This window comes from Rattus rattus, chromosome 15 (genome assembly GCF_011064425.1).
Source record: "Rattus rattus isolate New Zealand chromosome 15, Rrattus_CSIRO_v1, whole genome shotgun sequence".
NCBI lineage: Eukaryota > Metazoa > Chordata > Mammalia > Rodentia > Muridae > Rattus > Rattus rattus.
In genome coordinates, this window is record NC_046168.1 from 47,526,009 (window position 1) to 47,598,097 (window position 72,089).

General features: G+C 41.1%; 1 protein-coding gene and 1 pseudogene across 1 annotated transcript; one reads left to right on the forward strand and one right to left on the reverse strand.

Moving 5' to 3' along the window:
* The first annotated feature begins 11,343 nt into the window (after positions 1–11,343).
* C15H18orf63 (chromosome 15 C18orf63 homolog) lies at positions 11,344–48,750 on the forward strand. The gene is made up of 12 exons (XM_032885492.1): positions 11,344–11,477; positions 12,561–12,639; positions 14,147–14,203; positions 18,214–18,325; positions 18,878–18,919; positions 20,065–20,141; positions 27,193–27,302; positions 34,964–35,060; positions 35,170–35,255; positions 36,660–36,843; positions 46,769–47,785; positions 48,667–48,750. The coding sequence occupies exons 1-12, from the start codon at positions 11,344–11,346 to the stop codon at positions 48,748–48,750; spliced, it is 2,079 nt and encodes a 692-aa protein (XP_032741383.1).
* Positions 48,751–68,530: 19,780 nt separating this feature from the next.
* LOC116884376 lies at positions 68,531–69,791 on the reverse strand (annotated as a pseudogene).
* Between the last annotated feature and the right edge of the window lie 2,298 nt (positions 69,792–72,089).

The window sequence follows — 72,089 nt, forward strand, 5'->3', positions numbered from 1 at the left end:
TCTCCAGGAGGACCTGCTTTTGGGGAAATAAACATTGCTCAAGGCATTCCAAACTATTTTCATTGTTTCTTTCTTTTTAACCACAAGGAAACATTTTCCGATTGTAATTGTTACTCAGAAATATTTCTAAGGTAAATTCTTTGTATTAGGATACTAATCATCTTAGTTCACATGCAACATATGAATATTTTATTTTACACCAACCTACTAAAATATAATGTAGGACAATTTCCAAGAAGTTCAATGGAGGATTTCTAGGGGGTGGATGGAAACAGTTTCTCTGTGCAGCCCTGGCTGTCCTAGAACTCACTCTGTATACCAGGCTGACCTGGTACTCCAGAGATCTGCCTGCTCCTGCTTCCTCTTAATTTTAAAGCATAGTTTTATGGAAAGTTACAAGTATGCAATGGGTACATCGTCTTTCTCTGTATCCTTCACCCAGTTCCCCCAATGACCACATATTAATGTAACTAGGTAACACCAAAACGAGGCAGCTCACACCTGCTAAACCAGCACTCTAGAGACAAAGACAGGCTAGCAAGTTAGAAGCCACCCTGGGCTCCTTTGAAAGTTCCATGCCTACCTTAGTTATATAGCAAGACCTTATCATGAAGAGAGGGGACAAAAGAAATTCACTCCAATACTGCAAGGTTCCCTCTAGTTTTAGTACTGGCGTATGTGTATATGTGTGGCCTCCGTATAAACAAGCATAACTGCTCTGTCACAAGCTTCAGCTGGCACTATATTCCTGAATTACACTCACATCCTCCTGTATTATCCCTAACTCCTGGTAATAAGGAATCTGTCTCATTCCTGTATTAGTTTGTATTCATATTACATAAATGGAATCATACAATAACACATTGAGATCAACACTGTCACTTGTCTTATTGTCCGGGAAACCATCCCAGATGTGAACTGCATCAACAGTGACTTCATCATCTTCATTGAGAAGTGGCACCACCATCCTGGAGGAGCTATCGGATGGCTGAGGCATTGCCCCTCAAGTTGGAATTTCCATATGAATCTAATGCTGGGAAAAGGAAAGGGCTGAAGTCTGGTGTCAGCCAGTGAACCAACTTGTCCCCAGGAAAAGGACTTCACACAGTTGTGACAAGTTGTCAAAGCCCTTTGCAGGGGAGACTGGAGCGGAGATGGGTTAGGGACTAAGCTTAGCCAGAACTGTTTAGCCATGCTTAACTTTTCCCTACCGTGTAAGCCTAAGCTCTAAGTCAGACAAAAATGAACTGAGGCAGGGTGGAGGAGGTGGCTAACTCTCTTTAGTTGTCCCTTTCCCAATGCTCTCCGTCATTTACTACTACTTGTTTGTTTGTTGGCCTGTTGAGGAATGTTGACTGGGCCTGGCTTGTTAGGGCTGCCAGGGGTTAGGCTTTGACCATAACAGTTCCAGTCATCTTTCACTGTGTGGATGCACTGTGTTACAGCAGCTCGTTTAGAAAGTCCCTGCTTAAGGAACATATTAGTTATTTCCAGTTTTCGGTTAACTATAGAAAAGTTGCTACGGGCGAGTTTTGTGTGAATGTAACTTTTTATCAAATGTCAAGGAGTGTGGCTGTTGGGAAATACAAGTAACTGTATGATTAGTCTGTCAGAAAGTGCTAAGTCATCTTCCCCCTCACATTACTACAGCAATGCCTGAGGGACTCAGGTTCTCACTGTGCTCTCCAGCTTTGTCTTTATTCTGTATTGTCCTAACTTCCATTTAATCAGCATTCAGAATCAGAATCAGCTTTCCCTGTGCTTATCTGCCGCAATTTTTCTTTGCTTTTGTAATTTTAGTTTTGAGAGTATTTTGTTTTATAAAAAAGAATCTTATGGATGTACTAGATCATTGTCAGAATTGTGGATTTTTTTTTTAACCCATTCTGGCTTTTCCTCTCATCATCTCAGTCCTTGTCAAAGCAAATGGTATCACTTTTTAAGATGGTCAATTTTTATTTAGTTCTTTGTGTTTGTTTTGATGCTTTCTATGCAGTCCAGTCCGGCTGGGAATGTACTGTGGAACCTAGCCTGCTTCTAATTCTTGGTTAAAGAGCTCTTTCTGTCTCTGATTCTTGAATAGCTCGGACTACAGGTATACCTCACCAGGTATCAACTGCAATGCGTTCCAAGTGCCGCTTTCTTTGTGTAAAGTAAATGACTTACACTGGAGTTCTATCAAACTGCCCAAGCAGTATTTGCTGAGAAGACTTGAAAGGAGTAAGAAATGCCCTGCACACGCCTTACAGTAATTAATGGCTTATTTGGCTTTACCTAGCAATCGAACAAACACAAGAGCTGACTGGCAAGAGAAAGCACATGAGCTGTTCATTTCATGGAGGTTTTCACAAGACACTTAAGTGGGGTCGGGGGGAAGCAAGCACAGTCCTTTTATACGTTTTAGATAAAGAACAATAAACTTTTGTGGTGATGACAGGCAAGTGGACCTCTGAACTCTGGTGGTCAATTCAAGGGAAATCGGTAGGAGATAGAGGAGACGGGCAGTGGAAGACAATTCTACAAATGTATTGCTGGGATTTTAATGAAAATATCCTTCAGAAACAGGAGAGGCGGCTGCTCTTGCAAAGGACCTGGGTTCAGTTTCCAGCACTCGCACAGAGCTGCTCACAGCTACCTGTAAGTCCAGTGCCAGATGCCCCAGAGCCTTCTCTGACCTCCAATGTCACCTTCATGTATGTGGCACTCATACAAACAGGTGCGCATGCGCACACATTTTTCACAGAATATTGTTCCTTAGAACTGTATGTTGAGTTAGGAAGGACTGTTTACTGCAGTCCCTTCCGATATGGGCACAGAGTATTTGTGCACAGATTCTTCTTAGATATTTTTCATCAGCCCTTTTAATTTTATCATCACACGAGTTCTATATGCTTCTCTGGGTATATATCTAAATTACGGTTTTTACATCAACTTTTAGGTCTTCCTTATTATCACTGTGTGAGAGATGTGTGTGTGGGACTGCACAAGTAGGTTCTAAGGATTGAATTTGTGCTAGCAGGTTTGCTGGGCACGTGTCTTTTGCCACTGAGCCGTCTTGCCAGTCCTAGGTGTTCATTTTCTAGCAATTATAAATGGTGATGTATTTTCTCATATACACCCCATATTCATTTTCAGTATATAATTACATAACTGGTTATACTTTTCCTGGCTCTGCACTTTGATGAACTCAGCTTCTTTGCATATGTGTTGAAATTTCCTTGTAGGCCACTGTATCATCTGACAATGCTTTATTCTTTTTTAAAAATCCTTTATCTCATTGACTAGAAGCATCTTGAAAGGTGGCTATAATAACATACTTGCTTGCTGCTGCAGTAAAATAACTGGGGGAAAAACACTTTAAAGAAGGACAGTTTTTTTTTCTGGCTTACAGTTTGAGGGTATGGTCCAACCTGGTGGGGAAGGCATGTCTGGAGAAGTTTGAGGCAGTCATTCCTGTTGTATCTATAGTCAAGAACAGGGAAGAGTGGCTGCAGAGATCCAATACCGTCTTCTGCTAACCACAGGCACCAGACACTCATGTAGGTAGGACACTCAGACATGTAAAACACATGAAGCTATTTCTTTTTCAAAGAAGCAAAGAGAGTTGTTCCTACCGGCCCCGCCCCACCCCCCAGCCCCTGCCTTCCAAGTGCTTGGAATTAAAGGTGTGGATGTTCTTTGCTAAGTTGAAAAGCTTCTCCATGACCACCAGCTTTCTGAGTTTTGTCACAAGGAGGAATAGAGCTTTAATCTTGTTTTCCATCAGTAGAAATGGTCATGATTCTCCTTCTTTAGCCTTTTCCTATGAGGAGATGAATTGTGTTTTGAATACCAAACTAGCATTGTTTCTAGAATAAACATCATTTGTATGTGGTATATAATTTGTGTGTATATTGCTGGGTTCTATTTATGTTTTGTTTACAATTGTGTGCCTGTGTTGAAGAAAGATGATTCTATCTCAGCCTCATATTAGCTGCTGTAGTTTGCAGGATTGAATATTGAAGGGATCTCGTTGCATATAATAAGGTGGACCTGTTGCCTTGTTTTAAGGGATTTGGTAAATACTTTTATGTATTTCTTGGAATTCCTAGTTAAATAATTATGTGGGTCTACTATGGGTCAGCAGACTTCTTTTTGAGGTGTTTTGTTTTGTTTTGTTTTGTTAGTACCCAATATGATGGGCTTGTAATAAGTGTACTTTTAAAGATATGGCAAAATTTTCACGAATGGAATCTCATTATCTGGCGAATTCAGTCAATCCCAATAGGACATACTGATAATAAGTGTACTTTTAACTAAAGGACTGTTTAATATATCTGTTTCATAATGGGTGGGTTATGTTCTTCTTGGCCCTGAAAACTCCAGGCTAGCCTCCATGGCACATCTCCTCATAGTAGCACAGGGATTATTGACATGTCTCATTGTTTGTGGCTTTAAGTGGGTTCTGGGGCTCTGAATTCTGGAGTCCTCAGGTTTATGCTGCAAGTGCTTTGCCCACTTGGCCATTGTCTGAGTTAGGGTTTTACTGCTGTGTACAGATACCATGACCAAGGCAACTCTTATACAGGACATTTCATTGGGGCTGGCTTAAAGATTCAGAGGTTCATCCCATTATCATCAAGGTGGGACCATGGCAGCATCCAGATAGGCATGGTGCAGGAGGAGCTGAGAGTTCTACATCTTCATCTGAAGGCCACTAGGAGAAGACTGGCTTCCAGGCAGCTATGAAGAGGGTCTTAAAGCCCACGCCCACAGTGACACACTTCCTCCAACAAGGCCACACTTCCAAATTGTGCCACTCCCTGGGCCAAGCACATTCAATCCACCACAGCCACCACAGCCACCATCAGGATCAGTGGGAGAGTTTGCCTCACTAAATAATGTAGAGAACAATTCAGTAAGACATTCAACACCAGGCCTGGACTCACATGTGCACACACCTTCACACCCACCAGTGCACATATACACAAACCAAAACCACTACACATATACACTCAAAAACAAAACCATCTTTGGATTGGTGACCTGAATCCTATCTTTACTTTTATTTGGTGTATGATAAAGGAATGACGATCGATGGCCTAATCAGCAACTGTTGCAGGCCGTTAATTCATGCTTCCCCATGAGCTTAACACAGTGGCATCAGTAAAGATTACCCAGTGCAATTGTTCTTACTCCATAAGACTTCCTTACTCTAACACACAGGTATGAGGAAGAGGTCTACCTGGCAAGGTACTGCAAACAGGCAAATTTACACACAGAAACCTATGGAATTAAAAGTTCACAAATATTTACAAATGCCATTCGACTATTACAGCAAGAATATTGTAATAAACACTTAGAAAATCAATTCCACTCTTCACCTTCTGCAAATAAAAATATACTCTAAGAAATATTTGCCCCCACCCTTCTTTCCCTGCTTTCCTTACCAAATAAACTTTTCTACTAAAATGGACTTCAGTTTAGATATGAACACAGAAAATCTGCATACAACTGTGCCTTTAGAATATCATGTTTTGATTTGCACTTCCCTAATAACTAAAGACTTTGAACATTCTTTAAGTGTGTCTCGGTCATTCGAGATTCCTCTGTTGAGAATTCTGTTTAACCCTGTGCCCGATTTGTTGCTTAACTTCTTGGGTTCTTTATAAATTTTGGACACTAGCCCTCTGTTAGATGTAGGGTTGGTGAAGATCCTTTCCCAGTCTGTATGCTGCTGTTTGACCTACTGACAGTGTCCTTTGTCTTACAGAAGCTTTGAAGTTTCCTAAGTTCCCATTCTCAATTGTCAGTCTTAGAGCCTGAGTCGCTGGTGTTCTGTTCAGTAAACTGTCCCCTGTGCCGAGTGTTCAAGGGTATTTCTTACTTCCTCTTCCATGACATTTACTGTGCCTGGTTCTATGTTGTGGTCCTTGATCCACGTGGACTTGAGAGATTCCATCTCATACCCGTCAGAATGGCTAAGATCAAAAACTCAAGTGACAGCACGTGCTGGCGAGGATGTGGAGCAAGTGGAAAATTCCTCCATTGCTGGTGGGAGTGTAAACTTGTACAATTCTTTTGGAAATCAATTTGGCAGTTTCTCAGAAAACTGGGAATCGTTTTACCACAAAACCCAGCTATACCACTCCTGGGCATATACCCAAAAGATGTTCCACCGCCCCACAAGGACACCTGCTCATCTATGTTCACAGCTGCTTTATTTGTAATAGTCAGAAACTAGAAACAATCTAGATGTCTCTCAACTGAAGAATGAATCTTGAGAATATCATCCTGTGCAAGGAAGCCCAGTCCCAACAGGACATGCATGATATATACTCACTTATAAGCGGATATTAGCCATAGAATATGGGATACCCATGCTACACTATACAGACACAAAGAAGCTAAGCAAGAAGGAAGGCACAAGGGAGGATGCTTGAATCTCACTTAGAAGGGGGAATAAAATACTCATAAGAGGCAGATGGAGGGAGGGATCTGGGGGGGGAGACAGGAAGAGGAATGGGGGTTCAGGATCAGGTGCAGCAGGAAGGGACAGGAGACATGGCCAGATGACCATGAGAATGAAAGGAAACCTGCAACTGACAGGAGTGGAAAGGCAGGGGCATCTCCGGGAAGAGACAGAGGCCAGAGATAAGGAAGGTGCCCAAGAATCAATGGAGGCAGCCTTAGCTGTGACTCACCCATGGTTGGGGATATGGAACCTGAAGAGGCCACTCCTGTAGCCAGGCGGGAAACCCCAATGGAGCGATATGGACACCAACTCACCCGCAAAACTTTTGAATAACATGTTAGTGTAGGATAGCTTTTCCTTTCCAGAAACACCTGTCTCTTGTGCATACTTAGTTATATCTAAATAATTGTCCATCTAACGGAATTCTCAACTTTTCTAAAATATGTATTCATTTAAAGATAAAATGTCTTTCCATGAGTTGAAGTTGTTCTATCCCATGACTATTCATAAACACCAACAAAGCTACTGAGATCCTTTCAGAGTCAGAACGAAGTACAATGAACTATCAGATCTGACCATACAGCTAGCAAAAGTATCTGGAGACTTGGTCCTTCATAGGGAAGAGCACACTGATTGGTTATCCAATTCTAAGAGGTCATCCCTGAAAACATGCATACAAGTGATGGTATATGGACTGAACAGGGTGTGTGTGTGTGTGTGTGTGTGTGTGTGTGTGTGTGTGTGTGTGTGCATATGTGTGTATGTGTGTGTCCCTAATAATTAATGAAAAGCCATAAGTTTGAAGGAGAGCAGAGATTGATAAATGGAAGGGTTTAGAGAGAGGGAAGGGAGAAACACTGTAATAAAATTATAATCTTAAAAAGTACACAACTTTTTTTTTAAGTATCTGGAGTTCATTTGCGATCTACAGCCATTTATCACAGTAACTTCAGACAATGATAAGTAATTACATAGAGGACACTGTGCTATAAATTTATTTATACTAATTTTGCATAGTTATAAGTAAATAACCAAATGTTTGAAGAAGGAGAATTATTATTAGCTCACCGTTACGAAGAAGTCAGCGCATGATCACCTGATCCCATGAACTTGGACGCATGGAGGTCTTTGTGCTCAAATGTTTAGTACTCGGAGTTGTTTCTTAAAGGAAGGAATGCTATACCCACTACCCAATCAGAAGGCTGGGAGCAAATGCTGACCACTGCTCCATCTATGGGGTTAGAGATGCTTCTGGTACTGGGTAACCCCCTACACCTTTACCATGAGCTTGTTTTTCTCAGTCAATCTGTGGGACCTATTTTTATGCACTTTACAAAGAGTGAAGAAGATTTATGTATACTCTGTTGAGGTCACGGAATTGAGTTGATTATCATCAGGAGAAGTTTGCACCAAGTTCTGCTCCAACAGTCCTAAAATAAGTTACTTCGGGTCAAACTTCAGAAGTTTGAACTAACACTGGCTACTGAGTCGTGAGGAACCAAACTGCCTTCTTACCTACTCTAGCTTAGGACTCTGCTGGCCAGGGTGGTCACAGAGACCCCTACAGCAAGCAAGAACAATAATGAAATAATATGAACAGGAGAATTCCACATACCATATTTAATTATGCAAAGTGTTTAGGATCCTTGACAGTCACAGGACTAGAGATGATGATGTCACTCAAGTCAGAAACTAGGGGATTATCTTGGTAGTAAATCAAATCTATCACCAACAAACTGGCTTTGCTTAGAAAACTATCACTTATTTTTAAACAAGGCTACACTTTAGTTTAGCCTTTCTGAGACATGTTTTTTTTTCCATTCAGAAACATTGTAGTGCCATGATGAACTATTAGTATATTTAAGAAGCAGAACTCGGTGTGAGTTACTTACATGCAAAATCCATTAGTGTTGGAGACCTTAATCAGCAATTAGGGTGAGCTCACTGGTGGAGGACATGAATTATGATAAGCACATCTTATCTGAGTTGTTGCAGTCTTGAAGAATGCTACAGGTAAATTTTATCACAGTAATTCGCATGTCTGCAAGGAGAAAGCTCTTTGGAGTCTTGCAAAAGAACTTATCGAAAAGAGCAAACAATTCTCCCCAATTCTCCTGTTACTTCCCAACTCTCAATTTCTGTGGGTCTGACAAGAATGAGCTCACTCTGGCACTACTACTTTTTCCTACACTGAGTAAATTCTTCTGGGACAGAAAATACTGTTTGCTTAATGCTCCATCATCAAGCACCTAGAAGAGCAACCGAGTATGGTGTGTGCTTAATAACTATCTGTCAAATGCGTCAAAGGAGCTCATTTCAAGCTTTTTAGGACCTCACAGTGGTGGAGCTTTATTCCCATAATAGGAATCCTGGAAGTTGCACCGAGCAACGAGAATCTGAGCAGAAAGGTGTCCTGTAACCAAACAGTATGCCGTCTACTCGCCTCAGTCAACTGTGTAGGCTGCTGCTTCACGGCTGTCCTTTTGCCCTGACCTGGGCACCACCCACTCTTAGGCATCTCGGTGACCTGCAAGGTGCTAATGGAACTCTGGATTAGGTGGGGAAAGCACATTGGTAGTGCTGAGTGGTAACGGAACATGCCTGAATGGATTGGATAGTAGGGCCAACAACTCGGGACATGTTGACACAGCAGGCCATGCTGAAAACTGCGCCCTTCGCTGAGAAGGCACCGAAGTACCAGGTGCTGTGGAAGAAAACAAGGCATGGTGGCAGGCTGTCAACAGAGGGCATGCTGGGAACAAGAAATGTGCTAGAGCAGCCATAATAAGGCATCGAGAAGCACAGAGCCTCTGGGATCGCTAGACCTGGTGGGAGCACGTGGCCCAATTGGAACAGAGAGTTGTCAACGGCTCCATTTTGACTAATCCTGGCAGTGACACGGACGGGTGCTGCCTGCCCTGGGTAAAGTCCTAGCCTGTTGGGGCCTGACCCCAGTGCGGACCCTGCAGGGAGCAGGAAACTGCCTGGGGCACCACTGTCCTAACCTGAGAGCCCAAGGGTCAAGAACACAAGACCTGACCAGAGAGGGGAAAGGGATCCCGGGACTTTCCGGGGACCGGATAGCGCAGGGACTGATGGGAGAGGCCAGGCCCGAGCGCAAGGCCTGATGGGATTATGAGCTCTGCGAGCGACTTGGCGGGAGCTGTCTGAGGAGAGCAGGTTCTGACTGGAGCACGAGGCTTGCCTCCAGCACAGAGCATCCCTGAAGCACCGGGCTGCAGGACAGTGCTGAGGAGAGGACAGAGCACAGCAGGCGACTGAGGTACAGAGAGGGCCGGCTGCGGTGGTGGCCATAGAGGGAGCAGCTTTGATGCCGGCCTGGCCTCCCTCGCCTCCTGAAGGGAGGCTGTAAAATAAAGAACAATAATATATTCTTTAACCTTGGAGTGGTTTACAGAGAGAATCTAAAATAGCGGAGCTCTTGGTTATACGTTTTTATATTTAAATTATGTGAGAGGCACCAGGCCTTCTGAAGCGTGGCGTTTAGGACGGCGAGGCCCTCCTGTCTGCCCCGAGAAAGTCGGGGCTCCGCATCCTGAGGACCGCACCCAAGACCCCGGTGTAGAACAGAGCAAGCTCTTCTTGGTTAGCTCTGGCTTTGGGACCAGGAGATGATTGTTCCGTTAAAACTCGTGTGTTTCGGTTTTTAAAAAGCGTGAGACACTTCCAGAGCCGCCTTTTAAACTTTGTTTTTAAAGACGATGGAGACATTGCTGTCGCTGAGAAAGTGGAGCCGAAAGGGGGCAAGGGAACTTATTCCCAGGGCCCGTGGGAAGCATGAGTGAATCCAGCATGAAAATATTACTGAAGAAAATGTCAAATGCTTCCTTCCGTGGTTTAAGTGAGCTGGAAGTGTCCAAGCCAAAGCCCACGGTCAGCATTCCTCCGAGGAACACAAAGACTTTTGGTGAAAGAGGTCGGACTCCAGGGCTAGTCACACATACGATTTCAGGGCTGGTCGTTTCTTTTTAAAGAGAGAGGGTATGTTTGTGCTAAGTTTAACGTTCTAGAGTCCAGGTTACCTCCCACAGGTGTATATGTGCACCTTAAGGTAGTTGACCGTCCCCAGCCTGCTCTGCGTTTACATCCCAATATTGTGAGGTGAATGCTATACACCCCAAAGGCAGAAAGTGAATTAGCAGCTTTAAAAGCCTCCCCCAAGTAGAGGTGTAAGCCAAGTAAACTGTTAGAAATGAAATCTATTTAACAGTTAGCTAACATTTTCTCTCATATAAAACATAAAAAATAATATATTCCTCAACCTTGAAGTAGTTTATAGGCTCTAAAATAGCAGAGGTCTTGGCTATACACTCTTATATTTAACTGTGTGACAGGAAAGATTCTGTTTTTCTGAAAACAAAACTTTAAGGATAGCCAGGATCAGCAGAATGAAATTATTAAATGCAATATGGCCAGTACCTAGAAAAGACTTAGGCAGTTAACAAATTAGGGATTTTAAAATTATTATTTGTATTTAAAGCAGCCATTGAATTAGTGTTGTAGAACTGAAGATCTAGAATCTTGAGAGAAGGATGAAACTGTTGTAATTTATTGTGTGCTGCATAACTCTGTGAATCTAGCAAAGAAAAAGCATTGAACTTGACCCTAACTGGAGAATTGCAGGTGAACAGTATCTTAATAAAACTGTGCTAATACAAGTGGTTAGAAATGGTGTGAAAACAGTGGAGATGAAACTGATGGTTTTGTGGCTAAGGTTTACTAATTTGTTTTTATTTTCTTATTCTAACATGACATCAATCATTATCTGCTGAGTATTGATTAGTATTGACTTATGCTAAAACTGTGCACGCTCTTTTTGCCGTTTGATTTTGAAGGTCTGGTACCCAACACACACTCAACAGGAAAATATGAACGAGCCCAAGGTGCAGTCCCTGTTCTTCATCATCCTTCCAGATTTACACAAACTCTGCACCGTCCAGATAATACTGAGTGGCAGGGTGGCAGAAATAGACATTAGGAGCACTCAGATAAAGATGTGCAGGTAAAAACATACGTCTCCTATCTAAGCTTTTAAGCTTTAAAAATCCTGTTATTGCTACTTTAGAAGGTTATTCTTCAAAACATTTATTAAATCTATGTATACACTTTGAAAGCAAAGAACCCAGGTATGTTGGATTTAAAGAGGGACTTAAAATACTTGAGGAAAATATCTTGATGTTGAGTTTTTATATTTGTGACCTCTAGACTGCTTTAATTTTGTTCTTGTTTCTAATTCTTGGGGCTGGAGAGATAGCTCAGCATTTGAGAGCATGGGCAGCTCCATCAGAGGACCTGGGTTCAATTCCCATGTGTAAGCTCACAACTCTATGATTCCACGTCTGTGGGATCCAGCACTCTCACAGAGACATACCGGCCAAACAGTAATGCACATAAAACAAAATAGTAAATTTTAATTCTCTATAAGACTTAATTCATGAATTAAGTCGGGCTCCCCAAAACTTAGAGATAATAAGTAATAAAAATTCACTATCTGCTCATAAAGATACTAAACGATTAATATAGTTTTCATACCAAAACATGACAATGGAGAATATTTCTCTAAGAATTATCTTGTAATACTGGACCCCAAGATAATCTTTAAGGAACAGCTCAGCCTTAGCCTTATTATTAAGGACTCACATTTATCCGTTCCTTTAATTGAGGTACTCAGAGAAGGACTCAAGACAAGATTGTATCTTTAAATAAATGTATTTAAATATAAATTTAAAGAATAAAATCTTTAATCCTATACCTGTAACCCCGGCAGTCTAGAGGCTGAGAAATGAGGATTGCAAGTTAAAGGCATCCTAAACTATGCAGTTAGATCCCTCCACAGAACAAAACACTCAGGACGGAATGAGGAAAGCAGTCTGGGAGTGGACCCTGTTTTGTATCTCCCCACGCACTGCACCCTCTTTGTTTGGGTGAAATTTAGTTATACTTACTACAAATTACCCCTGAGACCTTTGAAAATAACGAGAATAGGTAGAAAGCGAGCTTTTAGACCATTTCTAAGTATTGCAGTGACATACAAGTATAGAAATCGACCAGTTCGGTTTGAAAATAGCGTATTTCCTCTCCACAGGCAGCTGCTACTTTCACATGAAGATATTCTAACAGCACCTGTGCCTGGAATATTAAACCAAATTTCAGTAGTGATGTCGGTGAGTATTACTGATTATTTGAAACAGTATTGATTAAACAGTATTCAAGTATGGTATCAGAAATTGAAGATGGTTTGCAAGGATTAACTTCCCCATATTTTAGTTTGAGTGAATGCCCCACTAACTGATATGCCTTATGTTTAAATCTATTTTATGACTCTAAATTAATATTTAACTTTATCCAGCATAAATGCTGAGATAGAGACCACTAATAAACAGAATGTGTTGTAGTGCAGTATCTAAGACAGAATTTGCTTTAATGCATTTTATCAATGTTTTAGTTATACTTAAGTTTCTCGTCTCAGTAAATCAACTTTTTGTCATTCTTGGAGAATAGCATACAATTTATTTCTATCACATTCTCCCTCTAGTTTTTCCCTTCAAATCCTTCTTCCTCTTCCCAACTTCATATCCCCCCCTCCCCCAAGAAAAAAAACCAGAGCCTGCTGACTCTAATTAGTGCTCCTGTACTTTCGTGGGGTAGGGCCATCTAGTACATGATCACCTCAGAGATACCACACCCCTAAAGAAAGCTGATTCTCCCTTCCCTAGAAACCATCACTCTCAATAGCTTCTCAGCTAGATGTGGGACCTCATGTGTCCCCCACATCCATGCTGGCATGTTGATTGTCTTGATTTTGTGAAGGCCAACACAGCTGCTGTGAATTTGTGAGTCCAGTGACCCCGTAACACCCAGAAGAAACTATTCCACTGCAGTTCTTCGTGACCTCTGTCTCTTACAGTGTTTCTGTCTGCCCCGCCCACTCCGTGAGGTCCCATGAGCCTTAGGTGTAGGGAATCTGGTATAGTTATCCCGTTTAGGCCTGAGCAGTTCTTAGTCACCTACTCTCTGCACATTCATCAGCTGTGCGTGTCTGTATTAGTCACCATCTACCCCATGAAGAAGCGTCTGTGGTGAGGACTGAGAGCTGTACTAATCTATGGGTATAAACATATATAGAACACAGGCTGTTACCCTGTCCATTTAGCAAAACAATATCTACCAAGTTAAATAATGCTCTTTAAAAATTTAAATTTAAACTTCTATTTAGGTCCATGTCTAGACAGAATGTGTCATTCATGTCTAAGCATGCCCTGTATATTTAAAAGGGGCTAAGTATTTATATAAAATTTATTTCCTTTTTCCTTTATAAGACTTGAAGATCAGGTCAATATCAGGCAACTTCACCTTGACAGTGTACCTGTCACAGATCCTACTTCAGGGAAAAAATGGTTGCCACAGTGACTTTCTTCAAACGGATAGAGAACAGAAATATAGAAGGATAGCCAGAATCTATGCCCTCTGTTGTATTTTTTTTTCTTTCTTTTTTTTCTTTTTTCTGGAGCTGGGGACCAAACCCAGGGCCTTGCTCTTGCTAGGCAAGCGCTCTACCACTGAGCTAAATCCCCAACCCCCCTCTGTTTCATTTTGCTTAAGATATTTATGTGTAACAGTATTTTGTTTTATGTCTATGTTCTTTTTACAAATGTGAGCTTTCTGTTATAGATACCATTTTTTAAATCTGGGAGACTTAATGCCTATATTGAAAAATATGAAGCTAAGGTATGTGTTTAAAATAATACTAATATAGATGCTACATTGGTTGTATAGTCTACTTCTTTTATCAGTGTCTCAGTTGGCTTTCCATTGCTGTGATAAAACACCGTGACCAAACAGCAACTTAGGGGAGAAAAGGGTTTATTTGGCTTACACTGTCATACCATAGCACCACATTACATCATCAACGGAAGCCAAGGCAGAAGTCAAGGCAGGAACTTGCTGGCAGGGACTGAAGCACAAACCACAGAGGAGCTCTGCTTACAGCCTGCAACATGGCTCACTCAGCATGCTTTCTTATAACGCAGGACACCCACAACGGGCTAGCCCTCCCACTTCAATCATTATAATAATAATAATAATAATAATAATAACAACAACAACAATAATAATAAAAAGAAGGAGGAGAAGAAGAAGAGGAAGAAGAAGAAATGATACACAGACTTGTATAGCAGCCAATCTGATGGAGACATTTTTCTCAGTTGAAGTTCCTTCTTTCCAGATGACCCTAGTGCATGTTGAGTAGCCAAAAATAAATAGATAAATAAACAAAAATAAGTAAATAGCCAAAGTCTAACCAGCTCAGTCAACAAACAACATTTGGAGTATCTTTTTTACAAATTATTGTTATACATGGGAAAAGACCAAGATTTTTCCAAACAATTATTTTGTGCACATTTATGGAGACACAGAAGGAAATTAATAGTTTTTCTGCATTTTTAGATAGGAAAAAAAAATGAAATTCCGAGAGATTGAATTACTGCCACAATCACCTAGCTACTCTATAAAGAAATAAAATGATAGATGGTGTTGTACTAGTGGTGAGCTTCTTTAAAGAGAGGAAGTTGGGGCAGTGCCTCACAGCTTCAGAGGGCTGAGTACACTGTGGAGGGAAGGTGAAGAAGCTGAGAAGAGCAGCTCATCTTATGTTCTCTGTGTGGGGGAGAGAGAGAAGGCCTGAGCTCTCCAGCTTTGGCCTCAACTGCAGCCTGTGGGGATGGCACCACACAGCTCACACTAGGTCCTGCCCCTCAATCAGTTCTCTCTGGAAATCCTCACAGACACGCCCAGAAGCACACTTACTGGTCCTTTCCGGACTTGTCTAGTTAGTCTATTGACAGTTAGCATTAGCCATCAGAGCTATGGGTCAGTCAAGACCCTACCACCAGAGTCACCTAGTGAAAAACAAACACCCCACCTTTAAAAACCTCTACTCTTGGCCAGGCATGGGGACACATGCCTTAATGCCAGGACTTGAGTAGCAGGAGAATTAAGTTCCAGGTTAGCCTGATCTACAGAGTGAGTTTTAGGACAGCCAAGGCCCAGTGAAATGTTGTCTCAAAAGATGAAAGAACTAACTAACATAATAAGCAAGAAAACTTTTTTTTGGAAGAAGTCATGTCTAATTTTATTATTTCTTCACTAAATGTTTTTATGAAACTCGTCCATAGGGCTATCTGAAATTTAGATTCTGAAAAGGTTAACTGCAATTTTATTTTAACAGGAAATAGGGATATTAAGTTATTTATTTCAAGGATTATGTCCTTTTCTTCTAAACTCTCAAAATTGCTTTAGTAGTCTCTTATTTTCTTTTGTTATAAAATCTGACATGATGTATCCTTTCTGACTTTTAGCACTGATTATATGTGTGATCTTCTGATTTTTTTCCTTTTCTTTTTCTTACTCTTTTATCAGTCTACCTAAAGAGTTGATAGTCATTGATGGGAAATTACTCTAATGCCAGCCCAGGGTTTCTACTCCGCCTTAGACCTTTTAGTTCTTGGGTGAAAGACACTCACAGCCTTTATGTTCACAATAATCTTAAACAACACAAGAGTTGGGCAGCTGCCTACCCTCCATGCTGTTACAACCTATTTTCCTATCATAACCCCGAGTTATTACTTACTATTTACTATGTATCATCTGGGCTGCTCTTAACTCCAGTTGGCCAGCCCTCAGGGCCATGTTTCTATGGCTCACCTAACCCATGGCAGCTTCTCTCCTCCTTTCACTCCTCCATTCACCTTCTTCTTCTCCTTTGTTGTTCCTCTTCTACCCTAAGCCCAGGAAACCTAAACCCCAGGGGCTACCTGCAGACTCTAGGGCTTAGGGACCCATACTTAACATTACAATAGCCTTTCCTGCACTCTCTGATCCACGATTTGTCTCCATATTTCCTCCCTGGAGTATTTTGCTACCCCTTCTAAGAAGGACTGAAGCATCCACACTTTGGTCTTCCTTCTTCTTGAGTTTCATGTGGTCTGTGGGAAGGAGTGGGTGGGTGGGTGGGTGGGGGAGCACCCTCATAGAAGTAGGGGTAGGGGGGATGGGATAGGGGGTTTCCAGAGGGGAAACCAGGAAAGGGGATAATATTTGAAATGTAAATAAAGAAAATATCCAATTAAAAAATAAATAAATCATTACAATAGCTAGCAAAAGGCCAAACCTCAACAGGGATGAAGGAGGGGGCTTGGTTTCATTGATTTTTCTCTATTGTTTTACGACTTTGAATTTCATTGACCTTTCTCTTTTTTTTTTTCTTTTATTTATAGTATTTCCTTTTTTCTGCTTAAAGTGATCACTGATGCCACTGAGAAGTCATTCTTTCTGACACAGGCATAGTTAGAGATATGCCTGTTCTCTGAGTAGTTGTCCCTTTGACTTCCTAACACCTGTTACAAATAGGCTGCGGGTTTCCAAACGGGCTTTCCCAGAGATCTTTCTGCTGCTGACTTCTCATTCAGTTACTGTTTAGAAAGACACTTCATAAAGTTTTAATTTTTTAAAAAATGAGGTTTTTTAGGGTCAAGAGTATAATTTATCATAGATTTAGTAAATGTCCTTTGTCGTCCTGACAAGAATATGTATTCTGGTCTTAGTGTATTAAGTACTCTATAAATGTTAAATAGGTCTTATTGCTTGATAATGATAAATCTACTAAATTCTTGTTGTCCTCTGTTTGTGTCCATTACTGGGATCAGGGTATCAAATCTCTGTCTGTAACTGGATTTCCCAGTGACTAATACTGGAGGACAGTTCTTGGCTCACCTGCTTTTATGCTTGTATTTCTTACAGATTCCAGGACAGAATTTTTCTGGATTTTACTCCACACTTACATAGCAAACAACTTTGGTTTTCATCCTAACCTTCAGCAGTTTCCTCACATGTGTGCTAATCCTTATTCAGCAAAATACTCAGTGAGCACTGTGCTCATCTGCTGTCTCTTCACTGCAGAGCTGGCCTCCCCAGCACTTTCTGACTTCCTTGGCTCCCTGTGGACCCTCGGCTCTATCTCTTCAATTCACAGAGACTAATGGACTCTCTAGATTGTTTCTTCCAGGACTACAGCCTGGAAAACACCTCACACAATAAGCTAGGAGAAATGATGGGGAATGTTACCCTCTGTTGAGGAAAAGCTGAAAAGATAGGGCTCATCTTGTTGGGACCCCCACCCCCGCCATGAAGAATAATTCTTTGTTCCATAATGTCCAGTATTTGATGAACCATTGTTTCAAATAACTTGCCCAGATTTTTTTCTTTTAGAAATGTCAAGTGGGAAGATAAATCTGATTCCTATTACTTGTGAGTCAGCAACAAAGGCCTTAATATTAAAGATTAATTTTGAATAAATAGATACATATTTGTTTGATGTGTGCTTTTGTACTTAACCTTGTCTAATGTTAAACTACAGGGAACGAAATGAAATAAATCACAATATCGTTCTTGCTTGCGTCCCTCTTTGCGGAGCAGGATACATGGTTAAAGACTCAGCACAGCTCTTGAGTTAGGCTTAGGCATAACCAGGAAACTGGGCATAGCATTGCCACAGAGGTAGCTTCACAACAAGTATCTCTTTAAAGTCTTAAGCCTTCGAGTAAACAGTACTAGCCATGGGAACAACTACATTTTTGATCTAGAATTGCTCATTTTATTGGATGTTAATCTGCAGACGTTACCTGAGTCTATGGATGTACAGCAATTCTCTCAATTTGCTCATCTTTTCTTTAATGTTTTAGATGGAGGCTCCACAAAGAGTAACTCCTGCAATTCTTCAGAACTGCCTTTCCTACTCACTCATGGCTAGACTTGCTCCGGCCTGGAATAGAACAGGTCATCTCTTGGTACAAGGTGACTTTGTGTTTACCAGTCGTTGGGACTTTCTGAGCTAGATGACTTCAGTGTACCTCTGTTTTTTATTTCAAGGATTCTTACTTTTAGAGAAGAGTTTTAGCTCCAACTCTGTCATTTTCAGGGAAGCCCACAGTAACCTTCTTACGTGGGATAATACTCAGAGGCCTGTTGATGCCGCTTTAAATGCTTTTATTATTTAATACTTGATACTTAAGAATAAATATGTTATGAAGGATTTGATGAAATATACACAGAATGTCAGTATTGTTGAAATACTTTAGGTCTAAAGGGCCATCCTGAATTTTTGATGACGTCTGATGGTTTTCTAAGTATTTTATAGCAAGACATAAATTTTTGAAAAAAGTATTGGGTATTTTGGTCCTTTTCAATGAAGAGATACTTTTTGAATAATTATATTTTTCTATGAGCTGTCATATATTTGTTTTATAATTTTCATATCTTTGATACCTTTTCTTCAAATGGTTATACTTATCAATAATGATTATTTCAGTACTTTAATAATGTGATATATCCTGTGAATTTTTTAAGGAAGAGATTTTCTTTCTAATATGGGAAAGCAAAGTGCAGTTGGTAAGTAAAAATGTATAAAACAATAGACAAAGAATTAATATGATTAACAGTTGTTTAAGAGCCCATGTTAGCTTGTCACAGTCTTGATGATTACCATGTGTCAGAAGATACTAGTACATAATCAGAATCAGAATTTCACCCAGGAAGTTACTTCTCATTCAAAATACATATTTACCTACTTGGGGAAAAAGTTACTTAATCAGAAGAAAAGGTGTATTTAATTTCTCTACTTAAGATGATGATTGTGAAAATCTTTAATTCTGCAAATATTTGAATATATTTTCCTAAGCTATATTATTAAATTGTGTTTCTTATGTTAAAGCTTACTTTTCTTAGAATTTTATTTTTATTCTGAAAATATTCTCTAAAGGAACCTGACTAATCTTAAAGATAGACTATAGTGTAACTTCCGATCTAATTGTCTGACTGCTGCCTAGCTGCCCTGAAGGTAGGCCGTCAGTTAGACAGGAGCAGTCGCTCTGATCTCACTCTGGATGAATCTGTTTGTTACCTAAATTTAGCTTCATTACAGTAGCATGAGATCCTAGCTAGGGCAGCAAGAAAACAGTTTAGAAGAGTAAATTTCTTGGGCTCCAGTTAGAAGACTGTTTTTATGGTTTTTAAATGTAATATATTTAGATAAAACTCAGAAATTTTAAGGTTATACTCACTAAAGTTTTACAAAGTAAATGCAGCCTCCTCACTGTTCCCTAGCTCAAAACATAATGTGGTCACTATCCCTGAGGCTCCCAAAGCTGCCTTCAGATGCCGTTCCTCTGACATGCCAGCTCAGCTTTCTTTAGGAAGCCTGGTAGAAGGCTGCACTGGAATTTAATAATGGATGTCAGGTTGGCAGCAACTATTTAGTGAGTGTCCTTTAAACTGTAGGAAGTATGATTTTTCTTACTGTTATCCTGTCGCAGTACCTCCCTCCCACACACATCAATAATGCTTCAAATCTTTGTCCTAAAAGTGAAATGTATAAACTGCCAAATTTGTGGTTCACTGTTTGAACTTTACTAGATATATAAAAATCTCTTCGCAACATATATGCTAATATATAAAGTAATATGTGTTACTATAAATGCTTTATTTGATAGGATGGAATACTAACTCCAGAAAATTTATGGTTAATTCTTTTTCAGTATTAGACATCAATGTAACAGAAACACAAGTTTGTCTAAGTATAGAAGTCTATACTATCAGATTGCCACCTCCTGAGGTACAAACTATTTGATTTCTATAATTTCCTATATTTACTATAAGGTTAATATGTTTTTATTACTAAAATGTTATTTGATTTTAATTATTAACATGGAAGTTGATAGAAAAGTTTTTGTTACCAAAACACATGCAATGTTCCCTCTTGCAGGTAGGATTGACACATATATATTCATACATACGTATGTGGATACAGAAGGGGACTATTTGGAGGGAGAAGCAAGAGGAGAGAACCAGCAGGAGTGCAGGGTAGACAAGAGAGACTCATGGGGCAACCATGAACAAAGTACAAGTAGACACTTAGACTAAATAAATGTCTTAGCGAAGCACGGTGTTTTGTGCTAATGTTTAAAAGGGTTTAGTGGTAGTTCGTTTTTCCTATTTGTTTGTATGGCTTTGGTATTTTGAAACAGTCTCACTTTATAACTCCAGATGCCTAGCAGTTGGTATCTGCCTGGCTGGCCTTAAACTTGTAAGTATCCTTCTACCTCAGCCTTCCGAGTAAAGGATTGTAGTCGACAGATACCATTCCCGGAATTTTTAAAAAATTAATAAATAAAATGCATGCTGCTAAATATTTGACATGTCTATGTTGTTCTAAATTCCCCAATATCATTTTGCTCATTTAACAAAGGATTTATCGTAGTATTCCTGTCAAAATTATCACGAGACACATCCATAATGTCACTATCTTATCTTGTCTCAGCACCCATTTTTGCTGCTCTTTCACTTCCAAATATTAAAAGCAGTTTCATGCCATGGGAACTATACTCATCCTCTGCCCTTGACATTCTAGTAGCATTTTTGCATCTCTTTTTTCCGCATCTGTCCTTATCTTCTATATTACTGATTCCCACAGCCTCTCACATAGAGCCTCACCCATTAGTAGTAACCTGTACATGTTTCCATTACTGGATGCCACTGGCTTTTCGGTAAAAGAGGAGGATGGAGGAGGAAATAGTGATTTTGCTTTCCATGAAACATTTGACAATGCCTAGAAGCTGGTTTTTGGTTACTAACGTGTAGGGAAGGTGGGTGTGATTAGGTACTAGCATCTAGCAGTCTGGAGCAAGGAGAACTTCTGAATGTACTATAAACCGAACAAAACCCACCCCTACCCCAGCAAAGAATTATTTGACACAAAATGTCAATAGTGTTGAGTTAAACTCTTCTTTGGAAGTTCTGTAAGGGGAGCACAGCTACTCATACCCTTGACAAAAAACCTCTCCTCATCAGTAAAGGATTGCAACCCAGCATGAAGATTAGGCAGGACACACGTTAAATGGTGAGGGAGGAAGGAGACAGACACATGCCTCGCCAACTTCATCAGACTCATCAATCCTGTTGATTATGGGGTGACAGATGCTGTTGCTAGATGCCGCTCCTCACTCCAGCTTGTCTTGTATACATCTCTTCCTGGTGTTAAAAATGTGCTGTGTTCTCCAATGACTATATAATCAAATCCCAGCAGCTTATGATAGAGGAGGACCTCATCGAACTGATGCAAGCTCTCCTTACATGTAGTCTCATCTACCATCACTTCTTCCCAGTATCCTGTGTTAATTGTTTCTCCAAGGCAGAACAGTCCTCCATTCTTTCAAGTTTTGGCTCAAACTGTTCTTTGAGCTCTCAGTATGTGTCTCTAGCTCGTCTTTTATGGCATAACTCATCATCACCACTTGTGAAGACTTCACAGCTCTCATGGTTCATCTTTGTTTGTACTGGTGTTTATGCAAGTGTATCATTATGCTGGGAGTGTTAGAGCAAGGGTCTGTGTCTTTCTAACTTTTCTTTCCTGGAAGCTACACAACACTTGTCAGTCACTACTGCAAAATTTTTAGGAACTAAAGTTGGAGTGGCATGAAAGACCAGCTTCTAATTTAAATTATAGGCAACTTCAGTATTTAAAATCTATTCATCCAAGTAGAAATTCCAGTAATTTTTAAAACATTGATCTTTGATCTTATTTAGAGAACTTTTAAAGATAGTTTATCATGATTCATTGTGAGAAATGGTATTTCAGCCCTTCTTTTTGTAATAAAAAAATCCACGTTTTTCCCAATAATAGTAATTTCTCCGTTTTTACACTGTGCTAAATTATACTATTTTTCTAAAACTCAGGTAAGTGTCAAGATAGAAGTTTATATGCATAAACTGCCACAAATTGATACATTCAGATTGTAATTTAATCTGTAATTATAGGAAGGGCATGTTCCAGAAAGGCATTATGTAATATTAACTGTTGCCTCGGAGTTTAATTATATGGAAATTAATACCTGGAAACAAATTTGTGTTTATTCTACAGACATTTATTGAGTATCATTATGTACATATACAAAGTGTTTCCTCCCAAAGAATTTATCAAGGCCAGGAGAGAAGTCAGCATAAAGATGAGAACATTTACAAAATACTCATTAATATTTGCATACCTAAGACATTCAAAATCACATTAACATTCTCAAATCTTCATTGAATAGCACTGCCACTTTGAGCATTCTACTTAACATCCTTTAATCTCAGATTATTTGCAAATTTGAGATAATAGTATATAGCTCATACAGATTTGAGGAGGTTAGTGAGATAAAGTACATCAAATGCTTCATACGACATAGATTCATAACAGAAGGTCAAAATTGTCACAACTAAGCAAATTGAGACATGGGTTAAATAATTCCTGTAGGTCACAAAGAGAGTCAAGATGCAGAGTTTTTCTTTCAACACTGTTTGGCATCATAGTTTCTCTACTTACCCATAGTTTCCGTGGTCACATTTGTGTGTGCCTTGGTAGAATTAAATACTGTTTTAGCCACTGTTCTGTTACTGTGGTGAGACACCATGACCATAGCAACTCTTATAAAAGAAAGCATTTAATTGGGAGCTTGATTACAGTTTCAGAGGCTTAGTCCATTAGCAGGGAGCATGGCAGCAGCAGGGAGCATGGCAGCAGCAGGGAGCATGGCAGCAGGAGGGAGCATGGCAGCAGCAGGGAGCATAGGGAGCATGGCAGCAGGAGGGAGCATGGCAGCAGGAGGGATGGCAGGCAGCATAGCAGGGGAGGAGCATGGCAGCAGGGTATACATGGCAGCAGGAGCATGGCAGCAGGACATGGCAGCAGGAGGGATGGCATGGCAGCAGCAGGGACATGGCAGCAGCAGGGGGCATGGCAGCAACCGGGACATGGCAGCAGCAGGAACATGGCAGCAGGAGGGACATGGCAAAGCACAGGGAGCATGGCAGCAGGGAGGGGCACTGGACATGGGGCATGGCAGCAGGGAGCATGGCAGCAGCAGGAGCAGCAGCAGCAGCAGGGCAGCAGCAGCAGGGGGCATGGCAGCAGGGAGGGGAGCATGGCAGCAGGAGGGGCATGGCAGCAGCAGGGAGCATGGCAGCAGGAGGGAGCATGGCAGCAGCAGGGGACATGGCAGCAGGAGGGAGCATGGCAGCAGGAGGAGCATGGCAGCAGGGAGCATGGCAGCAGCAGGGAGCATGGGGAGCAGCAGGGAGCAGCATGGCAGCAGGGGGGAGCATGGCAGCAGGAGGGACATGAGCAGCAGCAGGGGCATGGCAGCAGGAGGGGGCATGGCAGCAGGAGGGCATGGCGGGAGACATGGCAGCAGCAGGGAGCATGGCAGCAGCAGGGAGCATGGCAGCAGCAGGGAGCATGGCAGCAGGAGGGAGCATGGCAGCAGGAGGGAGCATGGCAGCAGGAGGGAGCATGGCAGAGGAGCATGGCAGCAGGAGGGAGCATGGCAGCAGCAGGGAGCATGGCAGCAGCAGGGAGCATGGCAGCAGCAGGGAGCATGGCAGCAGGAGGGAGCATGGCAGCAGCAGGGAGGGCAGCATGGCAGCAGCAGGGAGCATGGCAGCAGCAGGGAGCATGGCAGCAGCAGGGAGCATGGCAGCAGGAGGGAGCATGGCAGCAGGAGGGAGCATGGCAGCAGGGAGCATGGCAGCAGCAGGGAGCATGGCAGCAAGCAAGCACAGTGCCACAAAAGTAGCTGAGAGCTATGTTCTGATACACAAGCAGAGAGGGAGGGAGGGAGAGAGAGAGAGAGACAGAGAGAGAGAGAGAGAGACAGAGAGAGAGAGAGACAGAGAGAGACAGAGACAGAGAGAGACAGAGACAGAGACAGAGACAGAGACACAGAGAGAGACAGAGACAGAGACAGAGAGAGACAGAGACAGACTTGGCCTGGATGGGCTTTTGAAACCTTAGAGTCCACTCACAGTGATACACTTCCTCTCACTAAGCCACACCTCCTAATCCTTCTAATACTATCAAAGAATTCTACCCCCTGGTGACTAAGCTTTCAAATATATGAGCCTATGGGAGCCTTTCTTATTCAAACCACCACAGATTCCTAATATCTATAATATATATTGAATAAAAATAATGGTTAGATAATGTTGATTGGCTAGTGGTAGAGTTTGATAAGAGCTGTATTACTTTAAGATTCAGGTGAAAGAGAGATGTCTGAGCAAATTTGCCTTTGATGTCATTGGAACTTGTACACTATTTTGTACCATTTAGTTCTTAAATCCTCATCTCTTTCCTCCATTTCTGAAACTGCTTTCTCCAAAGTCCAATCCTATTGATCCTTGGCTTTCCTATGTCTTTTGCCACTTGGATATCACTGTTTTCTAGGTTTCATCTACAGCCAACACACTAATACGTTTTACATGTTCTTGCATAGTTGTGGCTGTGTCCTTTTCAACTCTTTCTCATGACTGTATTGATGACACCCTATATCACTTACTTTTCTATTGCTGTGACACAATACCTTGACCATGCATCTTACAAAAGAGTGTGTTTGGGGTTGTGGTTCCAAAAGGTTAGAGTCCACAATTGTAGAGCAAAGTACAGCACACCACACAGCTTCAGGAATTGACCTAACTGAGGTGATGAAAGAAAGAAGAAAGGACAAACAGACACATGCACAGAAAAGCTAGGTGGAATCAGATGGGTTGTGCTCAGTCTAATGGAGAGCACCAAGTGTAGCAGGAACCTGGAAACCAGGAGCATTTATTCTATACATCTGTATCAAGGCAGTGGGTCTCTGGGAGCAGCTGTACAAGGAAGCAGTTTAGCTCCTCCATAGGAGGTCTGGAGGAGAAAGCTGTGTTTGGTAGTTTCTACATACACTGGGCAATTGTTCGTAAATACTTGTACTTGGACCAGATGAAGGCTTTGCCATGCCTCTGAGCCTCAGCCAGCAAAGGTTAGCTATTCCCTGTTTCTGGGGCCTTAGAGTCTTTGACCTGACACTGCCTTCATCAGCTTTCTGCTGTAGAGCCAGCAGGTGTTAGGCAGAAAACTTAGAGTTCACATATTGAACCACAAGTACAGCAAAGAGCAAACTGGAAATGATAGGATGCTTTGAAACCTCAAAGACGCCCCTCAGTGATACACTTCCTCCAGCAAAGCCACACCCCCTAAACCTACCCAAGTAGCATCACCAGCTGGTGATCAACTATTCAAGCATCTGAGCTATGGGGACATTCTCACTTAAACCATCACACATCCAGACTTAATGCTATCTAAAAGTGGGTGTGTGTATAACCCTAGCTTCACTAACCTCCTCTTCCTTTGTATTTATTGTTTTGCCATCAAAGGACAGTAAGTAAAGACAGTGAGTTTCCTCCATTCAGACTTCATTGTTACTTTAATACTTCCCTTTTTCACTTCCACTGTCGAATCTGTTACCTGCCTTGGTCTCTGCAACGACCTCATCTCCACGTCCAGTATTCTGATTTGGACCTATTCTTTTGCCTCAGCCTTTCAACTAATCTCCACATAGGCCTTGTTTCCCATCTTGCTTCTTCACAATGTCAATAGATTTCTATTTCTAAATCAAACCTTCCCAGCCTAAATATCTCTTAAGTTCTCAACATTGCTTAGAAAACTAAGTTCGAATTCTTTAGATTGTTATGAAGGAGAAGAAATATTTATTTTTACGTACCTTCTCATCAGTTTGATAATTTTAAAATATTGCTGAAGTGAATAAATACAATGGTTAGCATTCTCTTGAGATGTATATTAATAGTTGAGGAATTTCTTAGTGTTCAGTACAGTCTACATTGATAAGGACTAATGCTGTATCTTGATCCTCTGAATAATGTTGTTATGTACTCAATTTGTGTAAGTAGATACATGTGAGAAGCCTTTTACTTTAATGCCTGCCTTTTGGATTGTTTCACATTCTGTTTCCTCTCAAGCCAGTCATTGTACCTGGTGCCAGTATATGAGGATATTCCAGTATATGGCCATCTTTATCCACTTATTCCTTTCTTCCTACCTTCTTTCTTCCTTCTTTTTCTTTTTCTATAGCATAGCTTAGGAACAGATTTCTCACACACAGTGCATCACATCAAAATATTTACCTCTTAAGACTAAAGAAATGGTTCAGAAGCTAAAAATGTATTGCCTTTCTAGAAAACTGAATTTGGTCCTCAAAACTCCTATCAGGTTGCTCACAAGCATCTACAATCCCAGCTGTAGGACACCTACACCCTCTTCTGGTCTTCCTAGGCAATCATCTCCCCTACATCATTCCAACTTAAAAAAAAAAAGGTGGCATTGTGGTGCACATTTGAAGTTTCTCTGGGCCCTTCTGCATGGCAAATAAACAAACAAACAAACAGAAGACAAATAAATAAGTAAATAAATGAGGGAGGAATACATTCCCAAGGTTGTCCTCTGGCCTCCTCTCACATATGCACACATCTCCACATATTTAAACATATACATGGAGATACAAATCCAAGGGATTTGATTTCTATAAGTTAGCACAATAAAATTGACTGGATCAAGCATAAAATACAAGTTCGGGTTTGGAAGATGAATGGGAAAACATAACCTTGGCATACTGTGCAGGGAGAGGTAGGATGTGTTGGAACACTACCTCATGGAAAGTGGGTATATACATGATCCAAAAAATAGTAAATCACTAAAACATTTATTAACCTCTGTCAGTTTGAATTATTTTAATGTTTCTTTTTCTGTGGCAAATTTTCTGAGGACTTACATATTGAAATCTTATTTCCATTAAAAGCTACAGGAGTTTGATATTTCTCAGCATGTTATAGAGGATTTTCATACCAACCAGAATGCTGTCATTGAGAGACACTCCATTTTAAGCAACTGGTGCTACGTTTTGCCCAGGTAAGATTTGAGGTAGTGATGTGGAGCTGGTGTGATGGCCACCTCTCACCGCTGTGACCATAATATCTTACAGAAGCACGTGAGGGAGGGAAGGTTTATTGGGCTCACAGTTTTACTGGGTTCAAAGGATCATGCTGTGGAAGTCATGATGAAACAGCATAGTTAATGTTGTCAGAGGCCAAAAAGCAGAAACAGAGAAGGCCAGGGTGCGGCAGGCTTTATATTTTCCCTTTTATTCTGTCTGGGTCTCCAGGCCATGGGAATGGGATGCTCACATTTCGGGTAAATCTTGAGTTAATTCTTTCTAGAGTTTTTCCTCACAGAGACAACAGGGAGTGTTCCTCGGCAATCTCCCAAGTAATTCTAAATTCAGTTGAATTGAAAACGAAGATTACCCATCAAGAATAGATTCGAAATATAGTAATGTTCTATAATCTGGCTTCCTTAACATTTTGTGTAAAACTATAAACTAATTTGAACTTTGAAAACATAATTATAAGACTATAAAGTACTGGAGTAAGGCTAGAGAGACGGCTCAACAATGAAGGACACTTGCTCTTAGAGACCCTAGTTCAGTTCTCGTCACCCACGTGCTTGCAGAGGATCTGGCATCTTCTGCAAACATGAGAACCCTGGAGCAGCTTTATTATGGAAACAGAAGCTGTAACTTGCCCCCTCTGAATTACTAAAATAATTTGTTTTACATTTACACTTTTGTTAGATCTTCTTTTAATAAATACATAAATTACCAAATCTCAGTATCATAACAGTCCTAATACCAACATTTATGACTCTTACCTAATAATGATTTATTATAATGAAATGTAAACTGTTTTTGTTTGTATTATCCTTAGAAAGAAATAGTTTCTGAGACAAAAAAACTATTAAGAAGGAATTTTAATTTGCTCAGGAAAATTAAGTTTATACATAGTAAAATATTGAGAGAAAGGACATGATTCTGACTCATTCACTTCTTCACAGTCTTCTCACTGGTGGAAGCTTTTGTAATGGCACATTGTTTGCAGTTTGGCTCAATGGTTCCTCACCATTTTGATATTAAGATTTAAAACAAGTAAAGACTGTATAGTAAGCCCACAGTAAGGTCTCTTTTTTGATAGTAAAAGGTTGAAAGCTTTTCATTAAGATCAGGAACAAGACAAGAATTTCACTTACAGCTTCTATTCAACATAGTATTAGAAACCCTAACCTGTGCAGTAGGAAAGGGAAGAAAATTAAAGTCATTGCAATTGGAAAGGAAGAAGGTAACCATTTCTATTGACCAAGAGTTTGATGCTACAAATAGAAAACCATAAGGATCCCATCAAAACCTAGAACTATGAAGTGAATTTTGAAAGATGCATGCCACAGAATCAACTTATAAATATCTATAGTATCTGGTGTGTACTTAATTTCACAATGTGGGACATAGGAGGAGTGGATTCAAGACAAACCTGGATTACGTAGCAATACTGGGTCTCAGAACACCACCAACAATAAGAAAACCAGCAGCATTTCTATATTCATCCAGGAAACAATATCATTCAGAGTATCTACCAAAAAGAAACTGTAGAATGAATCTAACCAAAGAAGTAAAAGTTAAAATTACAGAACACTTCTAAATGGAATTGACAAAGACACAAATTATTAGAGTGAGAACTCAGTCATGGATTAGAAGAATTAGAATTGTGAAAATGCCCACAATACCAGAAGTAATCTATAGATGTTATATAATCACCACCAAATCATGTCATTCTTCAAAAACTAGAGAAAAATAATTTCATATAGAGACAAAAGGTCCCCAGGGGATAAAGCAATCTCAGAAGCATCATACTCTGATTTTAAACTATCCTACAAACTTGCAGTAATTAAAGCAATATGATGCTGGTATATATGCAGGCATCTTAGACGTAGAGAATGGAACAGTGTGTCTGTAGGTAAATATGTAGTTATGATCAATGGATTTTCGTTAATATTTCCATGAAGACAAAATAGAGAAGATGGTCTTTTCCAAAAGTGGTGCTGGGAAACTATATCCACAAATAGGAGAATTAAATTAGACCATTATTTCTCTTTTATATAAAACTCTAATAATTTATTCCTATACAGAAAAACTTTGTGACTTTGATCTGAGATGAGTTTTCTTATATTGCCCAAAACATTGTATTATAGAAGTAGAAATGAATCAGTAGAACTACATCAAACTAAAAAGCTTTTGCACATCAAAGAAAACAGTCAAAAGAATTAGGATCACCCATGAAGAAGGTGAAAATAGTTCTAAACCATATTTCTCATAGAATATTTTATGCTTTTATAATAGAATGCCACATCCTGGATAATTTGTAAGCAATACAGACATTTCCCATATAAGTCTGGAGGCTTGGAAGTCTGAGATCCAAGTGCTAGCACATTAAGTTTCTAGTGAGAGTTTTTTCACTGTATCATTCCTCAGTGAATAGGAAAAGAGAGGGTCAGAAAGACATGCAAAAAGGCAAAAATTACTATTTTATAAGGAACCCAAACATGAGATAATTGCACCAATATATTCATTGTCAGAAAAACCTTTACAGCCTAATTCCATCTTAAAATGGTTAAAATATTAATTACATTTAGGAGGGAACAAACACTCCATCTACATGAAGATATACAAGAACTCAATTCAGTAGTAAGAAAACAACTTGATATTCAAATGAACAAAGAAATAGACATTTCTTCTTTTTAAAGACAGGGTTTCACTGTGCAGCCCTAGCTGTTCTAAAATTTGTTATTAGACCTTGAACTCACAGAATTTCACTTTCCCTCTGTCTCTTGAGTTCTGGGACTAAAAGCAGGTGCCACTACACCCACCTTCAATAGAGAAAAGAAGATATCCAGATGGCCAATAAATACATGGAAAAAAACTTCAGCTGTAACAATAGGAAAATCCAAATTAAAGTCATAATGAGACATCACTTCATGTATGTTGTAAATGGTATTATTAAAAAGAAAAATATCAATAGATGTAGAAAGGGATGTTGACAAAATCCAACATCCCTTCATGATAAAAGTCCTAACGAGAGTAGAACTTGAAGAAGCATACTTTAACGTAAGAACAGCTATATAATGCCAACATCCTAAATGGGAAAAAAATTGGAAGCAGTCACATTAAAATAAAAAACAGAGTGGTGTGCTCTCTCCCCATTGCTCTTCAGCACAGTCCTTGGAGCCCTAGCTAGAGTATTAAGATGGGAGGCAGAGCCTAAAGGGTACAAATAAGGAGTTAAAGTGTGTGCAGACGGTATGATAGTATATATAAGAGGTCGTAAATATTGCACCAGAATGTTAGAAATGATCAACACTTTCAGCAAGGGGCAGGATATAAAATTAATTTATAAAATTAACATCCTTCTGCACACTAGTAGCAAATGTGCTAAGAAAGGCAACCACAGAAACATGCCCATTGACAGTATATTCAAGGAAAGCAAACAAAAGTGGGAAAGAACAGGAATAAACCTAACCAAGAAAGTGAAAGATCTCTTCAGTGAATTTTTTTTTAATTTCTTAATAAATAAAGGGAGGAAGTCACTAGAGAACGGAAAGACCTCCAATATTCATGGATTGGTAGAATTAAGTGTATGAAACTGATTGTCCTACCTGCAAATTCAATGCACTCTCAATTAAACTTTAGATGGTATGCAGACACAAAAACTCTGAGTTTCATATGAAGGTAGACAAGTCATGGATAATGACAGCAATCCTATAGTTAAAAAACAATTCTGGAGGGATTGCCATATAGGACTTAAAGTTATACACCGATAGTAATATAAACAGGATGGTATTGGCACAAAAATGGAAATGTAGATCAATGGAATGGAATAGAAGACCCCAGCTCAAATGTGCATAGTGAGAGCATCCTGATATTTGACCAAGATGCCAAAAATTCACATTGGAGGAAAGACAGCATCTTCCACAAACAGTGCAGAAGAAACTGTATGTACTCATGTAGAAGAAGGATTTTAGATTCATTTCTATTGTCATGAACAAATTTAACTCGAAATAGATCAAAGACTTCAAGGAGAAACTTGAAAGTCTGGAATTGCTAGAAGAAAACATGCTGTACCCTACAAGATGCAGGTGTAGGAAAGGACATTTTTACTAGGGCTCCATGGCCCAGGGATTAGTCCTAACAATCGACAAATGGGAATTTATAAAACTAAAAGCATATGTGTCGTAAAGGAACAATTAAGCAAAGAGGAAATCTACAAAGCAGGAGTGAATCTTTGCCAGCTCTACCTTCAGCAGAGGGCTATGCCTCAGGTATGCAAAGAACTAAGATGAAGAATCAAGAAACAACCCAGAAAAAGGAGTGCTATAACTCTGAAGTGGTTTAATGTAGCAGTTAATGAGAATGTTCCCCCACGGGCTCTAGCATTTGAATACTTAGTCCCCAGTTAGTGATGCTATTTGGGGAGGGATAGAAGAATGTTAGCTGAAGAAAGTATGTCAGCAGGGGCGGACCTTGAGAGTCTAAGCCTCACTACACTTCCACTTCACTATCTCTGCTCTGTGTTTGTAGTTGAAAATATAGACTCTCAGCTTCCTGCTCCTGCTGCTGTGCCACCACTTGCTGCCAAGTCCTCACCATGAGGGACTTGTCCCTGTGACTATCATGATATCACAAGCAATGGACAAATAACTAATACAGGACTTTAGCAGAAAGTTCTCAAAGAAAAACAACATTGGCTAAGAAATGTATTTAAAATCATTCAATATTATTAGCAAACAGGGAATGTAAATTAAACTACTTTAATATTTCATTTTGTCCCAGTTAGAATGGCTAAGATTAAATAAACAACTGATAGTAAATATTACTGAGGATATAAGAAAAAAAGGGAACCATTATTCACTGTTAGTAGGATTACAGACTGATGCAGCCACTATGGAAATTAGTGTAGAGCGAACACATGGTGACACACACACACATGCACACACACACACACACACACACAATCTACCACATGCCCACTATATTACTCCTTGGTATGTACCCCAAGGACTTGATATCCAACACAGAGATACTTGCACAACTGTCTTCATTACCACTTTATTCACAAGAGCTAGAGAACAGAAGCAACCTAGATGTCCATCAAGTGATGGATGCATAATGAAAGTGTGGTACATATCCACAGTGGAATTCTATTCAGCTATAAAGAAAAACTAAGTCATGAAAATTATTTAGGTAAATAAATGGAACAAAAAATATATTCAGTGAGATAACCCACACATGCATTTTAGTTAAGGTCTCCATTGCTGTGAAGAGGCTCCATGACCAAGACAACTCTTACACAGAACAAGATTTAATTGGGGCTGGCCTACAGATTCAGTCATTATCATCAAGGCAGGAAGCATGGCAGCATTCAGGCAGGCATGGTGCAAAGGGGAACTGAGATTTGTATGTTGATCTGATGGCTTCCAGGAAAGAACTGTCTCAAAGCCCACCCCTACAGTAACACACTTCCTCCAACTAGCACACACCTCTTAATAGTGCCACTCCCTGGCCCAAGAATATTCAAACCACCAGTGTGTGTGTGTGTGTGTGTGTGTGTGTGTGTGTGTGTGTGTATTCCATAGATAGATAGATAGATAGATAGATAGAAAGAAAGAAAGAAAGAAAGAAAGAAAGAAAGAAAGATAAAGAGAATATGTATTGATGCAGTCACCCCACAGAGCAGTGTAACACTTTCCTCAGGAGACTTAGACTATTTAACAAAAACTAATGTAAGGCAGGGGCTACTTCTCTTGAGTGATCTGGGAGTCCATTGCTCTTGGCTGCATAACATCTCCCTAAAGCCAGTTACCATGTGCTAGAAGATGCTATACCAGATGCCTAAGGAGAAAATCTACCAATAGTCCTACCCAACTGTAAAGCCTGAGAACCACAATATTAACAGTACTTGCAAGACATCAGTGCAATAGTGGCACTGGTGTCCTGAAGGCATCTAAGCAATGTCTAATTAGAACTGGAGCTATTCAATTGGAGGTAACTCCTGCCTGGTACCGTAAATTTACCCAAGAATCTATAGCTGGAAGGGACCCATATTGTTAAAGTAATATAGATTCTAATTGTCTTCCACATACTCATCCTTATGCTCCGAGATAATAAGTGCAGCTCTCACATCTTATAAAAGAGGCTTCTTTTTGCATCAGAGACTATTAGACCCATAATCCCATACAGAGAATAAGTGACTGTACATCCCCAGCCGCAAGGGAAATCTGTAACACAACACCTGCATGGAACATCAGGGAACATCGTGGATATTTGGGTGGAAAGATTTAGAAACAGAGACTAGGACTTTTTCTGGACAGCAATTGCACCCATGAACATTTTGGTTGCCTGTAAAAAAAACCTGCAAGGACCACACCAATGTGGATTGGAAGAAAAATTCATAAGGTCCCACTTCTATATAAAAGGCTGTAGGCAAAATTGGGAGAACCAATTTTTGGTGTTGTTTTGTGTTTTAAGGACTAGACCCCAGTCCTAAAGCATCAGCAGCAAGCATGCAAAAAGTACAGTATTAATTGGATTCAGCAGGTGATGTATTCATTAAACACACACATATGCACATATATCTAACAGACACAAAAGAGATCATATTTCAGGCAGTGTTGGGAGGATAGGGAAGTTGAGGGAAGAGCAGAGATAGAGTAGAAAGGATGGACATGCTATGTAGTTATGTATAAAATCTTTAAATTTAAAAAGTTAAAGAACAATATAAGTACCATATGTAAAGGGAATGCCAGCATGCTGTTCATAGAATGTATATTAGTACAAATATTGTGTAAAACAATATGGAAATTTCTCACAATGACAAAAGGAATTTTAAAAAAGTAATACCATATGATCATTAATCCTAATAATATTTATATGATCCAAAGGAAATAAAATCAATATGTCAGATATTTCTGCACTCTCATATTCATTGCAGCTCCATTCATAGTAGCTGAAATGTGGATACAACCTCAGTGTCCCTCTAGGTGGAATAGGAAAAGATGTGGCTTGTATACAATGTAGCAAAGTTCAGCCTTCAGAAAGAAGGCAATCCTGTCATGTGTGACAATATGGATAATAAGCCTAGAGCAAATTATATTAAGTAAAGTAGACTAGACAGACAAATTCACGCGATCTTATATGTAGCATCTATCAGGCTGAACTCATAAAAACAGTATGATTGCAGTTACAAAAGGTAGGCTGGAGCTTTGGACAAGACTAGAGAGATGCTCGTTAATGTCAATCTCAGACATTAGGACTGTGTTAACAACATCCATTGTTCAACACTATACTTAGTATCAAAGACTGTTCTTGAAAATCTCTACAAATAGACTTTAAGTATTTTCACCACAAACATATACATATGTGAAGTAATGTATATATTAATTTGATTAAGAGATTCCAGAGCCTATTTGTATTTCAAAGCATGCTAAATATATCTTAAAATTTATATCATAAGATAAAAAGTTTAATGCAATTATATTTTGAACTAGATATAAGTCATTAGTGTGTTGTTTATATTCGGATAGTAAAATATTTGCTAGGTCTGTTGGAATACTTTCTAAATTACAATTTCTCAGATAATATTGAACATTAAGCATTGACATAATGTTGTATCAATTCTCATTTTTCATAGTATGAAAATGGGGCAGATAATAAATTTTCTTCATACTGCACCCCCTGACTGTCCCTTTCATTCCTTCGAAGATTTCCAGAGGCACTGGGATGACCTGGTAGGAAGCAAATATGTGTCACACTAAATTTCATTTGATCTCTTTTCTTGCCATGAAACCTAAGAATAGCCTCCTTCAAAATGATTTACACTGTGTGCTTAATTTATAGTATGGCTATAAACTTCCAGAGGACTGTGGAGATATGAAAATATACTGCAGCATCTACTTCAAAATGATTGACAAGAGGACCTTCACGTATCCTTTGCACACCAGCAATAGCAGATGCTCTCTGTCTGCCTTATGAGCCAAACCTTGGTCATGCCCCATGCTGTCATTATTATGCTGTCATTATTTAACGGAGCACAGTTAGTTGTTTTCAGTTTAGCTTAGAGGGTATGATTAATAAGAGTTCTTGTGGCTGTTTCTTTCGGGTGTTTTGTTTTGGACACAAGTCTCATATAGCTCAGGCTGCCTGGAAACTCATTAGATAACCCAGACTATTCTTGAATTTCTGATGTTCCTGTCTGTACTTTTCAAGTGCTGTTATTATAGGCATAGAACACAAGCCCAGCTTATGCCAAGAATAGGACTGAATCCAGCACTTGCTGTAAGATAGGCGTTCACCTTACAGCTGAGCTGCATTCTGGCCCTCTCATCTTGCAATAAAAGACACATCATAGCTTAGTTGTTGCTAATATGAAACCATGGTGGTGGCAGGAAGGAGGTTGAGATAAGGTCTTGTTATGTAACCCAGGCTAACCTTGAAATGGTCATCCTCCTGCCTCAGCCGCCTTAGTGCTGGATCACCACCATCACAGGCTATAAGGAATTTTCTGTAAAGACTATTGCAAAAACTTAGACAGAAAAGAAAATTCAGAATAGAAAAAAATAAATATGCACACATATTTCCTATTAGAATGTAAGAAACCAGTCATGGGACTCTCCTTAGCCAAGAGCTCCCCCCAGTGTTCTGTGGATGTTATTGGAAGGGTAAAGTTAAAGGTTACTGAGCTCTTCCTTTTTAGAAGATTTGACTTGCACTTAAAACAGACTTCACTGACTTAGGAAAATGACTTTCTTAATATTGCTTTAGGATGTACACAGAAACAGAACACAAGGTGTTTAGGTGGAGCTCTTAAATCTCTCACCACTCTGGCAGCCTGGGATTTAGAAGTAGAAGAGCCATAGTGCTCAGGTAATCCACACTAAACCTACAGTCGACACTTGGCAGCAATTCCCTTTCATTAGGCGCCAGCACCATCGCACGTGTTTCTATTCCTCAGTAGGAAAAGAGACTTTCCTTGAAAGACTGCTTTTGAAGTTTGAAATAATCGGTGTGTATCTTCTCTGTGCCAGGTTGTTCCTTGGTTTTGAGGATGGGAGCAGGTTGTTGTCCACTATTTTGTCTCTACTCTGTATGGGGATGGCAGCTTACACACACACACACACACACACACACACACACACACACACACACACAATTTGTTAATAAAAAAAAAGTTAAAATAGAAGGAAAGCCTTTTAGCTTTGGCACCGGTAGAATATGACATAAAAACAGGAACTGTTTGTCTGTCCTGTCAACATTATCACCTTTGTAAAAATGAGCACTGCCATATCCGGTGGGCAGAAAGCTTCCCGATGCTCTTTAACCATGCTCAGGTACCCTCTCAGCTGCATCAGAAGTCAGCCCATGCAGTTCTTCCCAAGAGTAGATTTGGATGGAGTGTTGAAAAGCTTCATTTCAGATTTAAGATTGAAACTGCCACATTTATGTGGGTTTCCCGTAAAGATGACATATAAGCCATGCTATTACACACAGGAGCTAACCAGGCCACATCTACAGGTAAGGCGCACTGCATCTCATCCAGTTGCACACTAATTACCCCTTTCTTGGGTCTCTCGAATTCTTTTCATGAGCCCTTAGCAGGTCAGCATTTCACAGGTATGGTTTGTTGTTAGTGGCACTCAACTGTTTGCCCTGCCATGTGACATTATTGTATTTCATGTGTAGGCACTCAACTGTTCTCCCTGCCATGTGATCTTACTATATTTCATGCGGTACACGGTAGTTTTTGATGTGTTCTATACATATCTAGATGTGCACAGTCTGGGTTACCGGAGGTTAGAGAGTTTTGTTAGGTGTTCATCTGGACAGATGAACTATGGGTTCAGGCCTGAGCAGTAGCAGTTGGGTGCCTGCTGCCCACTAGGTGGAGTCAGGGGAGGACTTCTCTGAAACCAGCAACAGGAGAAAAGCAGTCACCAGTGGTTGCCTCTGGACTGACTTCAGTAAACCTGCGGATCTGACTCCATGCAGATGGAGAAGTGAAAAAAAAAAAATGGCTGTTTGGGTTTTGCTGCACCCCAGACTTAGCAGAAAAGGGGAAGAAGACACAACTTGAAATCAGATTCTGAATTTTTATGTTTATTAGAGCTGGAAATTTTTAGGAGAAGAGAGTTTTAGAAGCTGGCTTTGGTGGTGGTGGTGGTGATATTGATCTTATATAATACATCTCAAGCAACCGTCCAGATTCACTCCTCTTCCGTTTCCCTTCAGAGAAGAGTAGGCTCCCAGTGATATCAACCAAACATAAACAAGATGCAGTGAGCCTAGACACAAACCCTCGGTCAGCACATGCACATGGTGATTGATTACTCATGTGATCCAGTGCAGCGCCCTGCTCTCACCCTGCCTACTGTAACCCAGCTGTGTTCAGAAGGCAGCATGGGGGTGTTCTTGGTCTTTACCAAGTATACAGCATTAAAACTAGGTGTTAGTTATGCCCAGTTTTGAACCTTATGCAAATGAAAGCCTTGTGTTTGTGTTTCTATGTCTGACTCTTTGCTTTAGAATAGTTTGTGACATCCATCCATACTGTCCCACTATGCTGTTGTGCACTTTCATTTCCATGTGGTTACATGCGTGTTGGTTTATTCATCCAGAATACTGTTGACTGACAGCTGTATTGTTTGAGGGCCATTTGCAATAATGTGGTAGTGAACATTCCAGTGCACATCCTCTAGGCTCGTGTACATGAATCCCATCAATGTAGCATCATTGTATCCCATCAATTGTATGCCAAGTTTAGGACACATGACAGGCTACCTCCCAAAGTGGTGGCATCGTCTTGTGAGCCTCCTGCTGTTGCTCCTTGCCCCTGTTCAGGTGTGGCATTGCCAGTCTCCACCTCAGCAGTCCTGCAGACATGCTCATTACCATGCGCCCTTAATGTTCTTGTGCCTGACTGGTTATGTGTATTGGTCATTTGGATGTCGCTTTGAAGGGCTTGGCTACCAGTTTTCACTTATTCTGACAATATGCTAGGTTTGCTTATAGCTGCGTAGAGCACCTCGTCTCCCTCCATTCCGCAACACGCTCTCTGCCTCTTAATGGTGTTTGCAATAGCAGTTTTAGCTGATAGTCTAAATGACCAGGGCATTTATGGTGCCACACTTTTGTCTCACCTTAAAAAACGCATGTGCACTCCAAAATCATGTATGCTTTTTCATGATGCCATGCAAACATCCAGTTGGAATTTATTTTATATGTAGTGTGATGTGGCAATCAGATTTCTTTGTTAATTATATCTCTGTTTGCCTACTAATGGTACTGAAAAGACCATTCTTTCCCCCAGTGTCCTACAGTAACACCTTCCTCTTACTACAAAAGCCAATGCATATCTCTGAGCTATCATCTATCTCTGATTTATTTATTCTTGTAGAAATGTATACTTGCTGAAATATAATTACTTTTTATCTTTATATCTATAGCAACTAATGTTATATGAGCATTAATTTTTAAAAGATGTTTAAATCTAGTGAAGAATCCTAGCTATTTGTGTGGGCAAGTGAGAGGTACCTGGTGGTTGAACTTGGGGCCCCAGACATGGTAGGCAAGCTCTCTGCCACTGAGCTCTTATCTTCAGCCTCCTTTACTCCTTGACACCGGCTCACTGCACCGTGCGGGTTGCCCTTGATCCTCCCACTTCAGTCTTCTGAGCTGCTTGGATCATAGACCTGCAGCGCCATCCCAGCAACATCTGAGCTCTCCCTGACCCATGAGTCTCTGTAGACATCTCTCTTCAGTTTGTCAGCTTGCGCCTACTCTTAGATACATGCACATGTGACCACAGACATTGTTGAGATCTATGACTTGTCTCATCTCTTCTGTTTTCAAATATACTTAGAAATATTTCAGTAATATTACATAGTTTATGTACTTATGTTTTATTTATATTTATTTATATTTCTTATTTAATAGTTTTAATGTCATGAACGGTCTCTTAAACTTTTATCTTTAATGTCAAAATATTTTCACTGACTGCTCTTTTGAACCCTTCCCTTCTTAAGAGTATCGTTCTTAGGGATGAAGAGATGCCTCAGTGGTCAAAAGAGCACACTTTTAGGGACCCAATGCCTCTAGCTGCTATAAGCACCTGCACACATGCGCTCCTGCAAGCGTGCACGCACGCAGGCACACACACACACACACACACACACACACACACACACACACACACACTACCACCACCACCAGAAAAAACAGAGAGTTTGGAATTGCTTTTATTCCTGATGACTTGAATTTGACATTGTGCATTATAGGTTTCTCAGCTTGTTATCTTAAACGATAAGAACCACTGTGGGGCTGCTGGATTTTATTCAGCACACTCTACTGAGAGCGCTGGAACCTAGCATCAGGATAGCATTGCCTTTCCTTCAGACTCCATGAGCCTGAGCACATTTTGGAAAGCTCCTGTGTTGCATCAAGTCTTGTGGATTGCCTTCTGTCCTGGAGCATAGCTGGTGTATAGCTCTGTGCTTATGCAAAGAGTGCCTCTCTGTTACTGAGCTCGTCATCAGGAGGACTCCACAGGCCACACCAACACTGGAAGCTGTATTTGGAAATCTACCAGGAGCCAAGAGCTGCAGAGACCACTCACAGCCTCTCTTTCTGTGACTATGCTGTGGGCCAGCTGTTTTCACTTGAGTGGTTTCTGCTGACCATGGCTCCCTCTGCCTTGCCTTCCTGTACTGAGCTCTGTGGCCAAGCATCACACCCCATGCCATTTCCTTCAGCATTTCCATTGTCTTCCTCAGATCCAATTTACCAGAGCCAGTGGTATATTTTGTTTTAAAAGTTTGTTAATATTTATTTGGTGTGCATGTGTGTTTTACCTAAGAGCAGGTGCTCTTAACCACTGAACTCTCTAATATCCCAGCAGATGCCAGCTTTTCCAATCTGGTCACATCCACGTCACCTGTCACTAGCTAGCCTATGGACTGTATTCATGGGCAAGGACCACCCCACTGAAATGCAAAACTTTTCAAGTTGAGCATTTGTGGTTGCAGATGAGGCCACTTCCTGAAAAGGGAGTGTGCGAGGACAACTGCCTTATTTGATACCCATATTATACTCTCGAATTTTAGATAGGTATAACTGTTGTGTTGCTTTTCTTTTGAGCACAGTCTCACTATGCAGCTTTGGCTGTCCTGGAACTCACTATGTAGACTAGGCTGGCCTTGAACTCACAGAGATCTACGTGCTTCCCAAGCACTGGGATTGCTTAAAGGCATGTGCCACCAAATCCAGCTGGCGTAGTATGTTTTAAAGTTAAGTTGCTTGCCCAATCCAATCTAAGGAATTGTTGCTGAATGGATATTACATCATGCATTTGTGTTAACTACTTATTGCATACGTCATATTTTAAGTCCATATCTGTTCTATGACTAGTAAATCCAGACCATTGGCTAAGTTCTGATTCATGAATGTATAAAAGCACTTAACTGAAATCCTTGTCTCCACACTGCTGTTGACAGTAAGAATTGATTCCTTGTGGTCTGGCTTTTGTGGTGTGTGTGTCACTGCTTTTATGTGTACTATCTCAAGTAATTCTCAGTAGTGACTGTTGTGACTAAGAATTGCTTCCTCAATGTTACAAAAGGGCCCACAGCACAGGGCACAAGTATCTTAACCAACAGAAAGTTAAATATATTTCTGATTTAAAACCAAAGCCTGACAGATTCTTAGCCCAATAACAGAAAAGAAAAGAAAAGGAAAGAGAAGAAAAGAAAAGAAAAGGAAAGGAAAGAGAAGATGAGTCTTAGATTGGTGACCGAGAGCTCAGGCTTTGAACAGGCTGTCTAGATGTGAATCCCTTGCCACTGTGGAATCGGAGAAGACTTTAGAGGTGACAGTGGAGGTGGTGAGAGGACTTGTCTCTGATTGGACTGTGGGAACGCTCTAGGGTGGAGTCCAGGGCATACTTTCTCAGAGGCCGCCCTTAGCCACACAGGTGGATCCTGAAGCAGAGAAATTAGCAGCCAAAGCAGGTTCCCACAGCTGTGGCCAGCCCTGTCAAGAGACCATTGCTCTTTGTGGTGACAAAAACAGGCTCCACAACCCCTCTGAGCTCTCAAAAGGAAGCTGATCTTCTGCAAAATTAAATTAGTAGGAGTGCTTAGCCTGGCTAGGTTTGCTTTAATTATGGAAAGTTTCAAAAAACACCTAAGAGAAAATGAGTTGTAAGTGAGGTGCAAAATGGGAAATCAGGACGGACTCTTCTTCCTTCCTGTTAACCATTAAAATATCCATATCTACCAGTGTGCCTCTCTAGATAGGTTGAGGTAAAAAGAGATATGCTAAGGCTTAGCAACTCACCACACACACACACACACACACACACACACACACACACACACACACACACAAACACACACACACACACACACACACACACACACATCCTGCAACTGCAACGTCTGGAAATAAAGTAATCCAGGGTGTCACAACCTTCCTATACTAGCAGTAACAGGCAGTGCTGTAAAATGTCTGGGGAGGGGTGAACTGAAAAGCAGTCAGAATGACCAACCAGAGTTTTACCATTTATTAAAGCCAGGTCTGTTTTTGGCACCATACTTGTTCATCTTGCTTAAGGCAGAGCCCCTGGCCTATAAGAACATGGAAGGTGGAAGAATATGTTAGTTTTAAATGACATAATGCACAAGGAAGCAAGTGGTCAAATCCAAACTATAGGCTATCCTCCTGAGCAATGCTCCTGTTTCTAGCAAACAGCAGCCATAATTACTGCTGTATAACAAGGCAGATTAGCATTTATAATGACCAAATGACCTGAAATGATCCGGTTTAGATTTTAACTTGACAAAACTCTTAAAAATAAATCTCTGGGATGAATGAGAGACGGGGCATGACCTGTGTTTGGGTAGAGCAGTGACATTGGACTATGTAGACATGCTTTTTAAATGATGCCTACGATTGAAGAACATTCTACAGGCTCTGCATAAGACAAAATAACATTTTATCTGATATTTGTTTCAAACATCCATTTTGCACCTCACTTATAACTCCTTTTCTCTTAAGTGTTTTTGAAACTTTCCATAATTAAAGCAAACCTAGCCAGGCTAAGCACTCCTACTAATTTAATTTTGCAGAAGATCAGCTTCCTTTTGAGAGCTCAGAGGGGTTGTGGAGCCTGTTTTTGTCACCACAAAGAGCAATGGTCTCTTGACAGGGCTGTGGGAACCTGCTTTGGCTGCTAATTTCTCTGTTTGCTTCAGGATCCACCTGTGTGGCTAAGGGCGGCCTCTGACAAAGTATGCCCTGGACTCCACCCTAGAGCGCTCCCACAGTCCAAATGTCTGGACGAAACAGAAGGACTTTCCCCCACAGTAAAACTTCAAGCATATAGCTCATATAAATTGCCTTTTAACAGTTACCTTAATAGTGGGCCACCATGTATATTTGTAAAACTTTTAGTTTATATAATCTTATCACTATACAAAGTTGTATATATTATATGCCAGTGCTAGGAACTAAAGGTCGACCAAGCTACATCTTCTAACAACCTAGACACATGTGCTTATTAATGAGCCCCTGGCTTCACAAAGCTTCTGTTTGTTGACCATTTGAGAATTCTGTGAATTATTTATGACCTCATCCGTTGTTCACATAGGTCCTTTTTGTTTTTCTATACATTTTGAACATAAACCTAAAAATTTCCTCCCTTTTGTCTCTGTACAGTATTTTAAAAATTAAAACAATGAGTAAATAATACATTGACAACCTAGGGAGCACAACAGTCTCCTGGAAACTCTTCTCACCAGACACGCACTCCTCAGACAGAAAAAAGAGCTGGTGTGAGTGGAGCATATCTCAGGCACAGATTCACATCCTCTCAGTGCTAGTAATTTGCCCTTATCCAAATCTGCCTTGAGTGTTTCTTTGGGTATCTTTGGGTACATTTTAAAAATCATACAGTTTGTGAAAGCCAAGGATCTAAAAAGGAAGTATTCTTTGATTGTCAATAATTAATTTCAACTTAGTTCTTAAATATTTCTTTCAAGGCAATAGAAAAACACATGCTCTCCACAGTGACTCCATCAGTTTTGACAACTATCTCTTGGTATTTGGTAGAATTTCAACCAAATTGAGCCATCTTTCTTATGACAGCATCTGTGTGCTTATGTAGCATGGATAATACAAAGAGAGTGGTCTGTGGGGAAGTATGTTGGTCGGTTATCTGCTACTCTCCAATAGCAGATGAACGGATAATGTCTGTCTGCACTGGACACCCGAAATCAGTGAGTAAACGGTGCAGTTTCTGCCTGGTAGTGGCTGAGCTCAGTTAAAATTTATAGTTGAACGTTTTAGCAAAGTTGGCTCAGGTGTTGCCCCACCCTGCCCTCTTCTCCTTCCAAATAGTTGATATGTGCTTCTGATTAGCAGGCAACCACAAAGTCAACACACCCTAAGTGCAAATAAGAAAATGTCACTTCAGGCTTCATAGGAGCCTGTTCCAGAAGACCAAGAGAAAAAGTAGAGTAGAGGGTTAGCAGCAGTCCACCATATCTATTGTGAGTAGGAGAAGCCTCCTTCTTGACCTGAGATGATGGTGGTAGCCTTTACTCATATGGTATCTTGACAAAAATGCTACACAGGGTTTTGTTAGATAACCTTAGTTTTACATTAGATCCCTGTATGGAGACTATTCTGAAGAAAGTCCATACCCTCTTTTTTATTCTTCAGAGGCATTGTGTTTCCCCAAAGTGTATATATTGAAGTCCTGTTTTTTCTTAATTTCAAGCCACTTCATTTTTATGTGCCTTGTCATGCCTAGTAGATAATTGGATCAATCTTATAATTTTCTGTGCCTGCTTATAATTCTGACCCTCCCCCAAATAAGCCATGGTCTCTTCTCAGCTTCATTCAAAAATGGAACTTGGTTAAAGAAGGAAAGATTAACTGTTCTGAATTGCATATTATTCCTATAGCATTTACAATTTTAGCTTGTGACATATTTTTAATCTGTAAGAGTGAGAAGATAAATCTATGGCCTACATTTTACCTTCTGTTAATTAATAGTGTGAACAAAAGCATCATGGGAGTAGAGGAGTATTTGGCTCACCAAGTAAGTCAATTGTTGACGAAACTCAGAACAGGAATTCAAGTAGGAGCAGAGTCAGGTTTCATGGAGAAACAGTACATACCAGCTTGCTCTCCAAGGCTTGCTATGCTTGCTTTCTTGTATAAACCAGGACCACATGCCTAGCAGGGGCACCACCCACAGGGGCCTGGACCCTCACACACTGATTAGTCAAGAAAATACTCCACAAGAGGCTCATGGGTCAATCTGATAGAGGGAGTTCCTCAATTAAGACCCCCTATTCCCAAATGACTCTAATTTGTGGCAAGTTGACCAGAATTAACTAGTATAATTGTTCTTTCACAAAAGCTAAAGCCCAGTGTAGATTTATTTCCAAATACTAGGACAGAGTATTTTAAATAATTGAACAGAGAAGCAAACTGCCACACACCTCCAATGGAATAGTCAAAAGAAGGGAAATTCTGATACATGTTACAACACAGCTAAATCTTAAAACAATAATATATTAAGTGAAATAAGCCTGACCCTGAAGAAAACATTATATCACCCTGCATGAGGCATCTAGAATGGCAGATACATAGAAGAAAACATTATATCACCTGCATGAGGCACCTAGAATGGAAGATACATAGAAGAAAACATTATATCACCTGCATGAGGCACCTAGAATGGAAGATACATAGAAGAAAACATTATATCACCCTGCATGAGGCATCTAGAATGGAAGATACATAGAAGAAAACATTATGTCACCCTGCGTGAGGCATCTAGAATGGAAGATACATAGAAGAAAACATTATGTCACCCTGTGTGAGGCATCTAGAATGGAAGATACATAGAAGAAAACATTATGTCACCCTGCATGAGGCACCTAGAATGGAAGATACATAGAAGAAAACATTATATCACCCTGCATGAGGCATCTAGAATGGAAGATACATAGAAGAAAACATTATGTCACCCTGCATGAGGCATCTAGAATGGAAGATACATAGAAGAAAACATTATGTCACCCTGTGTGAGGCATCTAGAATGGAAGATACATAGAAGAAAACATTATATCACCCTGCATGAGGCATCTAGAATGGAAGATACATAGAAGAAAACATTATGTCACCCTGCGTGAGGCATCTAGAATGGAAGATACATAGAAGAAAACATTATGTCACCCTGCATGAGGCATCTAGAATGGAAGATACATAGAAGAAAACATTATGTCACCCTGCATGAGGCATCTAGAATGGAAGATACATAGAAGAAAACATTATGTCACCCTGCATGAGGCATCTAGAATGGAAGATACATAGAAGAAAACATTATGTCACCCTGTGTGAGGCATCTAGAATGGAAGATACATAGAAGAAAACATTATGTCACCCTGCGTGAGGCACCTAGAATGGCAGACACAGAGCAAAGGAAAATAAAGCAGGACTTACCAGAGTCCCAGTGTCAAGGGAAATGTGAATTATTTTTTACGAAGTACAAAGCTTTTCATTTTTTGTGTGGGATGAAGAAGGGGCTGGTGATAGTTCTCACACCCAGTTCAGTAATAAGTATGATTGAAGCCTCTAAGTGATGCACCTAGAATGCTAACATTTTATTTGTTTTTGTTTGTTTTATTTAAATATGGAGCACTTCATGAATATGGCTGTCCTCCTTGTGCAGGGTGCTAATCTAATGCTAACCTGCTCTGTATTGTTTCGGCATCAGTTCAGAGTGAGCATGGTAAAATTTCATTTTCTACGTACACAAAGTTTTCGAAGAAGAGGACATGTATCTTACTACTCAGTCTGACAGATACTTGCTGAGTTAGGACTAGGCACTAGAACCTGTAGACAGCTCTGCCTGAAGTCAAAATCTCACTTACAGATCCCATGCAAATGAACCCTCACTTCCATGAGGATTTTTTCAGCAAAAATTTCTTAGTAACTTTAGAAAAAGTAAGAGTAAATAAGCCATAGTTCTTTCACTCCAAAGTGCCAATATCTATTTAAGGAGGTAGGACACACATACTAAAATATCAGAGCACAGTACTCATGGGAGATGGGACTTTAAAGAGAGGAGAGACCACCGCTTAGAGCAGTGAGAAAAGGGAGCACTGGGAGCCAGAAGCTTGCCTGAGCACATCTGGAAGACAGTGTAGAAACAGATGGCAGCTGTGTGTAATTCTACAGTTGATTAACTTAGCCTTATACTGTGCCATGAGAAATGTACACCTTACAGCAGAAGCTCAGTCATATTCTCTTTCTGGACTGTTCTATGTATTTTAGTGTTACTTTGTTCTTATTCCAATGCTTTGTATTTCTTTTCTCTTTTCATTTATAGTATTATTACATCTTTAAATTTCCCTAATCTCTGTCCTTTCAGGAAAACAAAGTCAAACCATCCAATCTGACCACTAAAAAATTCTTCCGAGAGTCTCTAACTCAAGCCACATTGGTGAAACCCACAAGAGCTCTAAATTTCATCCCACAGTCAACAGCTGCCAAGCACAAAGTGGAGCCTTCTGTTGGCCAGCAGAGGTCAGGCTTGTTCTCAGCTGGTTGCCACCAGCCTGTGTCTTTTCAGGACAGAAAGCCCTACTGGCCTCTCAAAGCACCACAGCTACATTTGGTTGAGTCAAAGCTCACCAGAGAGAATACACAAGCGGAGAACAAAAATCTTTGCTCACAAGGTAACAGAGCCCCGCCATTCATACCAGTTTTCAAAAGGAAATCTGAGCAAGTGAACAAAAACGTCTCAGCACTTAGCACCTTGAAAAGAAAACAGAGTGGATTTACAGAACCCACCACATTGGCGCAGGAGACTGGGGCTACTCAGGGAGGCAAACCTAGTCTAGGTGCAGCCACTCGAAAAAGACCGAATAGCAACATTCGAGTACTTGCTGGAAACTTAAGTCAGAAGGGCTCCAAACCTCTGCAAGAAAAAGGCACCGAGTTCTATGATCAGAAGAAGGAACAGCCCTTGTCTGATTTGAGACAGACTGTGCACCTTAGAGAAGCTAGACCATCGTCTACTAGAGCGGTGACACAGACGTCAAGAAACAGTGTAGCTGTGGTGAAAAACAATGTTGACATCCACCCTGCTGGAAAAGACAATCTAACGAGCAGATTCATAACACAAATTTTGGGGAAAAGCCACGAGTCTCTAAAACTCAAAAGCCAGCCACACATTTTTGAATCAGACTTAGAAACTGAAGACTCCCAACTCCAACAGCAGCAATTAGCAAATCAGGTTCAAGAAGCCGACGCAGCTGAACACAGCCCAATAGAGAGCAGAGCAGCCCGCAGCCGCAGACAGACAGTGTGCCTTGAGTCTTCAAGGGCTTCTACAAAGCGCCGTTCCAGTGCTGCACACCAGAGGCAATCTAGTTCTAAGACCCAGGTAAAGAATCTGCACAAATTCAAACTAGGCTGGATTTTTAGACCCTAAAATAAGGGTCTGGGGCTGGAGAGATGGCTCAGCAGTTAAGAGTACTGGCTGCTCTTTTAAAGGTCCCAGGTTCAATTCCCAGCACCCACATGGCAGCTCACAGCTATTTATAACTTCTTTTCTGGGGAATCCCATTCCCTCACACATGCAGGCAACAAAACCAATGTAAATAAAATAAAAATAACAAATTATAAAAACACACAAAAGTTTATTTTGAAGAAAATAATGTAAATAACTTGCCCAAGTGGATGTAAAGACATAGTAATTTGAAAAGCCCTCTCTGCTCCACCCTAAGAAGGACACCTAAACCCCCCTGGTTTTCCAAACACTGCAGACAAGGGAGCAGGAGGGTGTGAGCTGGATGGCAGGAGCGCTGTGAAGCAGGGCGTCTGGACGTGGCCTGGCCACTGCACCCACAGACTCACTGTAGCCATGGTTCCCTGCAGAAGATTGGGCTCCCACATCTCAGCATTGACAGGGAAGGGCTCACGAGTCCCCAGCCAGAGTCTGAGCTATTAGTTGCTGAGGGAAGGGTGTCATTTTCTTTAGTGGCGTAGTCACAATAAACTGCCCATCCATAATTACTTGCAAATAACTCCCCACCATGCTCACCAAAATGAAACTCAGTTGGTCACCAAAATAAAGATATCAAAGTAGGACAGGACTTGTTTGAAAGGGCTCTGGTGGAAGAGGGAGCATTTGAGAAAGTACTGGAATGAAAATGACCAAAATTTATTATACACATGTAAGAAATTGTGGAAGAATTTTAAAAAGAGAGACCAACTGTTAGGAATATAGTTTGTAACAAAATGGTGTTCTTCAATTTGATACAGGTTTCTAATACAGCCAAGCCCAAGAATTTCCTCAACATTGCTGCATCTGAGTACAGCGAGGAACATAGACTGTCCACCAGGTAACTGCAGTGGCCAGCACTTAGTTCTCTTAAGTTACTTATGTAGAGAGAGCTGAGCTTAGATTAGCAAGGAGACAGGAACAGCACGTCCTGTGAACAAGCAACTGTTTTACGTTATGTATTCCCAAGAGGAGTGGCATTGAGAAAGGACTCCTCAGGCTCTCTTCTCTCTAGTTCTGGGGTCTCACAGACTAGGAATCAAGCACCACACTGCATCCATAGCAGCAGGGTGAATATGAAGAACCATGATCCCTCTAGCATGTCTTTGTGCTTGGGCATAACCCAAAAAAGACCTTAAATGGAGCCCAGAGATGATCATCGAGTTAAAGTCTACTCCCGAATGCCATGGCGCCAGCTACGCTTAAGCTTCAGACTTAATTCTCACTTTGGGTCCCTGACACTGAGTCCACAAAACTGTACATCTGGAAATAACGTTTGATTCCTTGTTGCCATCTGCTCTATTCTAAGAGCAAACACATTGCTAAAACATCCACAAGTATTCTTCACATAAAACTATTGGCATACATTCAGATTCTTAAGAGCCAACTAGAAAAACAGTTTTCTTTTCCAAATGCAATTTCTTCCTATAGCAAGTAGAATTTTGAACATGATTTGAATTAGCTAAAAGGTACATAATTCTATTCATACATATGTTATGATGTGGTATTTTATATAGTTTTAAACATCTTCATTTTAATGTTCTCATGTCGTAAAGGAAAGTAGGGTAAGTGCCTTAGAAATGGCAATTTGCCTTTTTAGAGAGAAATCTGTTCTAGGTTCCATGTTGTCTTAGAAGTATGTCACTTTCTTATTTTGGATTACTTAATGTCTGACACAAAGTTAACATGAATCATTTTATTAGGAAGACCAACATAATGAGAACATTGTAGTTTCTATAGTGTTCTAGGGGCAATACTCTCACCCAATTATCAGCTAGACACTTCTGTAAAAGCTTTTGAGTAATGAGGAGTAGTTAAGTAAACAAGTTAAAAATTGGGGACTGGAGAAGTGGCTCACCAGCTAAGAGCACTGGCTACTCTTCCAGAAGACACAGGTTCAATTCTCAGGACCAATATTGTGGTTCACAACTGTATATCATAACTCCAGTTCCAGGGGATCTAATGCCATCCTATGACTCTGTGGACATCACGCTTGCACATGGTACACAGTCATACATGCAGGCAAAACAGCCATACATATAAAATAAAATAATACATTTCTGGAAGTAAAACCCATCTACAACTGCGCTTGGCAGGGATAACTAGGAATACTGATGAAGTTCCTCCAGACATTGCCTGTGGCCAAGCAAATGGCTGTGTGTACTGTTCTGGGTCCTCTCATTTTACTCAACAATTACCTTTTTAATTTTTGCACAATATTTCATTGGATGTGGACATGTGCCATGTTTAACTAGACCTCTATTGGTTGATGACGTAAGACATTTACAACCTTTTAGTATTATAAGTCATATAAATGTTCGCTGCAGAATGTTGTAAGTTATCAATATGTTATGTTTTACATTGTTTTTAAAGAAATACTTTTATTCTGTAGCCCCAACTAGCCTGGACCTTGTTACATAGACCAGACTAGCCTCAAACCCAAAGACATCCTCCTGCCTCCACTTCCCAAGTTCTGGCATCTTTTGATAGTTGAAAATACCTTTATTTTGCCCTTACTATTTTCTTTGTTTGAAGTGATTCCGTTTGATTTTGGGGCTTCACAGATCAGTAGTATAAAGATAGTAGACAGTAGTGTGGAGAAACTGCTGGTGGTTAACATCTGGACACTGTCACCTCTGTTCTGTCCAGGTGCTTCTACTGTAACATTTTAAAGCAAATTCAAGGCATTGTGTAATTTTACTCATGGACATTTCATAATATAACTCTAACATAAGGTAAAATGGATGTTTGATAGAAAAGAATATGTATGAGCATTTATACTGTACGTTCTGAGAGTATCCCCTATGCTTGTTTCCAAAGCAAGTATATCACTTGCAGTTCTACGAGAACAGAGATTCTATTTTGTAATTACTGTGTTTCTTCATAATCTTGGGCAGATTGTTTTACTGTTTATTTGGGGGACAGATGGTATTCTATATTGCCACTAAATTTCACTTTTGTTTTTATATACGACCATCAGAAAGCCCCCAGAGGCATGAGGTCAATTTCACTACAGAATTAGAGCCCATATTGCAGCAAAGATTTCTATGCCCAACAGTACTCATTAGTCCTGCTAGTGGGTCATGCTCTGTGTCCTCTCCTGAAATGGATGGACTTGCTCTGAGGGTGAGTATAGTCTTTAGCAAACACAGGCTTAGGGTTACATATGTGATGAAGTAAGTGTCCAGAATCACCTGCGTGTCCTCCACAAATACTGTCCAACATATAAAGGAACAGAAAAGAGAGGCATGAATCGTACTGTTTAGATGAGACATTCCTCAGTCCCAAACATTTTAGGCTTTAACTAGACTTGATGATAACATGATTAGCATATATTTGAAAAGTCAGAACTCTTTATTGAAAATCCTACTACAAAAATCCATAGATATATGAGTGCAAATACAAAGCCAAAAATCAAGTTTAAGTTGAACTATGATTGTTTAAACATGGCTTGTTGTTGCTACCAATTCATCAAAACACTGCAGTTAAACAAGAGTGAGTGTAACTCTCACTCCTGAAGTCATGCCTACCCATGGTTTGCTCTATACCTTTACCGTGAATACTAACGCTTTCCAGACCTGTTAGTTCCCGACATGTCTTCATAAGAAGAACAAACATGTCATTCAAAGCCCATCTGAACCTCTCCTTTCCCATGAAGTTCATGTGATAAAGAGCCAGCAGGCCACAGTAAGACTAGGACACTGTTTTGCTTGTGTAGAAACATGGTTGGTTTGAGAGTGATGTATTTAAATATGCATGTGTATTTAGCATAGTCAGGCACACATGGTCATTCATGGATAACCCTTACCTGGCTGCTTTCTGGGGCTGCTCCATCATTGTGCCTTAGGCTGTGAACAAGTCATATTACTCAAATAAGTACACTAGTTAAAAGATAAGTCTACAGCTGAAGCAGTGTGTAATGTTTCCCATTCTTAAGAGTCTTAGTAATCCATCCTCTATTAGTTTGAACTACTTAGAACTGACAGCTAATATTTCTTTCCGTTTTCTTTATAGAGAGGGCATCATGTACCCCTGTTAGCCTTGAACTCACTGTGTAGCTTGGATTGATTCTGTCTGAACCTCTTCTTCCAGAGGCCTAGGTTCTTATAGTTTGCTCATTTTGTCATGCTGGAAATTGAATCCAGAGCTTTGTTCGTTTTGGCTTTCAGAAATTGAAGTCTTTTTAAAATATTTATTTTATTTCATGTTTATGGGTGTTTCTGCCTGCATGAACATATGTGTATCATGTGTGTGTCTGGTGCCTGAGAGGCCTAAAAGCAGGCAGTCTACCAGCTGAGCTATACTCCAGCACCAGCATTTCATTTAAGGTAAGGTTTCATATGCATGCAAGGCTTGCTATGCTAAAACCAATCTATATGAGTCTGTTTCCATACACATATGTACATGCACACACATGCACACACACACAGAGCAAAATTCTGTGCGCAAATTCACCAGAGAAATCAGCGAAGATCTTGGTTCATATTAAAGATTTCGATTTCTAGGGGCCTGAGATAACTCGGCCGTTAAGAGTGCTTGCTCCTCTTGTCAAGGATGCACATTTATTCCCACGTAGCCACACAAAACCATCTGTAAGGTGGTTTCCAAGGGGATCTGGGCTCTAACACCCTCCTTTGGGCCTCTCAGGCTCCAGGCATACACATGATACGTATTCATAAATGCAGGCAAAACTCATAAACAATAAATATTTTTAAAAGACCTCAATTTCTGAAAGCCAAAATAATTGCACTGCCAATTGGAAAAAAGCAAATTTTCCTTTTTTAGGTTTGGATGCTTCATTTGCAGTATGGACCCCTTCCAAAAATTCATTCCTTATTTTCAATTCTGTATTACAGGGCCATTACACTTTTAAACCATAAACAATTTTATGCTTGCCTATATCCAGAGGCTTAGAAATCAACCACCACACCAAAACAAACTTATGGAAATAGACCTAAGTTAATGCCAAGAGTCTTATTTATAGCTATGTAAAAATGTTCCTCATGTATAGGAGCTACTTACTATATTTGTAATTGCTTTTATATTTTTATTATGTTATAATTATTTTTAGTATGTGTTTATTACTAAATGTAGCAAATAAAAATTTCAAGCTTCTCAGTGGTTGGTTTTTATTTGGCTAATTTATCAACCAATTTTCACTCTCTGTTTTCACATGACATAAGATTTGTTGTAATGCTGGACCTGCTAATATACAAGCATCTGTTGGAGGTTATGAATAATCAGCATGAGGACTCAAAGACGCATGACCCTTACATAGTTATGCTTAGATTGTTCATGCTGTATATTATTTCAGATGGCAAACAATAAAGGCATTTCAAATGCATGCATTTTTCAGATGTCAGAGTAACTATAGACAGAAATGGATAAACTTAGGTGCCCTGCAAATTCCTTTTCCACTGTAGTTCATTTCCTAAGGTCGGTTAGCTCCTTAGTACATCATAGAGTCTTCTCTCAAAAGACCTTTATTTCTTCATTTAAAAGTTATTCATTAGCTGGGTGGGAAGCAGAAGCAGGAGGATCTCTGATTCAAGGCCATCCTGGTGTACAGAGCAAGTTCTAGGACAGCTAGGACTATATGGAGAAACCCTGTCTCAAAACAATCAAAAGAGAGTTATGCATTAAAGTATTTGCTATGGGCCAAGCATTAGTGAGGTTTATAAGGAAGTGGTGATATTGTCTTAGAGTGGGGAAAGATGAGATTCCTGAGCACAAAGAACAGCCTGTAGCTCAAGAGTATCCAGGAGCTTAGAATGGCTGGAGTACAAAGAGCCAGCCGGAGAGTGTGCTGACCACCTTGGTCCCACGGTCCCTGTAAAGAGCATTTGATCTATTCCAACCGGCGTGGCCTTGGGCTCACAAAGTGGTCCATTCTGACAGGGTTTGGCAGGATACTCTAGCTAAGGTGTTTTGAATAGCTCAGGGAATGGGAGAGAAGGCGGGAGACCAGAGTCCAGGCATCTGATAAATGCCAAGACTACCATGGTTGCAGTTAAGGAAGTTTAAAAAAAATAGTTCTGGGGCTGGAGAGATGGCTCAGTGGTTAAGAGCACTGACTGGTCTTCTAGAGGCCCTGAGTTCAATTCCCAGCAACCACATGGTGGCTCACAACCATCTGTAATGGGACCCAGTACCCTCCTTTGTATGTCTGAAGAGAGTGACAGTGTATTCATATACATGAATAAATAAATACATTTTAAAAAATGGTTCTTGATATATTATGAAGGATAGAATCCATTGGCTTGGGGTTGGGGGATTCAGTGGTGTCTAGAATGATTCTAATGTTCTCAGTTTGTTTACTTGAAAGGATGAATTTCTTTAAAAAAAAAAAACAGATTTTGGAGTAGAATGGAGTAGAAAGAGTAGAATTGACTATTGGACTTCACAGTGTATAGGCTATTGATGACCCTGATGAGCAATTTCTGTGGATCAAAGAGGGCAAGGATTAGGAGCCATCCTTCCTCATAATGGAGCCTGTGTTTTCTGTCAACCTCCACCAGCATAATGGAACCTGTGGTGCCTGAACCAGGCAGAAGCACAGGGGCTTTATGCCCCAATACATACTTGATTCTTCTCCTATACTTGAAATCATTAGGGGGAAAACGAATAATGATTCTAAACCCTTAGTAGGAAAATCCTTTGTTTTAAAAAATAGAGTGATTACTGCTTTCACCAAAGTGTTTCAGCTTAGTGACAAATTAACCCCTAAAATGCACTAGCATTCCTTCTACTTGAAACACTAGCAAAAAGAGAGGGAAGTGCAGACGTTTGTGACTTATTATAAGTGAAATTTTGTAGTTTAGAAATCATTTATCTGTGGTTTGAGTGAGAATGACCTCCATGGGCTCATATGTTTGAATACTTCCTCATAGAACTGTTTAGGAAGGATTGGGGGTATGGGCCTTTGTTGGAGGAAGTGAGTCACTGGGGGTGGGCTGGAAGGTTTCAAAAGTCTATTCCATTCTCAGTTAGCTCTCTTCATCATGGTTGTGTCTCAAGATGTAAGTTTTCAGCTGCCATGCCCCTCTCTATGATTGTCATGGACTCTAATCTCCTAGAACCATGAGCCTCAAATTACAGATTCTTCTTATAAGTTGCCTTGATTATGGTATCTTATCATGGCAGTAGAAAAGCAGCTAAGACATAGCTTATACAATTTACAGGCACTACTCTAGGCCCTAATATTTCTGTATTATCGGTATTAAAAACAATTTCTAAGTATTTACAGTTAATTATCAAATTCAAAAAAGCTTTCTGGTAATCATTGTTTTTATACCAAACCCTGAAAAAATACCTATGATATTAGTTTGTTAAATAGACATTGTAATTAAAAGTACTTTGCCACCATTTCCATTTAAATATTATAATATGAGAAAATTATGGTAAGTTTGAGTTAAGAAAACTGATGGATTTCCAAAATCTGCTCAATCCAATACATCCAACTGAGTGGCAGGATCAGGCTAAAATACAGGGTAATGGCCATGAGAAAAGTAAATGCACCTCCTCTGAGCTGAGAAAACCTAGAAGTTGGTCTGGTATGTGACAAAGACAGGCGACTCCGCGCACTAGTTCCAGTCACCTTCACAGCGGCAATGTCCCCTGTGCTTTCCTAGTCCTCCTCTCACAGGAAGGGAAAAATCTAAGAGGTTTTTTTAAAAGACTTTTTACAAGTTAATTATGTGTGCATGTGAGTATATGAGCATGTGACTCTAAGTGTCTGTGGGCCCTAGGATTCTCTAGAGCTGGAACTGTGAGCTGCCCATGTGAGCCACATTGCTTCTAGGAACCAAACTCCAGTCCTCTGCAAGGACGCTACACACCTTTACCTGATGGGCCATCTCACCAGCTCCACATTCAGAGTTCTTATAATCCAAAGTCCAACTTGCTTCTGGTGCTTCCCCTCTTAAGACAGACAAGCCCTGTACAGTCCACAAGGTAAGGGTACCCCTGACTGCTGGCAAAGGCTAGGTGCCATGTGGTGAGCTGAACCCTTCTCCTCCAGGAAAGATTGTCCTGTTGTAGTTAAGCTCTGGTCTTCTTTAGGACAGTTGCTTTGTAGGGGGGGAGATCTAGCATCATCCAATGAAATGTGTTTCCATCTCTGAAATATAGAAAATGGAAGAAGAAATTATTTATCTTCCTGATCTGGTACCAATATGGGAAATTCTGTCTATTGGCAAGAAGGCATTTCTCCTGTATAAGATGGAAGTCAATTTGTGTAACTGGCAAGACTTTAGGTACTACTGCAATTTTATACTAAATCTATGAATAATCAGAGTCCTCAGAAAATGTCACTGCTGAGCTAGCTAGAACTAGAGTACAAATTTTACACACGACCTATTGTAGCATGAAGTTAAATGCTCTAATTACATCAGGCCATTTGAGGAATTTTCATTAGAAAAAGTAAAGCATAGTGAGTTGAGCTGTAGCCTTGGCCTACAGTTCTCTTATATAACTTTTATTTTATGGGATTTGGTCCTAAGAAGTCAGTTTATGTGCATTCTGATATGAAGCATAATGCTTGTACCCCGTTTCCAGTTTAGTTAATACATAATGAAGATGCAGACCTGAGAATAAAAGGCAGAGGCAGGGCGTTCTCGTATTAGGCATGCACATGACTAGTGTTGGCCTAAAATAGCTATGTATCACCTTCATGATTAACCATAAAGATCAAGAAAACAAAAAAATCCTTCTGTTAACATAAAAAACAAACACAAGTGTTATAGTAAGAGATGTTGAGAAGTAACTAGAGCTTAGCATATCTATCGACTTATCAAATACCCCTAACCCCAAACTTACCCAAAGTAGGAGACAGACATTTAAAGCTAAATTATATAAGAATTATGGAGTAAACATAATCTCTATATATTCAGTGTTGGAATGAAAAGAAAAAGGTCCAGTTCACTCAGTACCTTATGGGCACCACCAGAAGCTTTAAAGGCCTCCCAAAGAGGCCTGTTTGGGTCTCTCTCTCTCATATCCAAACCACTTTCAAATCTCAAACTCACAGAAGCTGTATGAGATAAATCTTTTTCGTGTGTGTTTTAAGCCACAGTATTGGAGGTAATTTGTTACCTGGTAGAGGATAAGAAATACTGCAGCACATTGTATGTGGTGGTGGTTAAGCTTGACTTGATTGGCTTGAGAAATATCTAGGAGATTAAGAAGCACGTCTAGGAGTGTGACTGTTAATGTGTTTCCATAGTCCCTTGAGGGGTCTGACCTCAACAAATACTTAGTTCATTGATGGGATCAAAATCTGAGGTAGAAGGGCTATGGAAGGTCGGGATATCCTGTTCTGTGAATTGTTCTGTTCTGCCATCCCTCCATGCCATGATGAACTGAAACTGAGCTAAATAAAAGTTTCCCCATGTTAAATTGTTTATGGTAGGTAGGCATTCTTCACAGCCACGAGAAAACTATTATGGTGTAGGGGGAAAAGCCACTCAGTAAGCACTAGACAATATTAGTATAAAACACAAAAAAGGATGGGTATAAGAGTTTGGCTGAGCACCTTTCTTCCCACCCCTCCAAATCAAAGTATATTACGTGAACCTTTCCTTAGGGAGACATCTGCTTCCCCAAGACAGAGCATCGATAACAGACATAAGTCCAATTCCATCACAGTCTACTTGGTGAACCAATGAGTTATGGGGCTTTGAAGAGCAAGAGTGAAGGCTTACGTACAAGACCATGGGTGACACCCAAGTAGCCACACCACCAGAAAATGCTATCCCTACATGGATGATGACACCCTCATAGCTGGTGGAGTCCCTCTTGAGCTAGCTTTCCACACACTAAGTACTCACCTGCCTCCCAAGACCATGAGATTACAAGCAATTAGGTCAGAATTGTATATGGGAGGTTCAGGAGGGAGCAGTTGGAGAGTGGTAAGTGAGGGTACAATGATGAGGATGGCTGCTTTGCTTGGGCTATAGGGCTCTAAAACAGAGGAGAGCGAAGCTCTGGAGACCCCAAGTAGATCTCTATACCGTGTGGAATATCCATCTAAGTGTCAATTAATGATTAGGGCACTGCATGTTGAATGTTATTCCCAAAAGACCCACTGTTAGTTCTCTCAGGGACCCCACTTCCCTTGTATCCTGTTCTTTCGTTGTCGTAAGACTCTTCGGTTTTATAATTGTTCTGAGCTCTGCTGGGCTTCAGACCCTGTCTTATGTGGATAAAGATAAGGCAGCACTGATCCATACTGACTGTCCTTGAAGACGACTGAGGCTTTAAGAAGAAAGTGCCTTGCTTTATGCCAATAGAAAGCAAACCAGGACAGACATTGGTACCAGGGAGTGGGATACTGTTGTGATGGACCTGACCGCGTTGTTCTGAGGGAGGCTTATGCAAGGATTTTGGAGCTTTGGACTGGAAAAGTCATTGAGTGCTGAGAGCTTGATGAATTATTCTATGAGAGCAATGGGGATTTAGCTTATGACATTTGAAACGTTCGGAGATGTTTGTGTGGGTTTTGCAAATATCCGAGGCAGAGAAGTGGGACGGTGAAGCACTCTGAGGCTCAGAAGATTGTGAGTGAGCCCCAGATGTCAAAGTTTGGCGCTACCCTGCTGGACCTTGGTTTTGCTTCAGTGTGATGGGTTTTGTTCCCTCCATCTTCCCCTTTGAACTAAGGAAGTATTTAATCTTGGCATGGTTTGCTTTGTTTTTTTGTTTTGTTTTGTTTTGTTTTGTTTTAGTTTTACAAGGGCACAGAGTTAAGACTTTGATCTTCTAAGTGTCAATTTTTTAAAAGATTGAGTCATACTTCTTTTTATGTTGTGATATTAACATGAGTTTAAAGGGGGTCAATGACTTATTGAAAGTGTTTCTAGTAATTCTGCATACACGCCTGCTGGATTTCAACTTCTGTTTTTGTCAACTAGACAACACACTATAGTCACCTGGGAAGAAGGAACCTTATGAAGAATTGCTTCCATAAGATTGGCCTGTAGGCAGGCCTGCGGGGCATTTCTTTGATTAGTAATTGATACAGGAGCCCCCATCCGAGGGCCCATCCCACCATAGATAATGCCTTCTCTTGGAAGTGTTGAATAAGGAAGGCACCTGCTCAGGCCAGTGGAGAAAGCTAGTAAGCTGCACTTCCCTATGGTCTTTGCTTCAGATTTTGCCTCCAGAATCTTGCCTTTAAGTTTCTGTCCTGACTTCCCTCAGTGATGGACTGCAATCTGTAAGCCAAATAAATCTTCTCCTCTCTAGTTTGGTTTTGGACAGTGATATTTCACAGCAACAGGAAGCAAACTAGAACAGGAATGAAGGAAGCTTGGCCTGGTTTTATTTCTGCTCTGTGACTTTAAAACACGATACAACCAAAGTGCAAAGAAGACATCCTAACACAGTTATTTGAAAGGATGTGAGTAGTCTATAAACACACAGCTTCTGAGATGTTTCCTCAGAGTAATATTCGTTTTCGCTATCCTTTTTTCTCTCTCTCTCTCTTTCAGCATTCCTATATAAACTTACTTCTTTTAGGAACATGTATTTCACCCAGTGGTGAGGAGGGAGTCAGGGTGACACATGGAACTGACATTCTTGACAAAGCTCTTTAAAAATCTAGCTGTGGGGACTGTAGAGATGGCTCAGCAGATAAGAGCACTGACTGCTCTTCCAGAGGTCCTGAGTTCAATTCCCAGCAACCACATGGTGGCTCACAATCATCTGTAATGGACATTTGATGCCCTTTTCTGGTGTGTCTGAAGACAGCGACAGTGTACTGACATACATGAAATAAATAAATAAATCTTTAAAAAATAGAGGGCATACTGCTTTTAAAAAGATCTAGATGTGTAGAAGGGGGTTCTCTACTGCTTTTCTTTTGAGAATTATTCTTGGATGTTTCAGAGACAATGCTTAAAAAAAAATCTTCCTAGCCTACAATGCTGAGATTTATATGAGAAATAACTGTTAGTTTCTCACAGTTACTATCAGAATGGCCGACACTCAGCTTCGTCCTCAGGGAGCCCAACGTCTCCCAGAGCAACATGTTTCCCTGCCACCCTCTGAACTCCAGATCCATGCGTGTGGTCAGAGGTGAGGGATGAAAGGTTGGATGCATAAGAACCCTCTGTGTAGACTGAGAATTGAGCCTTCTGTGTAGACAGAGAACTGATGACATGCTTTCTGTGAAAGCTCAGAAACCTTGTACAAATGGCAGTTAATGGTTATGACCTGTTTTTGTAAGGTATCTATAAAACAAAGGACTTTTATATGTTATAAAGGAGAGCACTCTGCCTTTTTCCTTCTAAGAACTGGCTTCAATGCTTTGTAAACCAAAGTAACCACACTACATATGGGGCTGTAGGAATGAAACAAAGGAAGGAATTTTAGTCACATTTCTCTCTGACCAGATTTACCACATTTCTTTATTTTTTTTTCTGCCATCATTGTTTTGCATTCCCTAAGGAAATAGCAAGATGAAACCAAGAGCAACAGAAAGTAGGATATTTGATAACCCGGGCTGCACATACCCAATCAGGTCACACAATGATTAAATTTAGCTCTCGTTAACCTGATTTCAAATGCAGCTCTGGTCTGAGGGATGATGAGAAACAGAATGCTTGTTCCACATTATCAGAAAATATTTTCATCAGAACATGCGGCTTTTGCTTCCCCTGTCTGACAGGAACATCAACTTGACACAGGCATGCTCTCCTTTCAGAGATCACTGGCTAGCCCATCTGTTGTAGCAGCTCAGTGAGTTTTATGTGGTGCAATGGCAGAGAAGAAAGTTCCCCTGATGCTAGGAACTGTGAAGTCTTTGACAGGTCGCCTCATTCTTTATGTTACCTTGCTCAAAAAGAGGCCTCAGAGTGGAGGTAAGCTGTTCAAGTCCAGATGGGGAGCTTGGGACAACTCAAAGTCGGTTCTTTAACAAGGCTGTGTAATTTCTTTGGGGAAAGTATTGGGAATCAGGGAATAAGAAATGAGGATTTCCAAACCAAATTCTTTTACCTGTTTTGATTAAGGAGTAATTTTTTGGAAGGCTGTAGATATTCCAGATGATTTCCCAGCATCTCTCCAAGCTGCCTGCCATGTACTGTGCAGCAGAATGTTAGAGCTGAAAGTGGCCGTTCCCCACAGCAACCCAGCCCCCATAATTTACAAGGAAGGAACTGAGGTGTGGAATTCCATGGTAACTGTGAAAATAGATAACACTCCTCTAGAGCCTCATTTGGCTCCCTTAAAAAGCTAACCCTTCTTGTTGTGAAAAATATCAAAGACTTAAAGAAATTCATTTACACGTTTATGTATATATTACTTAAAGGATAATATTTGTTACAGCTCATCAGAGGATACTGAGTGATAATGAGAAATAAATATGAACACATTAGGAATATTAACAGTGAACCTGCCCTTTTCTAATTACACCAGTGTCTGGAGAGTGGTCATTCAGATCAAATCTCAACACAGTGGGATAGTTAAGTGTCAGGCACTGCGGTCCGTCCTACCATCACCACAGCTGTCTCGAAACACTAGTTGATCACATTGCAAAGTAGACAACTTCAGTCCTACTGTGAAGAACAATAGGAGCAGTAGCTGATGGAAATGCAGTGAAGAAATCCGACAGTGTGTCTGGACATGACATGGCTACTGCTCATGTCAACCCACAACTGCTATGGTTACCACACGAGATGAAGCCAGCCAAAATGTCAGCGTGTATGGGAAGGAGCCCTTGAGGCCCCACCCCTCCAGGAGGTAATATTGGTAGTTAATGGCTGCTGAAGAAGGGACAGTCACTCTCCTTTAGAGAAGTGGTTGTCAGTAGGTTGCTCACAGCCTAGTAAATGACCACATAGCCATGTGCATATGGTAGGCGTTAACAGTGATAGCATTGTTAGTTAACAGTGATAACATTGTTAGTAACAATGAAAAGGCATGAAGTTAGGAAGGAGACACAGTGAGGAGGCTGTAGGGGGAGCACTAGGGAGATAGGTTTGGATGACTATAATCAATACATATAGAATAATATATGAAATTTTGAAAGAGCCAAAGGTAAATTTTTTTTAATTTTTTAAAATCCTGGAGTCTATAGCTTAAATTCCTGTAAATTCTTAAAACACCCAATCTTAAGCAACTTCGTAACATTTTAAAAGAGGAAACATTGTAATTGTTTGTCTCTGAGAATGTCACAGCTTGAAAGAAGAGGTGGGATGGGTGGGGAGCAGCTGTTGAGCAAGTGTAGCAGTCATTCGGTTGTTTGCAACAGTTTTAAACTAAAACAGCTTGGAAGCCCTTCTCTGTCTCCTTTGAAGTGTATTTCTTCTTTGGTCTCTACCACTTGGCTGGGAATTCATAGCTACTGTGTTCCATGTCTGAAACATCACATTTAGGTCTCTATCAACATCTCGCAGTGCTGTGTGGCACTGATTACCCTTGTGTTCTGTTTCTCCATCTGGCTGCAGCTTTGACTCCCACAGTCCTCACTTAGCCTCAGCCTAATGAGATGAGATGTCATTCCGCTCATAATATCTCTAATGAATAGAGGAACTTCCATGTGTGTGACATGGCCGGGCCAGGACAATGGCAGTTTGCCATCTCTCCACATTAATATCTTTTACTCGATGTGAATGAAATGTTGGCACAGCTCCCATGGAACCAGCCACCAAATTTTCCCTGGTACAGCCGAAATCCCATGAGCATTTTTTTTTTTACAAGTTTTCTAAAATAAGGTCACTTATAAATGTCACTGTTCACCATAAATGTGATTCAGAGTTCTTACTTTTTAACAACATTTTGTTTTGGAAGTTTCTCCTGACTTTCTGTCATACAGTCAATCCCTCCTATCCTCAAGGTGGACATGGGAGAGATGTATGTGTGTGTGTGTGTGTGTGTGTGTGTGTGTGTGTGTGTGTGTGTGTGTGGTGAAAGTGTTGAAACTGATGGATAGCTTTATCTAAAATGATTACATGGAAAGAAACGCACAATGAATATATTTAAGGACATGATGGGGGGAGGAGTGGAGATAGCTAGGGCCATCAGGGTCTATGTTGAGCCAACAAAGAGTCTCTCAGTAAAATGGTAGCCATGCTGAGGTTCAGAGACACCATGGGCTGCATCTTCAACCCACTGCCCCCCCCCTAAGTGTTACAGGGCTACAGAATTGCAAAGCTACATTTTCCATAGCCTAGAGTTACCAAAGGATGTGGCTGTCCTAGAGGACCCAGGGTCGTGGGAAGAAGACTGGCATACGGCTTGATGAAGAACCAAGGGGCATATATGATGTTGCCACAGACACTGAGAAAACAGAGCTGCCTTCTGCAGTGAGCCTCTCTCTGGATCATTAGAGGAAATTTCTTCTGTGAGCAGGAGATCTGAGAGAACTCCTGAGAAATGAACAGTGAAGACAAAAAAAGAAAAGACATTTACAAACTGAAGGTGTACGGTGTCCCAGGTATTCTGACAGTAGTGGGAAAAGCAACTCGGATAGAATGGAGGAATGTGAAAGTAGCTGAAAAGTTAAGAGATTAAGCTGTGCTGGGCCAAACCATAGGATGGGGCCTTCCCAAACTAATGACTTCATTTTACACATCTGCTGCCCTTCTACCAGATCCTCAATCCTCATGCTGAAAGAGAGGGAAAGGGAAAGAAAACAAAGGCAGATGTTTTCCAGCAGTGGAATCCAACAGCAGGTCCCCAGATACCTCCATTATCCCATACTGATTCATTCAATGAATAACTCTCAAGTACCAGAGTGCCTTGAATGCTGGCTTATTATCAAATCATGAATTTCAAGTAAGAATGAACTGAGAGTATATGTAGTCCAGAGAGCTCTAACCAGAGACCTTCCTGAAACAATGTGGAGGGGGCGCTGCCGGACCCTGAGGTTTGAATGAGCAACAGTTCCCTCCTGTGGCTGGAGCGCTGTCAGCTGCCTAAAGCCAGAGACAGGTTGAAGCCTTTCCCAGCCGTGTCCAGGTGCGCACTGGCAGCCTTCCAACCCTAGGAACAGTAGCACTGTTGGTGGTTCACTACCAAAGCCTCCACCCAGGACCCCTGGTTCCCTTCATCTGTCGTGATGTCGTCTGACACTGTGGAGTGTCAGAATGGGTCATATGTCACCTCTGATTGAAGCTCAATTTTACTTGACCAAAGAAGTAAATGTAAGATTTTGCCTTCGGAGCTATTTAGACAGAGGGCTAGCTATCTGCACGTGGTACCGAAGCCATGCGAGAGCAGATTTCTGGGAAGGTTTAATGCAAGCAGAGTGAAACCCTTACTCTATACCCAGGGTCTAGACCAAGAACAAAGAAATCTTGCTTTCAGATGCTGTTCAAGACAAGGTTTGGGAACTTGGGAGTTGAGTAACAGGAAAATAACCTCAAGTCTTTCTTTCATAGTCTGCACTCAGGACTCTGGGAAGAGAACGATTAGAAATAGTAGTGTGCCCTTCTCATCAGGAACACAGTTGGGGGCAGATTGGCAGATTGTTAACTTATTACACACACACACACACACACATACACACACACACACACACTCCAACACAAACACACATATACAAACATACACACATACAAAAACACACACACATACACAAACACACACACATATACAAACACACACACACAAACACACCACACACACATACACAAACATACACACACAAGCACACTATACACACACATACACAAACACACCACACACATACACAAACAACACACACAAACACACACACACACACACACACACACACACACACACACACACACACACCATGCTGTCCAATTTGGTCCCTTTTCCACTGATCGGCAGACTCTAAGTCACTAAGTTTAAAGAGTTTCATCTTTGAGACTACTGATATTCATTATGATAAAATGCAAATCTCTGATTTGAGCTTCTGCCTTTTCCCCCATTACAATTTGTGCTTGGGGGCACAGGACAGATTTTTTTAATTGAATGTGTCCAGGAAACCAGGGGTGGGGAGGCAGGTTATGTCTCCTCCCATTGCTGTCCTCCCCTGGGATATTCTGGATAGGGAGTCTTTGCCGCCTAGCAAAGTTGCCTCCCTTCCTGACTGATCCTGGCTAAGATCCTGATTTGGGGCCTTGACATACAGGTGACCAAGCAGCAATTTTTTCCTACCCACAGTCCACTGGGGCTTTGCATCCTGGTTCCAGGGAGGTCTGGCATTCTTATTGACTCTACACAGCTCGAACTTCAGGACTACAACATTACAAGCACATCCATTGGCCCACTCTGGTTGTCCTTTCTCCTGTACCCACCCTCTTTGCTCATGGCTCTGCTTCAGGACAGAAGGCAAGAACTTCTCCAGTGGAGAAGGCCATAGTGTGCCCTGTTCTTGCAGACACTGGGGACTCTCTAAGGGGCCCATTGGTCTTCGGGGAAGCAGCAGATTCTTCCTCACCAATGGGAAACAAGGAGTATGACCCAGTCTTCCCTCTGTCATCTCTGGCAATAGTGGGACTCATACAGTTGCACAGATAGGGGCCTTTCAGCACCTCTCACACTGGGATCCCAGCCCATCTACTTCCTTCCATGCTCTAGGGTAGGCTCAGTCCTCTATGTTGCCTTGAAAGCTCACGGGAGATCCCAAAGAGTGGCCAAAGTTCCTAACCTCAAAGACTGCCAACAGGAATATTAAAATCTAACTGGAGGAGGGCACTGGTCTCTGCTCAGTGGACTGAGTAAGGCAAACCAGAACAACCACATCTATCCTCTCTGGAATGAAGGTCGTCTTCCAGGGGACTCTGCACCCTCTCTGGTTTCTCTTCATGGTCTTTTTACTCGGACTCCTCCTCTCCTAGGAAAGCAAACCTGCTAAGGTCACCAAAACAGGTCCTCAGCCCACCTCAGAACTCTTGCCAGGAAATGGTCTGTCTGCAGCCCCTTGAGAGGTGTAAATTAATTCCTGAGTGAGGAGAACTATCAGTTGTATTCCCTGGAGAGCTGTCCTAATACCAAGATCCTCAGCTTTCTCCAACTTATTCTCAGAACTCAAGGCCTCCAGCAAGTGATGAAAAGCTTTACTCAGAAATCTAATGAGCTCAGGGGGAAATTCTCCTAAAGACACGACCGGTATCCGGGACACCCACCTACAAAGCACAGCAGATCACGTGAGCTGCATGAGCTCAAAAACATCCAACCACTCAGAACTCGAACCTCAGATCCAACCCAGAAGACCTGATTTTCAAAGGGACCCTGACTTTCTTGTTTTTTTTAATTGGATGTTTTCATTTATTTACATTTCAAATGTTATCCCCTTTCCTGGTTTCCACAAACCTCCTATCCCATCCCCCCTCCTCCTTCTTCTATGAGGGTGTTCCCCCACCCATCCACACACCCCTTCCTGCCTTCCCATCCTGACATTCCCCTATACTGGGGGTCAAGCCTTGGCAGGACCAAGGGCTTCTCCTCCCATTGATGCCCAACAAAGCCATCCTCTGCTACATATGCAGCTAGAGCCATGGGTCTGTCCATGTATACTCTTTGGATAGTGGTTTAGTCCCTGGAAGCTCTGGTTGGTTGGTATTGTTGTTCTTATGGGGTTGCAAACCCCTTTAGCTCCTTCACGAAATTCATAGGCAAATGGATGGAACTAGAAAATATTATCCTGAGTGAGGTAACCCAATCACAAAAACAAAAACAAACAAACAAAAACCCTTAACTGATAAGTGGATATTAGACCAAAAGCTCAGAATTCACATGAAGCTCAAGAAGAAGGATGACCAAAGTGCAGATGCTTCAATCTGTCTTAGAAGGGGGAACAAAAATATTCATAGGAGGGGATTCAGAGACAAAGTTTGGAGCAGAGACTGAAGAAATGGCCATCCAGAGACTGCCCCACCTGGGTATATAGCCCATACACATACAGCCACCAAACCCAGACACTATTGCTGATGCCAAGAAGTGCTTGCTGACAGGAGCCTGATATAGCAGTCTCCTGAGAGGCTCTGCCAGAGCATGACAAATACAGAGGTGGACGCTCACAGCCAACCATTGACCTGAGAATGGGGTCCCCAATGGAGGAGTCAGAGAAAGGACTGAAGGCCCTGACTTTCAAGGTAAAGCAGACTTGGCAGAAGATAGCCACATGGAGAAGCGAGGCTGTCAAAAGAGGACAACTTCCAAAATACCATTGTTAACTTTCTCAGAGAGGAGGGAAATATTTTATCTATAAACACGAGTAAGATTATTTCTCCAAAGAAAAAAACAAAAAAACAAAAAGCAAACAAAAAGTTCAGCAGCAATAAAAGGACTCTGGGTGGCTAAACAAAAATTTAAATATGTAGAAAAATTAAAAATAAGGGCAGAGCAGTTTGTGATCATGGGGTGATCAGTCAACAACCATCGGGGAAAGATGTAGGATTTCCCCTGCCCAGCTGCATTCGGTGCTTTCTATGAATTCAGAAATCTGGTAGTTAAGAGGACTACTCAGTCGATTAGAAATGATTCCAGATAAGACAACATTCCCTCCTTCTTTCCCAATCAATGTTAGTAACTTCCATTCATGAGACCTAAAAGAAAAACAAGCCCAGCATCTCAGGACCTCGCTGCACAGTATCTGTGACTTTCTTTATAGACAGAATACATTAGGCAGGTCAGCTGCAGACTACAGAGATGGAACAGTTCCACAGTCTGTGGTGAGTCTGAGACTTGTGTCCCATTTCCTTCTACTTCCTTAAACAGTCAGGGCACAGAATTTTATGTCTTTACCTGTCAGACCCATGCATCCATTTTTCTTCCTTCCTTCCTTCCTTCCTTCCTTCCTTCCTTCCTTCCTTCCTTCCTTCCTTCCTTTCTTTGGCACATTCTTTATCGATACCTGATTATATAGACAGACACAAGGGAACCCAATAGCTAGACTCAGTCTTATCTATTATGCAGTTGTAGAGACTGGAATCCTTTGAGAGATGACAGAGACTACTGGAGTCCTTCATGTGCAGGAGGCTGATCAGAAGTTGGGAGCCCTGAAGAAGAAACGGGGCCTCACCATCGGTGGTCTACAAGCTGGCCTGGGAGGTTGTCTGTCAGCAGCCGCATTCATCTGTAAGTGGAGGGTGAGGATGAGGTTGCTGAGGTCCCATCCCCTTTGTTCTTCATTGTTTTCTTCTGCTTCAGCCATCTTTATTCTCCAGGCAACTCCTGCTAGCCTGACTACCCTGGATTGCAATCTGCTGCTCATTCACCAAAACTCCCTTCCTCAAGACTTGGTTTTGCATACATGGCCACTTCAAAGACTCTACACATGATCCACAGGGCTGATGCAGAAGGAGGGACATCAGAATAGCTTCATTGCACATTGTGAGGGTGTATGAAACAAGAGATTAGACAGCACAGTATCCCTCCATCCCTGTGTTCAGTCAAAGAACTGTTCTGACTACAACCTTGAGGACCAATTAGTGACTGAGAAGCACACCACAGAGAGGATATTAGGTTCTCAGGATCTGATCATGATTTCATATGTAGGAGAAAGCCAGTGAAGTCAGTCCTGACAGGAGTTCAGACCGTCTTGTTTCATCCCATTGAGAAATGTCCAAAACCAGGTGTTTTGGGTCCTCTGGATAAGAGACCTGTCTCTAGGCATTAATTTCTTAATACCCAGAAGGAATAGTCCTGTTGTTACTCCTGGCACTCACAAAGTCTGACCTCCTTTTCATAGATATAGCGTGTACCACAGTCATAACAGGGATAGGAACCAAAGCAGACTGACTTGAGCTGCCTTACAGCTGTGAGTGTGTTCATGAGCTCAGCACAAAGCTGGGACAATCTCCCTACTTCCACATAACCCAACTCATAGCCTTCTACTGGAGCAGGGCACATTTCCATGGTCAGCTGGCTCAGGCTGGTAGTGTGGTGCAGAAAGTCCTTCAGGACATCCATGGAGATGCCATTGTCATACAAATTGATGCTACTGAGCTGGGGGCATTGGGTCAGGGAAAGCAAAAAGATACTGAGGTGAAAGTCATTCTTCCTACAGTCTTCTAATTCCAGAGTTTGCAGTGTATCTACAACACTCTCTGAGAAAACGTTCACAGGCATGACATTCAAATGAGTTAAAGCGGCACCTCTCAAGCACAGATGTTTAAGCTGACTGTAGTTCCAATGCTGAGCAAGTGACTCCAAGTCTGAGGGAGGGAGCCAGCACAGAGTGATCTTGAGGGACAGCAGTGGGGCCTCCAGACACCTGAACAACTCTTTCATGTGGTCTGTGAGAAAATCGACATCATCAATAGTGAGATGCTAAAGACGGCCGAGTTTGGGGGAACAAAGAAATGGTCTTGGTGACATTCGCCTCCTCCTCGGGTGTGTGAGTACTTGTTCCAATGCATACTAGCGTGAGTTTCTGATGAGTTCTCATCTTGCTGATGCAAGGTACAAACTTTGCCAGTTTGGACAGATTTCCCACTGCATTCAGTTCCAACTCCTTGATGAACTCTAGCTGCAAAAATTTTAGCACATTCCTGACCTTGGACACTTGTGTTATTCCAATCTCCAGCTTCTCACAGCACAGATGCAGGAAATCCTTCCTCTCCTTTGTCCACCGCACAACTGTGTTTGGTGTTAATCTTCATGCAGGTACACATGAAACCTACACGTCCTGGGGCAATACTTCCATTTCAGTCGTGTGTCTTCTCCATCCAGTATAGCCTGGAAGGTCTCCAAGCTGGGGTTATTAATTGGCAACCCAACATGAAGAGTAGGGCCAGTATTCCACCAGGATCTTAACCATCTTTGCTTTTCTTTGAGTACCAGCCTCCTTGAACACAGGTGGGAAGTACTCCCTTGGTAGGTACTCCAGAACAGGGATAGTCAATACCTCACTCCTCACCAGGCTCTGAGAAGCCAGCTTCAGGAGTGTGGGTAGGGAATCAAAGACCATTCTGATGGATCTTTAGGGAGATGATCCTGATTAGGACACAGGCAACAGACTCCAGGGATCTGAGTATCTTCTCTGGCTCCAATAACCTCTCTCTCTCTCTCTCTCTCTCTCTCTCTCTCTCTCTCTCTCTCTCTCTCTCTCTCTCTCTCTCTCTCTGTCTCTGTCTCTCTCTCTCTGTCTCTCTCTCTCTGTCTCTGTCTCTCTCTCTGTCTCTCTGTCTCTCTGTCTCTCTCTCTCCATTCATTATTTCTTCTTCCTCTTCTTTTTCTCCTACTTTTTAGTTTCTTTCTGTCTTTCTCTCTTTCTGTCTGTCTCCTTTCTTTCTCTCTTTCTTTCTTTTCTTTCTTTCTTTCTTTCTTTCTTTCTTTCTTTCTTTCTTTCTTTCTTTCTTTCTTCCTTCCTTCCTTCCTTCCTTCCTTCCTTCCTTCCTTCCTTTCTTTCTTTCTTTCTTTCTTTCTTTCTTTCTTTCTTTCTTTCTTTCCTTTTGAGACAGGATTTTTCTGCCTCTGCCTCCGGAGCACCGGGATTAAAGGCCTCCCGGCTGCATCTTACTTTCTTACGTGATTTGCTTATATAGCATGTTAAACCTCACAACTCATAGGTTATAAAAGAGGACAATCGTGTTTCCTCCCAACCATTATCACTTTCATATGCGGTTTCCTCCCCCGTGTCAGGTTCTCATCGACATCTTGTGCACGCTCTAGTGACACTTTACACGTGCATGAGACTATCCCTGCTTCCCCACACCCCATTCTCCACAGCTGCATCTTTCAGTATCGCTCTGATCACGCTCTATCGGTCGTCAGTATGTGGAGGTCTGCTCTGTAACCGAGCTTTACCTAGGACTCCCTCTCTAGGTGTGTGGTAGTTTGGCCAGCACTCCACTGATGACTGCTTGAATCACACCGTCTTCACTGTTGTCTTTATGCTCTGGACATTCCCCTCTGTGCTGGGAGCCAAGCTCATATGCCGAGCTTTTTCTTTTCTTTTCTTGGATATTTTCTTTATTTACATTTCAAATGTTATCCCCATTTCCCGGTTTCCCTCTGGAAACTCCCTATCCCATCCTCCCTCCCCCTGCTTCTATAAGGGTGCTCCTCCACCCACCCACCCACTCCCTCCCACCTCTCCATCCTGGCATTCCCCTACACTGAGATATCAAGCCTTCACAGGGCCAAGTGCCTCTCCTCTCATTGATGCCCAACAAGACCGTCCTCTGCTACATATGCAGCTGGAGCCATGGGACCCTCCATGTGTATACTTTGGGTAGTGGTTTAGTCCCTGGGAGCTCTGGGGGGGTTAAAAATTAGACAGTTTCCCCATTGGGGAATTGGACCCCAGGCTCCTGCCTGGCCGGCGGGGACACTCAACACTGTACTATCAAGGAAGAGAGCTTATTTTCAGTAGTTGAACATTATATTCCATGGGGCCACACTTACTCTCAGAAATATGCTGCTTCCCATTTCTGCCATGTTATTTGCCATATACATTATTTTCAATGTAATTTGGCTCAAAGGAGAGATGAGTTTTTAATATCGGCAGACATCGTCACATAAAACCACATGTCACCCTACTGTTCACCACAGTAGTTTAATACTGAAAAAATAAAAATGACTGAGAAAAACACAAATGTGGCGTAGACGGAAAGGAAGCTATAGAGGAGGGAAAGTCTAGAAACTAGACCAAAAAGAAAGCTGTGGAAAAGGAGTGAGAAAGAGAAGAAAGTTGGGGAAATCTTAGAATCTGAAGGAGAAGTGAAAATTATTCTTAAGACAAAATTATCGAAAGGAATGGTAAGGACTATTTTGGGGAAGTAAGGGACCTTGCTTGTTTTTTAGATGGAAGAATCTACTACCGTCGGCGAAATTCTCAGCATGCGAAGGCTCAGAACAGTGGAGAGCTTTGCGTTTGTTTGTTTGTTTGTTTGTTTGTTTGTTTGTTTTAATCCTACAAATTTCCAGAAAGAAAAACTAAGTAGCTACAACCAAGCAGGAAGCTGAGCCCATCGCAAAGCAATGGCAAAGACACGGTAGAGAAGCTTGAGAGGAGCCTGCTCTTGTCTGCTCGGAGAGTAAAGTCAGGGTGGGGCTTAGACGTCTGCCTAGCCCTGGACTGTCACTCAGAGCTCACCAAGGAGTCAGACAAGCAGGGTCTGAGATGACTGGTGTCCATGTTTCCTTTCCCAGTAACAAGAAAACGTGCTCTCATAGGGCAAAGGGCACAGTTGGCCTGAGAATCAGACTGTCTTTGTGTCACAGTTGGCCATGTGTCACGGGTGGTCTCGTGTGGGAGAAAGGG

Bases quoted from the DNA above. Each gene is read 5' to 3' on its own strand.
- C15H18orf63 (XM_032885492.1), top strand. From the start codon at position 11,344: ATGAACGAGCCCAAGGTGCAGTCCCTGTTCTTCATCATCCTTCCAGAT. The intron at 35,061-35,169 runs GTAGGAAGCAAA...CTTAATTTATAG, and splicing joins AGAGGCACTGGGATGACCTG to TATGGCTATAAACTTCCAGA. The intron at 35,256-36,659 runs GTATCCTTTGCA...AACCATGCTCAG, and splicing joins ATTGACAAGAGGACCTTCAC to GTACCCTCTCAGCTGCATCA.